Source organism: Schistocerca nitens, chromosome 3 (assembly GCF_023898315.1).
Source record: "Schistocerca nitens isolate TAMUIC-IGC-003100 chromosome 3, iqSchNite1.1, whole genome shotgun sequence".
Lineage (NCBI taxonomy): Eukaryota > Metazoa > Arthropoda > Insecta > Orthoptera > Acrididae > Schistocerca > Schistocerca nitens.
This window is the reverse complement of record NC_064616.1, coordinates 911,502,180-911,574,268: the sequence shown is the minus strand read 5'-3', so window position 1 is coordinate 911,574,268 and position 72,089 is coordinate 911,502,180. Positions and strand designations below refer to the sequence as shown.

The 72,089-nt window shown below is 42.1% G+C and overlaps 1 protein-coding gene across 1 annotated transcript; it reads right to left on the bottom strand.

The window, feature by feature from the left end:
• Window positions 1-19,153: 19,153 nt before the first annotated feature.
• On the bottom strand, window positions 19,154-65,651 carry LOC126247971 (uncharacterized; the record flags this gene model as incomplete). Its single annotated transcript, XM_049948536.1, has 2 exons — window positions 65,604-65,651; window positions 19,154-19,724 (listed from the first exon to the last, which is right to left on the bottom strand). A coding segment is annotated over exon 2 (564 nt), but the record flags the coding sequence as incomplete, so codon positions are not given.
• Between the last annotated feature and the right edge of the window lie 6,438 nt (window positions 65,652-72,089).

The window sequence follows — 72,089 nt, the reverse complement described above, 5'->3', positions numbered from 1 at the left end:
TTAGTCTCGGAGATATAGGAAGTCAAACTTTGAAATTTTTTCTGGTGTCGATTTCTGAAAACAGCTTTGCCTAAAATTATCTGGCTGATTATCACTCGTGAAATCCTTTTAATTATTTTTCGTAAGAGAATGCACAGAGTTGTAAAAGATGGCCAAATTTCATTTCTTGCAACAAAATATTACTCAAGATGTAACAGGTGAAAGTCATCGGAAATTTATGCTAGCCCTGCGCAAAGTAGCTCATGGAGTCAAACAAGTGACTATATCTCGGCGAATATTGCTTCGACGATAGTTAAACTGTACCACTGTTCATTGGGGTCAGGTACGAATGTTGGCATAAAATATCAACGGAATCTGAGATGGTGACCAGGGAGACCACACAACATACATGAATCTATCGTTCTCCTGCAACAGAAGTATATGTATGTGTTAATCTGCTAGGTATGAGACACGAAAGAATGTGTGTGTGTATGGTGGAGGGGGGGGGGGGGGCGGCGTCGGGTCGGGACGAGTAAGCAAACACACCAGTCAAAGAAGCCTGCCGTGGGCCCAATGATGCACAGTGTAAAATTCTTCTGCAGGTTGTAATCTCACCTGTGAGTCAAAGAGCCACGTTCCTGTTGAAGTAGAACAAGCTGGTTGTGAGGGACTATGAGCTACAGTCAGTGAAACCAACTGCCTGATCCTGACGTACCTCGTAAGAATGTGCAAGGCCATCGTTGAACGGGGAATTGTCCATAAACGCATGGCTACGTACTATACCAAGATGAATCGTCAAAGTGTGGTTCTTGTGCTAAATGACTTACTGCAAGCTACATTTTAAGTGTTTTTCCATATTTCGACAAAAGAATGAAACAAAGGTTTTAGGTTTGTGGTTTTAGTGTGTTTGCATAGCGGCCGCCTCATCTTTTTTAGTCAACTAATGTTTATATTTTTATTTGGTCTTGCAGATTATCTGTTGCAGAAGAAGTGTACTAATGACCAGCAAACCAGCTTTATTACCTATATATATTACTTCTGATATATCTGAATTCTCAATTTTAATGAGGCATTTTAGGACTGATAGATAAAATATTTTGGATCTGTGTGTGTTTTGAGGGATTTTAATCCAACAGAATGTTCAACATTTCATCACACACTCGTCCATGGATAATTTAGAGTTGTTCCTAATGACAGCGAAATCACGCTCACAAAGACACACATCATTATCATCATCATCATCGTCATCGTCATTGTCTTTTATGTAAGAGACGTGTCAACAAAATTTTTCTGTATTATTGTTTTGTTCGATTTTTCTATTCTAGTTTTAAGACTGAATGTAAATACTAGTACTACGTTATCAGATTCTTTATTTATTTGTGTGCTTGAGGATGATGGCGTATTTGAGTATGAGGAATCAGATATTTCTTACTAATTAATTTGAGTGTTGTGTCTGTTTTAAATATTTTAACCACATTCGAGATGGAAAGCTTATAGCACTGTCATAAGCGCCAGAAATAAACTACACAACAAACCAATCCTGCTGATCAAAATTCTTCTCTGCTTTAGGTTTTACTTAAAGTAAGAATTATACTTATAATTGTTTGTGTCACCAAGTACCTCACGTAATAGAGTATTGAGAGTACATGTGCTCCAGTCTGAGCTAAGTTTGCACACGAATGAGAATAACTGAAAGTAGTTTTCCTCCGTGTTTGTATTAATAAATGTCTTAGATTTGTAACAAAAAAAAAAATACTACATAAAATGAATTTCAAAATGAACACAGTATTCGATATCAATAAATGCAAGAAAATGAGGTAGAAGGTCAGTAGCTAAAACACTTCGTTCTCTTGGAAATTTTTAGTGATGCATTTGTTAAAGTGTGGCTGTAGGGTGTTATTAATTCACTTCTTAAGGAAGTGGTGGACGATGGACGAAACTGGGTGGCAGCGGGAGGTGGTGGAGGCATGTTAATGGAACTGCGTGCGGGAGTGGGGGTTTCTATGTTTTCTATGATGATTCTTCTTTACGTTACTAACAGATAAAAATACCGATGAACTTAGCTTCCTGAATATTGGATCATACATGACATCTGAATCCAATATGATTGCTTAAAATGTGATTTCAGTTACTACTGTAAGCTTTAGAAATACATATGAACGTGAAAATGTATTCAAATACAGTAGTTTTAAGCAACTTTGCTGGAAAATTTTCTAGTTGGCAGTGAAGAACTTCTCTTTGTCAGGAAGCTTTTCCATCTACTAACTTAGAAAGAAGCTTCAGCATCATTCAGCACTTCCTGGTGAAAGTAAGTTCAGATATATGGAAGTGGCGAAACGAGATTTGGATTGACGAAAATGGAACCAGATATGGCAAAACTGGCATCTGACCATGAGGCGCAAACTAACACAGATACATGAGATTATTCTTATTATTACGCTTCTGGCCATTAAATCCGCAATACCAGGAAGGATAGAAAATAAAGAAATTAAATGTGTAGCTAATTTGGGTACACAGGATGTGAAATTTACTACACATAGATGCCACCTCTGGCAGCAAATACAGCTGTAGCCCAGCTGGGCATCCAGTTAAATTTGGCTTTGATGCCAGATACTGGTACGTTACTCATTGCTACTTTACCCCTGCGCTAGATTTCATCAAACGGAGTGGCTGACCAGCAGTGGTGTGCGAGCTCTAGGGGCAATGCATGGCCAAATGCTGGCGAGAGATACGACGAACGTGTTGGCCAGGTCAACAGTCGAACACACTTTGCATCGAGGTAGATCAGGACAGCACGTACAACAAGCAATCTTGCGTTATCTTGTTGGAAGGTAGGGCACAGCCACCGGCCTTAACATGTAAAAAAATTAACGCCTGCTGTCCAAATTACTGGTTATGCGAACCAGAGATACTGGTGTTGTGTACCCAAGTCCACCATTACATCAGGTGCTGAACTCGTATGATGATGACGAATGCAGTCGAGCAACGTTCGAGCCTTCAAAAGTGGATACGTCCATCACGATGAAGAAACGGGAATTGACTGAAAAGGCGACATCGTGCCACTTGTGGGTCAGCTGGTGTCGTTGGGTGCACCGCCCCTCTCTCTCTTGGCGAAAACTGATCGCCCTGCTGACACTCTGCAGTGCTTCAGAAGATGTCGCACTGTCCATGTGGACACTTGTCTTGTCCATTTCGTTATTCAAGGAATGTGGCGTGGCACGTTCGAAAGAGCAATATATCTGTCAATATATCTGTCTGCTTTGGCGCAAGTGACGCTAGGTCGCTGACATCTTGCATGATGATGGGTACGGCCCTCCTGAACTCATCAATTCAATATTCGCATGACAGTCGTAGGATCCCCACTAAAGCGAGGAATGAGGAAAGTTAAACGACCGTCTCAATCCTGCCTTTCGGTTTCTGACACATGCTGGTAAACATTTCTCCTTCTTACACAAGAAAGAAAACGACTTTCTCAAAAACAACTAGTACTATATGCTATTTCTGACTAAAAAACCTAGTGTGTACTCTTTCCTTATTTACAGAGTGTGGAGTGATGTTGCTCCTTCCTGCTTTCTATGGTTGTGCCGGAATGCTAGTAATGGAACAAGGCCATGTCACCCCACTCTCCATTATTGCCAGATGTATCCAAGATGGCGTCATCCAAGATGGCGGCCTGTAGACTTGGCAACAGCGTATGACGTCATCCAAGATGCCGGCCGTGACGTCACTTGTTGACGCGAATACCATTATTCAAGATGGCGGCTTTTGGTGGGGAATTTCCACACTCCCTCCCCTCCCCCAGCAAATGGTGGGAAGTTCAAATTCCAGCTGGACAATGTAACACACTGTATCTACCTCCACTAACCTAGGAAAATGGCGGGAAAATAGGTCACCTGGGCTACGTCCACTAACCTAAGTCATCTGATGGCCACCTCTTCCTAGGAATCGGCAGGAAAGGACCCAGCCTGTGCTGGGTAGGATGCATGTGAGGCTTTATTTTGCATACAGTGTTTATTTAAACAATTAGAGGCAGCACTGCCATCAAGTGTGTTGACCATGAGGTTCAGAGTCCAACTGACCTAGTACACAGTAGAGCCATCAGAGGGCCCCATTGCTACTCCCGTGACGTAATCCAAGATGGCGGTCTGGCGGGGAAAAATGGCGGGAAAAGGACTCTGCCTCCTCTGGGCTGCTCGAGAGAGGAAAGAGTGTACTTTACTTATTTTGGAACAATTTATTTAGGGACGGATTTCACGTAGTTCATTTATTACACTGATACAAAACACTCGCTCTGATGTGCTTGGGATCACAATACGCAGTCTGCAGACCTGCAAACTACTCATAAATAATGCAGTACACTGATGTACAGACATGCAAACAACTCGTAAATTACTGAAATAATGCAGCACACAGCATACAGATCTGTAAACTACTCGTAATTCACCGAAATAATTCAGTACACCGAAGTGCAGACACGAAAACAGCTCGTAAATTATCAAAATAACAGATGTAAAACTCTCTGCAGACACGCTCACTACTTGTAAACTGTCCAAATAACACATAGCAGAGTCTACAGACCTGCACGCAAAATAATGCTACAGGCACGCATATAACTCATAAAAAAAAGCTCCAATGCACCCACGCAGCGTCCGCCACCCCCTGTCCACTGGATCACTCAGGACGATAGTGAACATGATCCCAGAAGTCGGGATGCACCGGCAGCCCGAACAAAGTGGCGACGTGGACGTCAGCTGCCGAGCCATGGACGGGTGCCTATTCAGGTTCCGCAAGCATGAGGCGGTGGCATCCTTTTCATATTTGACACCTGAGAAATTCCTCTCAAAATACATGCTCACCTAGGCATCGTTGCTGACGCAACTAGATGGGAGCGAAGAACTAATTGCAGAGCGACTCACTCTCGCAGACACTGCAGAAATCTGTTCCATTGCTTCCCAGAATAGCACAGGCCGCTTTCTCTTCCTCACGATCCTAATGGGACATTCGAGCTGTGTCTGGCTGTGCACGCATACCTACCAGGCCAACGTGGCTGATGCATCACCAAGAAACGCGCACCCATACCTACACACCATAGCAAGCGCCTCTAAATAGTTTCTCAATGTCATACTGATGTCACGTGGCTATGTAAAATAAGGACCAAGTCAACTTCTCGGAAATTGTATAGTGTCTCAGAAGTAGTTAATGCTCGTTTTTGCAGGGGCTTTCGTGATGACTCAGCCTGTCTCATTGGAAACTCTTACCCTAACAGAACCTATTTACGAAAATAGCACAAAATAACATCAAATTCATTTTTCCTTGTGGTCCTAATGTGGCACTCTGTCCATTACATCTTACCCTTCCTGCTTCCAACACATGCAAATGTTCTCACCGCTATGTAGAGACTCCTATACCACAAAACAAAGGACGCCTTTTGAATGAATGGAGCACTGTGATGGGCTCTAATGGAATTTACCCACTGAATTACTGATATCGCCAGTGCGGAAGCACTGTCCGCCTTTTCTTTGTTTCTGCAGATGAGACTTTCAGCAGAACAAACTATTTTACACAGATCGCCATATTGCATCGACAATTAAACCGTACAAAGTGACATGCAGATCGTCAAATATGGAAAGACTCTTACTCAATTACACTGCTTTCTCAAAGAGGACAGAAGGTTGAATACTAGAGCGTGAAACCGATCTCCAACCCAGCGATATATCACTGCATACCATGTAAACGTAGTGAATATACAATTCGTGTCCTGCACCAAACGAAATCCCTCCTTTTACATCATTCATACATATACAGCGAAGACAGACAGCATAAGCACATGCACCATAGGTATACTCGTGGCACAAGGTATTTCCCGCAAGCTCAGGTGGTTATCCTCTCCCAACGCATGACCAGAGTGCCCTCACTGGAATGAAGTCAGTCGCAGAACTGTTGTGAATATAAGGGCTCATTACCCCTTGGCACAAATGCGTTACTGTTTCTGGTCCAGACCTGCTTGCTTCCTTGCCTTTCTACACACATCTGTAGACTCTGGGATTACATGAACATACATAATTTCGCATGCTTTTCTGGAATATCATACCATTTTCGCGGTACTTCTAGATATCAGGCACATAGCAATATCACTTCCATAGCAGTATAGCAAGGTGGAGTGCGCTGTAAACCATTGAGTATCCAGAAACTTAGCCCTACTGCGAAGACATTTATGTGAAAACTCGAAAAAAGAAAATAGAGGAAACTGATATTTCCACTCACAAATACCAATGTTAGTGATGTAACAGATCCCAAATAATCCATGTAATTTACAAGGTCAGTTAAGGTGTTCCTCATCTCTAGAGAACCAGCAGACATGTCTTTCACCTGCTAGATACACACACCACAATCGATGTACTCTCAACCAAATAACAAATAAAGATGGGAAATGTGAAGAAGCACTCAGTCTGACAATTTACATTGGGAGGGAATAACGGTCAAGCGCAAACACACATCCTTATTGAATCTTTTAAAATTTTCACACCATCACGAAAGCTGTCCAACACATACTAAGTATCAGTTTGCTATTCGGCAGTCTAGGCAATGACACGGTTAACTCAGCTACATTCCTACACTCCCAACAGACTTTTCCATTTGGACAGCTCCAGCTGTTAATGGAAAATGTGAATCATTCCTGCCACAGGCCACAGCTGCTGCACGCCAAGCACCCCTAGACACAATCGTCCTGGGAAAACCGGTCACATATATATTTGATCGCTATGCTTACACTTAAATTTTATGATCATGTTATCAATTGAATGACATTCGACAATCAGCAAAGTATCGGAAATACACCCTGCTGATGGCTGTGGCTCTGGAAACAGAAATATCTGTACCATCCTTATGACTTGACATACTCTTCCCTTTGCCATCACAGTATTCCACGTCAATTCCATTCCTTCCTTATGACTGGACATAGTCATTGGCTTTGCACATGTCGGAACACAAACACATACTGTTTAAACCTGATGTTCAAGGTGAACGTATCACACATCCCCTACTACTAAGTACAATACTTCATTAATAACTGATTGCTGACGATGCGAAATAATACTGACCAAGAATCAACTACGGGTGGATATGTCTCATTAGTTTTTCTTGCGAGTGATTCCACTCTGCCTTAGAAAGAGAAGTGTAATCTTCTTACAAACCGCCAGATGTTAAGAGATCTGATGGCAACAACTACTGTATGTTACTGTCACAAGCGGTTTTCGTTCTACAGGTGCACACATGTATCCATGTTAAAAGCTATAGTGGCTTTATAAATCGAGGTATGGCATTACATCTGAATGACGTGTTTCTCCCAGACAAATACCACGACACAGAATATAGACGTGATCGTAGAAGTGTGTATTATCAGACCAGCAGTGCGGTTACACATCACCGACGGTGCACCCTTGTAATAAAATTACCGAATTTTGAAAGTGAGTCTCCTAAGGAGCGTGGTATGAAACCGGTATTTGCAACTCCCCCATGACACCACTATATATTTCTCCAGTATTTGTAACAAATTCTGTCTCGATGCCATGTCAAAGTTTCTGTGATATATCCACTGAGTTATAGGTGATGGTTGAATGAGAAGCATCACAAACAGTTGTAGATGGTCTACTGATTGAGGCTGTAAGAAATGTACACTAGCTTTTCAGATCTCTAGCGCGACGCTTTCGTTAGAAATGATGTCTATGATTTGGAATCGAGTCTTTCCATTCAACCACATACCTGCGTCGTATCTGATGAAGAAGTCCTTTAATGATTACAACCACAAGTGAATCATATTTCTAGCCTCTCTTATCTCGAAACGAGTCGCCTTTCTCGAACCTATCTGTTACAGTGAAATACCAACGTGGTTTTAGGTAGTCCCTACGCATCTTGCAGCTGCTACCATTGCTGCAGCTTGTGATTGTTTCAATTTAATTCGGAACTGAATAGAAGTCGGAGAGAGCCATATCCACCAGCTTCTGCAACCCGTGTAGAAACAGACTGACATGAGTTAGTGCGACAGGACCATGTTTTGAGCATTCGATAGAAATGGGAACAAGTTGTCGTAGTCCTGCCAACAGTGTACAACATGTAAGGTCAGTGCCAAACGAAGCCTGCTCCTAGAGCACTAGATAGTATAAATGACAGTACAGGAACTGGAAGAAGGATGACGATTTTCCTACTGCATTCTGGTGCATCTCCAAACTACATACAGATGCTACAGTCCGAGGCAGATCTGCATCTCCCAGGGCCCATTCAGGTCTGTCAGTCCAACATTGTTATCTTCATTATTCTGTACCATCCAACAGAGAAAAATTACAAACTATAGAAGCTCCACTAACTTCATCCGATGTAGAACTCGAGATAAGATGTTTACCGCATCTCCCTCCTCTCATACATCGAAAACAAGTATCATCTGCGTGCCGGTATTGATCACACATGACGATCCTATTGAATATACAGGTATTGGTCCACTGCACTGACCAGTATAAAGTTTCGTCACCTGTACTTACAAGGATGACCGTAGCCTACAAACTATACTATAAGTCGAAGAGAATCTCCCTGTGAGTCTGTATCGTTGTTTGAAACATTGCTTTTTCTGCTGTAACACGCCTTGTACACTGCCATACATTTTGTTTTTTTTCCGCCACTACTTCGAGGTCTGTGTCAGGTTCTAAATTGACATTAACACGTTCTGAACCATTGCTTCTCACAGAAAATTAGATGTCGTACGGTATAGTCATGTTGTTACTGCTGCAACCATAACACATCGCACACACTTGATGATTTTAAGTAAAAGACAGTTACATATTAAAGAAACTGGAAGAGCTTGGCAGTATTATGGAGAGTTTCCAAACTACAGTTCGAAGGTGATTGACGACCTCTACATTCAAACTCATCTGTCACAGTGACGGAATAGCTTACGGCTCTGCATTCCATTTCGACTGATTCCTCATATTGCAGTCATGTACGCGATCACTGTTACGCTGCTAGCCATCCACAGAAGGTAGTGCCCCTCGACCGAAACTCTTTCTCCAACTCAAACAACCGATGTCAGTCATGTGGTAACCAACAGAATACCAGTGGACAGATGGGATGTAAAAGACACCATCGATGTACTGTAATAATAAGCATCACAGTTGATAATGCGAACAGTTTTAGCAACTTTACAGTAATTTCAGCACTGACCGATGATGCGACACCATGTTTCCCTAATTTCAGTATCATAGCTAAACCGCCCCTTCTCTACCTTGCGAGTATTATTGCGAATGTAGATAGATGACTGTGCAGTACATGCATTCATTGTTAATTCTCGAACACATGCATCATCAAAGTATATCACACAGTGCTCTACATATTTCTAACACCTGGAGCATAGTACTTAATTTACGATCTATCTCTATGCACATGGGAGTCACAGAGCATTCTCGCAGTCTTAGGATAAAATTAGACACTGAAAAACCCCCTCGCACTGTCTTTGACCAGCGCGCCCTGCAGCACCGTTACCGATTTAATCTGCAGCCGACCAGAAGTAGACTGCTACATTCCACGTATTGTGAATGAATGGAGTTTGCCGAGTCCTCGCCCATCCAAGTGCACAAAATTTCTCCAGATGCGCCCATGTCGAGAAGGTTAGCACTCCTCATCGATGCATAGTAACACATTTGAAAGTGTTCTGATTTAATAGCAGACAGTTAAGAAGAACAAGGAATGGGTGATTTTTATGCATGATGGAGCTCCAGACAGCTGGAGTTCGAAACATTTTACATAAATCAACTACGCTATCAATTTTAAGGTATTGTTCTAGTGTCTGGGATCAGTACCAGGAGGGTATTGGTAAGATATGTCATAAACACATGCAGGGGCTATAATGTTAGATAGCTTATGTTTCCGACCTATCATCCGTTTGCACTATTAATCGCTTTTAATATTCCAGTGTAACAAATATATTTCCAGCGCATGACATCCTTCTGCAGGTTTCTCTATGACAAACTATAGTAACAAAATGTAAAACGAAATAATGTTCTTCCTTAAAACAGTGGCTCTGTGTGATACATGCACAATACAGCTTTCCAGAGATGTATAGCATCCACTGTTTACATCCAATCATGATTCAGTAATTGTACTATGCCCACATTAGTCCTATATAAAATGGTCGTTAGTAATGGAGAATACCTCTTACAAGGAAACAGTTAAATGCATAGCAGCGGCGTCTGACATATGAAATTACAAGTCATGAAATTACAACTCTGTAAACAGCACATCTGTCAAGCAGACGTGTACATGACGATTGTAGTGTCTCACAAACACCTATCGCTAACTTAGTTATGAAACTGAAGTCTCGATTTTATGCCCAAGATGCAAGGTGGTGGATATGGCTCTCTCCAACTGTTGACAGAGCTATGACAACTTGTTTCCATTTCCACCTAATGGTGGAAGCATAGTCCTGTCGCACTAACTAATGCCGCTCTGGTTCTACACAGGTGGATATGGCTCTCTCCAACTTCTATTCAGTTATGACTTAAATTGGAGTAATCACTTGCACAAAGCTGCAGAAATGGCAGGCAACACGCATAGGGACTACTTAAAACCACGTTGGTATTTTACTGTAGCAGATAGGTTCGAGAAAGGTGACTTGTTTCGAGAATGGGAGGCTAGAAATATGATTCACTTGTCGCTGTAATCATTAAAGGACTTCTTCATCAGATACAATTCAGGTATGTGGTTGAATGGAAAGACTCGATTCCAAATCATAGACGTCATTTCTACCGAAAGCATAGCACTAGAGAGCTGAAAAGCTAGTGTACATTTCTTACAACCTCAGTGGATATATCGCAGAACCTCTGACATGGAATCGAGACAGAATGTGTTACAAATACTGGAGAAACATCTAGCGGTGTTATGAGGGAGTTGCAAATACCGGTTTTGTACCATGCTCCTTATCCGAATCATTTTCAAAATTCGGTAATTTTATTACAAGGGTGCACCTTCGGCGACGTGCAACTGCACTGCTGGTCTGATAATATACACTCCTACGATCACCGTCTATATTCAGTGTCATGGTATTTGGAAGAAATACGTCATTCATAGGTAATGCCATACCTCGATTTATAAAGCCAGTATAGCTTTTAACATGGATACATGTGTGCACCTGTAGAACCAAACCCGCTTGTGACAGTAACATACAGTAGTTGTTGCGATCGGGTTTCTTAACATCTTGCGGTTTGTAAGACGATTACGCCTCTCTTTCTAAGACAGAGTGGTAGCTAGAATTAGAATTGGAAGGAGAATCAGCATTGGTCGTATTTTTTTGTTTTATTATCCGCACAATCGATTTTCGGTCACTTAGTGACCATCCTCAGTGCTGTAATATACAATTAAAATCGGTAGGCACTGGTATCAACAAGCTTAGAGCGATCACATAAACTGAGCTGTCTCTGAGCACTATGGGACTTAACATCTGAGGTCATCAGTCCCCTAGAACTTAGATCTACTTAAACCTGCCGGCTTGTGTGGCCGCGTGGTGCCAGGCGCTACAGTCTGGAACCGCGCGACCGCTACGGTCGCAGGTTCGAATCCTGCTTCGGGCATGGATGTGTGTGATGTCCTTAGATTATTTAGGTTCACGTAGTTCTAAGTTATTCGTTATTGAAGTTACGGATAATTTATTCACAAAAAAGTGGTTGAAATGGCTCTAAGCACTATGGGACTTAACATCTGAGGTCATCAGTCCCCTAGACTTAGTATCGGTTATTAACGTAGTATTATACTTACAAGGGAACCTCCCCATCGCACCCCTCTCAGGTTTAGTTATAAAATGGCACAGTGGATTGGCCTTGAAAAACTGAACACAGATCAATCGAGAAAATAGAAAGAAGTTGTGTGGAACTATGAAAAAATAAGCAAAATATACAAACTGAGTAGTCCATGTGCAAGATATGCAACATCAAGGAGGGTGTGAGTTCAGTAGTGCCGTGGTCCCGTGGTTAGCGTGAGCAGCTGCCGAACGAGAGGTCCTTGGTTCAAGTCTTCCCTCCAGTGAAAACTTTGATTTTTTTATTTTCAGTTTATGTGACAAACTCTTATGTTTTCATCACTTTTTTGGGTGTGATTATCACATCCACATGAAAACCTAAATATGAGAAGGTAGAAGAATCTTTTTACCCATTCGCCAAGTGTACAAGTTAGGTGGGTCGACAACATATTCCTGTCATGTGAAGCACATACCGTCACCAGTGTCGTATAGAATATATCAGACGTGATTTCCTGTGGAGGGATCGGTTGACCTATGGCCTTGCGATCAAATGTTTTCGGTTCCCATTGGAGAGGCACGTCGTTTCGTCTACTAATCACACGGTTTTGCGGTGCGGTCGCAAAACACAGACACTAAACTTATTACAGTGATCAGAGACGTCAATGAACGAACGGACAGATCATAACTTTGCGAAAATAAAATTTTCACTCGAGGGAAGACTTGAACCAAGGACCTCTCGCTTCGCAGCTGCTCACGCTAACCACGGACCACGGCACTACTAAGCTAACATTCACCTTGATGTTGCCTATCTTGCGGATGGACTACTCAGTTTCCATATGTTGCTTATTTTTTCATAGTTCAACACGACTTCTTCCTATTTTCTCGATTGATCTGTGTTCAGTTTTTCAAGGCCTATCCACTGTGCCAACTCATAACTAAATCTGAGGGGGGTGCGATGGGGAGGTTCCCTTGTTAGTAGTAGGGGATGTGTGATAGGTTCACCTTGAGCATCAGGCATAAAAGCATGTTTTTGTGCTCCAACATGTGCAAAGGAAATCACTATGTCCAGTCGTAAGGAAGGAATGGAATTGATGTGGAATACTGTGATGGCAAATGGAAGAATATGTCAAGTCATAAGGATGGTACAGATATTTCTATTTGCAGGGCCACAGGCGTCAGCAGGGTGTATTTATGATACTTTGCTGATTGTCGAATGTCGTTCAATGGAGACTGCAATCGTAACATTCAATTGTAAGCATAGCGATCAAATCTATATGTGACTAGTTTGCCTAGGACGTTTGTGTCTAGGGGTGCTTGGCGTGTAGCGCTGGTGGCCTGTGGTGGGAATGATTCACGTTTTACATTAATAGCTGGAGCTGTCCAAATGGAAAGGTCTTTTGGGAGTGTAGGAATGTAGCTGAGTTAACCATGTCGTCACCTAGACTGCCAAATAGCAAACTAATACTTATTATGTGTTGGGAGCTTTCGTGATCATGTGGAAATTTGAAAAGATTCAGTATGGATGTGTGTTTGCACTGGACTATAATTCCTTCTCAATGTAAGTTGTCAGATTGACTGCTTCTTCACGTTAACCATCTTTATTTTGTTGTAGAACATCGATTGTGGTGTGTGCATCTAGCAGGTGAAGGACATGTTTTGCTGATTCTCTAGAAATGAGACACACCTTAGCTGACTTTGTAAATTATAGGAATGATTTGGAATCTGTTATATCACAGACATCGGTATTCGTGAGTGGAAATATCAGTTTCCTCTATTTTCTTTTTTCGTGTTTTGACATAGAGGTCTTTGCAGATGGGATAACTTTCTGGTTACTCAATGATTTACAGCATGCTCCACCTCGCTAAAGTTTCGGGTTTCTACTTTCTAGAGAAATAATTTCCTGTCTATATCTTTGGAATTATGTTGCACGAGCGAAACTTCAATGCAAGCAATATTTCTATGTGCTTGATATAGAGAAACACCGCTAAAATAGTATGATTTTGTAGACAACCATGCAAAATTACAATTATGTTCTTGTAATCCCAGAGTCTGGAGATGTGAGTAGAAAAGAAAGGAAGCAAGCAGGTCCAGACCAGAAACAGTAATGCATTTGTGCCGAAGGGAAGCAATCCTGTTTTTTGCACAACAGTTCTGAGAGTGACTTCGATCCACTGAGGGCGCTCTGGTCAAGCATTGGGAGTAGATGACCACCCGACCTCGTGGGAAATATCTAGTGCCGTGAGTATATCTACGGTGCATGTGCTTATGCCGTCTGTCTTCATGGTATATGTACGAATGATGTAAAAGTGGTGATTTTGTATGGTGCAGGATACGAATTGTATGTTTACTACATCGATACGGTACACAGTGATATATTGCTGGGTTGGAGATCGGTTTCATTCTCTAATATTCAATCTCGTGTCCTCAGAGGGAGAGCAGTGTAATTGAGTAAGAGTCTTTCCATATTTGACGATCTGTGGGTCACATTGTAATGTTTAATTGTCGGTGCAGTATAGCAAACTGTGTAAAATAGTTTTTTTCCACTGAAAGTCTCGTCTGCAGAAAGAAAAGAAAGGTGGACGATGCTTCCACAGTGGCAGCATAAGTAATTCGGCGGGTAAATTCGATAAGAGTCTATCATAATGCTCCATTCATTCACAAGAAATCCTTTGTGCTGGGATAGAGGAGTCTCTACATAGCGGTGAGACCTTTTGTGTGTGTTGAAAGCAGGAAGGTTAATATGTGATGGATGGAGTGACATGTTAGGACCGCAAGGAAGAATGCATTGGACAATTCCCATGCAGACAGGCTGAGACATCACAAAAACACCTACAAAAGCGTGCATTAACTATATCTGGGACACTATACAATTCCCGAGAGGTCGACTTTTTCCTTATTTTAGACAGCCACATGACATCAGTATGACATTGAGAACTTTTTTAGATGCATTGCGATGGTTTGTAGCTACGCGCTTGCATTTCATGGCAATGAGTGAGCCACACTGGGCAGGTAAGCTTGCGTGCACAGATAGACGCAGCTGAAGTGACCCGGTATGATCACAAGGAAGAGAAAGCAGTGTGTGCTATTCTGGAAAGCAATGGAACAGATTTCTGCAGCATCTTCGAGGGTGGGTCGCTCTGCAATTAGGTCTTTGCTCCCATCCTGTCACGTTAGCAATGGTGCCTAGGTGAACACGTATTTCGAGCGGAATTTCTGAGGGGCAAGTATGAAAGGGATGCCACCACCTCATGCTTGCGGGACGTAAATGGGTACCTTTGCGTGGCTCGGCAGCTGACGGCTGCGTCGTCACGTTGTTCGGGCTGCCGGTGCATCCCGACTTTTGGGAGCGTGTGTGGTAGCGTCCTGTGCAGTGCAGTAGACAAGGGGCGGCGGACGGTGTGTGCGATCTTTTGGAGCCTTTTTTTTGAAGGATTATTTGCGTGTATGTTGCATTATTTTGCGAGCAGGTCGGTAGGCTCTGCTAAGCGGTTTTTTTACAGTTTACATGTAGTTAGCGTGTCTGCAGAGCGTTTTACATCCTTTATTTTGATAATTTACAAGTTGATTTCGTGTCTGCACTTTGGTGTACTGAATTATTTCGATGATTTACGTGTAGTTTACAGGTCTGTATGCTGTGTGCTGTATTATTTCAGTAATTTACAAGTTGTTTGCATGTCTGTACATCAGTGTACTGCATTATTTATGAGTAGTTTGCAGGTCTGCAGACTGTGTATTACGACCCCAAGCACATCAGAGCGAGTGTTTTGTATCAGTGTAATAAATGAACTATGTGAAATCCGTCCCTAAATAAATTGTTCCAAAATGAATAAAGTGCACTCCTTCCTCTCTCCAGCAGCCCAGTGCAGGTTGAGTCATTTTCCTTGCCATTTTTCCCTCCAGGCCACCATGTTGGATTACATCACAGGAGGAACGACAGTGCCCTCTGGTGGCAGTACTGTGTACTAGATCAGTTTGACTCTAGACCTTGTGGTGGACACAGTGGATGGCGGTACTGCCTCAAATTGTTTAAATCAAGACTGCCTGCAAAATAGAGACTTATGTCCTTACTATCCAGCACAGGCTGAGTCCTTTTCCGACCAATTCGTATTAAGAGATGCGATCGGATGACTTAGATTAGTGGAGGTAGCCGAAGTGACCTACTTTCTCCCCATTTTCCTAGGTTAGTGGAGGTAGCCGCAGTGTGTTGTTGGAATTTTAACTTCCTGCCATTTTCTGTGGGAGGGGAGGGATGTGGAACTTTCCCGCCAAAAGCAGCCATCTTGGATGACGTTATGCAGTGTTGCCAAGTCTACAGGCCGCCATCTTGCATGACATCGTCACCGCCGTCTTGGATACATCGGCAACACTGGAGAGTAGAGTGATGCTGACTTTGTTCCACTACTAATGTTAATGATTTACATACCGTGTACTCATATTTAGTAGACTTGATGACAATCTGACAACACTTGCATGCCTCCTGTGTCGTGTTGCAATTATAATGGTCAATACATTTCAACTTTTCGTGGCGTAATGAATAGTCCGTAAAATTTTGGGCATGGAGCAGTGCAAATAAAATGGGGTTAATGGTCACCATTCCATGGCAGAAGATGGACGCTAGGTTGTAAGAGGTTGAGAACAATTGATATAAAATATTGGGGGTGTGGTCAGTACATAACAAAAGAAAAAAGTGTTATTTTACTAATGATCACAATGGAATATGTTACTGATCTTTTAATAGTGCACATGTAAGGTATCGAAATCTTAAACATCTTTCATGCCATATACAGTTAGTTAGAAAGTACAAAGCATAGTTCTACGACGGTCAGTCAATAATTAAAGAGACAAACTGCTTTGGGGCGAAACTGTTACTAGGGCAAGTTTGGTACTTTTATGGCTTTAAGTTGTCATCACTTGGATGAGGCCTGATCACCTGATGTATCAACCTTCTTTTGTTTATAACCTCAAAAATATATTTCAAACTGAAACGTCCAAATTAGTTGAACAATGTTCTGTCATTCGTTTTTTACTTGCTGAAGGCTAGAAACCAGTGAATATATACTGTAAAACGTCTAAAGTTTATGGTGAAGGTTGTACGAATCCTGCAAATTTTTGCAAGTTGGTAGAGCAGTTCAAAAATGGTCGCGACTCAGTGACTGACGAACACTGTTCTGGATGACCAGTTGCAGTTTCAACTTCCTCACTTGAAAGTCGAATTGATGATATTATTCAAGTTGGTAGAGCAGTTCAAAAATGGTCGCGACTCAGTGACTGACGAACACCGTTCTGGATGACCAGTTGCAGTTTCAACTTCCTCACTTGAAAGTCGAATTGATGATATTATTCGTGCAGACTGCCGTGTGACTGTGGAAATGATAGTTTATAAGGTTCACGTTAGTATAGGTACAGTTCATAACATTATCTGCAACAAGCTGAGGTACAGCAAAACGTGTGCAAGAGGGGTCCCAAAGGAGTTGACGCTGCTACAGAAGGAAACAAGGTTAGTGTGCACAGAGCTAAAAGAACGTTATGAAAAAGAAGGTGAGCACTTCCTCAACAAAATTTTAACTTGCGATGAAACTTGGGTTCACTATTATGAGCCAGAATCAAAAAGACAAAGCATGAAGTGGGAGCACAAGAAAAAATCAAAACCCAAGTATCATCAGGAAAAGTCATGTTGACGGTGTTTTGGGATGCTGAAGCTCCAGTTTTTTGTTCTTATCTCGAAGAGCAGTGTAAAATGAACAGCCAATACTAATCGGATTTGCTTTTGAAAAAGGTGAAGCCAACCATGAGAGAGAGGCGTCGAGGATCTCAGAGGTGAGGTGTGATTCTCCAGCAAGACAATGCACGTCCTCATATTGCTCAACTAACCCGTGGAACCATTGACAAAATGGGCTGGAAAGTACTGCCTCATCCTTCTTACAGTCCTGATTTAGCATTTAGTGATTTCCATTTGTTTGGTGCACTCAAGGAGGCATTACGCAGGAAGAGGTTACAGGGCAACGAGGACGTGAAAAAGTTTGTGGGAAATTAGTTCAAATATCAAGATAAAGAGTTCTTTGCAGCCGGGATTAAAAAAGAAACTTATAGACCGTTTGAATAAGTGCATAAATGTTCAAGGGGTTTATGTTGAAAAGTAGAAAAAGTATTGTTTTGTAAGAATAAACTCTTTTTTCTCCAGACCAATTTGTCTCTTTAATTATTGAATGACCCTCGTAATATTTGCTAAGAGCGTTTAACTGAGGCTAAACGCGGCCGAAATAATAGTGCAAGAAATTTTAATTGTGCGGCTGCATGCCCAAAATTTAATGGATTATAATGGTCAGTAGTTTATTAATAAAATAATATGTCTCTGTCAAGTATTATTTAAAGTCTGACGTATGCATTCTTTCTAAAAGTCTCCCATCAATACATTGTTATCAGCGTATTCACAATTTACCAATTAATTCTGATCTGTTTAAGATGTCAAATTTTACAGATACGTGTTTGGTACTGACATTTATGATTTTGTTTTAGAAATTTAGGAAGATCTCATTGATACCATAAAAAAGTATTTTTGGACATAGTAAATTTAATACATCACAATGTATGTTTCTTATTCAAAAAAGTTTACTGTTTTGCAGATGTGAGTATGGCAGTGCTTTGTACATGGAAAAAATTTTGCACAAGGGATGCTGTGACTGAGTTAAACTAGGACTTTCGATGGGGATGGGAGGAAGAGGTGGGGTTAATGGTCACCATTCCAAGACAGAAGATGGATACTGGGTTGAGAGCAACTAATATAAAATATTGGGATGGTCAATACATAAGAAAAGAAAGAAAAGTATTATTTTACACAATGAACACAATGAAAGTATTTTTGGATACTGCTTGGAATATATTATTGATCTTTTAAATATGTACATGCAAGGTATCGAAATCATAAACATCTTTCATGTCACATACAGTTAGTGAGAAAGTATAAAGTATAGTTCTAATATTTTCTGGGAGCGTTTAACTGAGGCTAAACGCAGCATAATAGCAGTGTTTAGGAATATAATAAATAATGGCTAAAAGCTACTGATAATAATTATAATTATTTTTCATACTTACTTCATCGATATACTCCTGTGAACGATCATTATACATATGATCATTGGTCTGAGAACCCATTAAAAACTGATCTTCAGCTCTGTACATCTTAGGTGGCAGAGAGTCTGAATACATTGCTTCATTTGGTACTCCGTAGATCATAGGTGGCATTATGTTCTGAGCGTTACCGCTACTTTCATAGCTACTGATACGATATTCGTCATTTGGAAATTCTGAGTCCTCAGAGATGTAATAGTCAGAATCACTTCCCACTATCTGAGATCTGACAGGCATTTGTTGTTGTTGTTGTTGTTGTTCTTGCAGCTGCTGCTGTTGCTGCTGCTGCTCTTGGGCTCTCTCTGCTCGTATGATGTTTTTTAATTCTTCAAATCTACTGTAACGTGGAGATGGCTGGTGAGCAGACGCATAAACTGGTGAGGGGCTCATGTAGGGTGATCGATGAAGAAGCCTAACTACTTCATCATAGGGACTGTACTTTTGTCGAGCTTCAGAAGGCTGACGTTGTTGTGGATAATGAACAACTGTGCCATAGACATAGTTTCTTCCTCTGGCATCCAGAATATCATTTCCTAGAGATCTTGTATGTCCATATGGTTCCCAAACGTTATAAGCAAATGGATCTTTGTACATTGGTACCTCATTAGTGAGTTCTGTGATGCGTGACTGGCGTTTTGAGAAACGCCACATTGCTCTCAGTTCTTCACAAGTTGGTTCTCTTCCTGAGGGGCCGTCCCATGGACTCATAGAGGACAAATGTGGATATTTGTAGGTAGTGAATTTATGCCAGAGTCTTTCCCTTCTTGGAATGGACATGCTAAAAACTGCAGCAGAAACACACACAAGTATACCGATGATGGTGGAGGAACGCATTTTAGCCCTGCAACATTAAAATATCTGTATCAGATTTATTTGAAAAAGAGAAAGAGTGTACAACAAGAAAATAAATTATTGCCAGATATATGCAGCCTTTTTTAAAAAAATTCATTACATATTGCACTTGCAACTTACATGTAGAAACAGAACAATTGTGAAACACAACAGTACAAAACTGATATAAAATTTCCTTAACATTAGTTTCATAATATTCTAGTAGTATTTTTAATAAGTATACAGTTTTTAATTAAAATTAAAATGCAATTGTGCCGTATGTATGCTGGTTTATGGAAAAGGCTGACACAGAGTAAAACAGGAAAATGTTAAGACATTGCAAGTACATGTATGAAACGGTGCAAGAAGTGCATTCCCATGCATGACATGAAGCACAACTGGCCTTTTCTTTCTATTTCAGCAATAACGTAATAGTGACAGCTTTTAATAAAAAGATACAAAGTAATTTATTCCTACAGATAATAAGATTTCAGAAATAAATTTGATGAAAAATGATAATCTTGTAATCCATCGCCATCTTGTAAAAAATGTAAAATTTTACGCCCTTTTTTTAGTTTTTGCCAAATAGCTTTCAAACTAAGCGTATGATGTGAAACTTCATTCCAAATATTTTTGAAGTGGAGTGAGTACTTTTGAAGTAGATTAAATCTGATGAAAGGTGGGTTATATTTGATCTTTCTGTCTACAACAGCTTCGGCGATAGGACTACGAAAAATTTGAAGACAATATCAACATACGATATAAGCTCGAATTTCTTGCTAGGTTTTATCTATTAACTTAAAAAATCGATCTTACAATCATAATTTATGAGATAGCTTTCAGACTCAAGTCGTTCCGATTTGAGCATCAAATTATTATTTCAGTACGTCAAATAGATCCTCAGATACAACTTTTTGTGCTCATTCTTCAGTATGTGATAGTTAAGTACATTTGTTTGTCCCGTATAACAAAATAACAGACAGTGCAAAAATGTTGTTAGTCAGCCTCTTTTTTGTATTGTATGAACCACAATGTCGCCGGAGTTAAGGCTTTTGTATGACGTGGAGCGACGCAAGAGTGAGAGGAAACAGGTCGGTCTGAAGAGGACATCATGTTCTTTCGAACAAGTGTCCGGTCCTTCGTATCTGGTGGTGTTCGAAATGCAGAACCCTAAATTACTGTTGAGCACGATATGAGTAGTACATGTATGAACCAAGGCTAGCTACAAGATGAGAGCGGGCTACAAACTGTTTTGCAATGAAGTGTTAAATGTATGCTTCAAAACCATCAACGTTTATTGCAATGTTTAAATGAAATTGCAATGCGCAATAGTTATAAAAGCTCAAATATGCAATAAATGTTCGAAATATATATTCATCGAAGTCCGCAGATTAGATAAAAAAATTAACACGCCGTTTAGGTAATAAAAGTTTTAACTTTCCACAACAGGATTCCTAGAGAAGAAACTGGAAAATATAGATTCGACCCGATAGTCACATGAAGAATGACGTCATGATTCTGTGGAAAGAAATAACTTACTTTCTATGGAAAAAGGGGGAAATTTCGATGTACATGACAGAAACGTTCAAGGTGATTGCATAATTGATACGAAAACGGTTATCACTGGTTTCCTTACCTAGAAATATCGAGATGAGGAAACCTGAAAAAACTAAAGTTTATATGAGGAATGTGGGGTATAAGGTTATCTCGCAGTCACAATATGAATAGCGAAATTTAAAGCTTGAAGAAGAATGACTACGAATCATTGACATCGTGCGGGGGAAAGCCCTAATAATGATTTCCAGGAGAACTAAGAACTCTGTTGTAAAGTCTCTTCTTTCTTCAGCAGGTGATCGCTAATGTACAAAGGACAGACCTAAGCTCTGTGCACGGTAAAGCAAAGACACTTCTAATCCTGAAGTTACACACATTGACTTCTTCTGGGAAAGGCTTTGGTTTGAGACATTTGGTAGGAACTTCTATTAGAGGTTGTTACGAATTGCGTGTAACTTACAACTAACAGTAAGAGTCGTTCCTGATGGAAGACTACTTTAGTCTAGGAAGCTGCAGACATTCTGAAAAGTGCATTTGCCTCTCCAGATTGTCACAGATTGTCTGACCAAATGCTGCCCGCTAATCATATACACGAACGTATCTGCGTAAAAAGCTATCTACTACGTTTGCCTCAGAGTTATAAGTAACCAATACCCAACGAATATATCCTGAGATGACTGTTGATGGAATAAGCACATTATCAACTCGAAACACACAGCGGCTACATTCCTGCAGATACCACACGTCATGTTTTTACTGTTATCGATTAATCTGTGTTACAGGTCCTGATCTCTCCCCATGCGATTATCACGCCTTTGCTCCCGTGAGAAAGGCCTTGAATGGACGACGAATCCTGCCGGACGAGGATATGAAGCAGGCAATTACGACCTTCCTCAGGCGGCAAGACAGAGTGTTTTAGCAAACGGGTATCTTCAACCTGGTGCTTCGGTAGTATGATTGCCTCAATGCTCACGGCGATTTTGCCTGATTGGTATACCGATTCTGGACTGTAGGGCCTTCGTACGGAAACGTCTTGTTCCCCTCTTATACATGACAGAGCTCCTTCTATGAATCAACATACCTTTCATATTGTATTTTTGGATTGTGATAGTCGCTAATTGTGGTGAGCACAGGTAGACAGCTGCCGATTGTACTGTAGAAGCATTCCCAAACAAGGGAGCCTGCAGCTCGAGCGTGTAAGATATTCGACGCATTAATAGCTCTAGGCGGGTGTGGGATATCGTACAGCGTGAGAATCATAGACGACACAAGAGGTAATAGCAACAGTAAGAGCTGTATTTCAAGCGTGAAAGATGCAATGCTTCATTAATTATTTACATCATTAGACGTTAAATATTTATCTGATGGACCAAGGGGACAGTCTGCAGTTTATCAACAATTGTTCTAATACTTTAAAAATGTAGTTAACATATTCATATATAAAACGGTTGAAGACGTTATCATCGCTCATATGGAGACGAATGACCACCAAAAGTAGCTCTGTTACAGGCTGAAGTTTGAATCCACCTCTAGGGGTGGTTGTAGTCGGTGGTTCTGTCAGCACAGAAAATAATATTGATCACACTCACTAATCATTAGGTGTTGTTTTTCTTCGCAAATGTGCGAACAAGATTTTCTGGCGTCGCGACATTTAGTGGTTTCACGGAGGAAGCATCCAGACAGGTCGAGGGAGTAGTCATAACGTCTTGATTATCGCCTCGAAAAACCATGAAACATGCTGATGGTGTTAGTCCTTTTCTACATTTCAAAGCGATGTAGTTTTTCCAACGATGTATGACTTGGCGGAGACCTTGGTTGTAGAATTCTGCATTTTGGTTGTCCAGGAAACCAATGTTATTTATAATCCGCCTTGATCGCAAAAAAATGTTGATTCAGATGACCTGTTTCGGTTTCTCTAGAACCATCTTCAGATCTGTAACGATAATGATACTAATTTACTATTTCGCAAATGCAAAACTTTTTCATCCTATCCAATCAACATCAAATGTACCAAAACGTACCTCCAGTTTCGGTTACAGGAGTAACCCGTCCATACACAGCAAACTACACATGCTGTGTCACATAAAAGTGGTTGGCAGAATGCACGACATTTATATAAATTATAAAACTATTACCGGCAGGTGGCGTCAGGTACATTTGTTATACTGCATATGCACATACTGTATCAAGTAGATTTTTGTAATTTACTTTTATCTCTAAAAATACTTAATTAAAATCTGTAGATGTCAAGGTTAAAATCTGTGCTTGTCAATATTAGAATACACAGTAAAATTATCATTTTTATACGATCTATAAACAAAGGGCGATTTGTATATCCATGGCGCTGGTGCAGACTTGTTTTCCTCCATGGTGTGCTTTCGTGGTTTCCGCCATTTCGGTGTTGTGGTGCGATCCGCCCAGTCGTCTGACGTCCATCGCCGTGGGCAAGAGGGCCGCGCAGGATGACCCCGTCAACGACGCCAGGTGCTCCACGCATCTTCCAGCTTCCCCACCATGCACCATCTCTCATCCCTCGGCCTGGACCTCCACACGCAACAGTTGTTATTTCAGTAAGTCGTCATAAATACTAAAATAAGCGTTATGATTTAACTCACTTTGCTAGTTGAGGATTAAAGCAGGCCGGAGTGGCCGAGCGGTTCTAGGCGCTTCAGTCTGGAACCGCGCGACCGCTACGTCCTAGGTTCGAATCGTGCCTCGGGCATGGATGTGTGTGATGTCCTTAGGTTAGTTAGGTTCTAAGTTCTAGGGGACTGATGACCTCAGAAGTTAAGTCCCATAGTGCTCAGAGCCATTTGAACCATTTTTTTGAGGATTAAAGCCGGATCTTTCTTTTTGTGGGCGTATATTCCAATTTCTTCCAAAATGTTGATAAACAGTGCCTTATGAGCTCTATGCAGGATGTCTAAATTTTGTTCAATGTTCTTGACTGAGTGCTTTAAGGCAGTAATATGCGCCCCAAACGCTGTTTTGTTTTGACATTAGAAATTTAGACATCCTACATAGAGCTCATAAGGAACGGTTTCTTAACATTTTGGAAGAAATTGAAATATACACCCACAAAAAGAAAGATCCGGATTTAATCTTGAACGAGCAAAGCGAGTTTAAGTATAGCGTCTATTTTTATGACGACTTACTGAGTTAACAACTGTTGCGTGTGGAGGTCCAGGCCGAGGGATGAGAGATGGTGCATGGTGGGGAAGCTGGAAGATGAATGCAGCCCCTGGCGTCGTTGACGGGGTCGTCCTGTGCGGCCCTCTTGCCCACGGCGATTGGCGTCAGACGACTGGGCGGATCGCACCACAACACCGAAATGACGGAAACCACGAAAGCACACCATGGAGGAAAACAAGTCTGCACCAGCGCCATGGATATACAAATCGCCCTTTGTTTTTAGATGGTATAAAAATGATAATTTTATTGTGTATTTTAATATTGACAAGCACAGATTTTAACCTTGACATCTACAGATTTTAATTAAATATTTTTAGAGATAAAAGTAAATTGCAAAAATCTACTTAATACAGTATGTGCATATGTAATGTAACAAATGTACCAGACGTCACCTGTCGGTAATAGCTTTATAATTAATATAAATGACGTGCATTCTGTCAACCAATTTTATGTGACGTAGCATGTGAAGTTTGCTGTGTATGGACGGGTTACTCCTGTAACCGAAATTGCAGGTACGTTCTGGTACATTTGATGCTGATTGGATAGGATGAAAAAGTTTTGCATTTGTGAATTAGTAAATTAGTATCATTATCGTTACAGATCTGAAGATGGTTCTAGAGGAACCGGAACCGGTCATGTGAATCAACATTTTTTGCAATCAAGGTGGATTATAAATAACATTGGAAAAACCAGTGATTGCGGTTATTCCATCAGATATTATGTCTACAGAATGAAATTTTCACTCTACAGCGGAGTGGGCGCTGATATGAAACTTTCTGGCAGATTAAAAATGTGTGCAGGACCGAGACTCGAACGCGGGACCTATGCCTTTCGCGGGCAAGAGCTCTACCAACTGAGCTACCCAAGCACGACTCACGCCCCGTCCTCGCAACTTTAATTATGCAAGGTTCGCAGGAGAGCTTCTGTGAAGTTTGGAAGGTAGGAGACGAGGTACTGGCGGAATTATAGCTGTGAGGAGGGGGCGTGAGTCGTGCTTGCGTAGCTCAGTTGGTCGAGCACTTGCCCACGAAAGGCAAAGGTCTCGAGTTCGAATCTCGGTCCGGCACACAGTTTTAATCTGCCAGGAAGTTTCAGACATTATGTCTGTTTTTGCAATGTCCAGGAAACGTTCTGCCTCTACTCTGCTACGCGGTAAGTTCTTCATCCAAGGAAAGAAGAAGACATTGGATGCCATTTCATGAGAACGCAATAATAGAATGGTTCTGATAGCTTAGAGTGCGATAGGATTCTCTGCTGAGGGAGTATTTTGGGCTGCTGAAGAAGGCCCGATGATTGATATAATGACTTCTTTATTGAGGCTTGACTACAATCATTACAGTATGTCGGCGCCTCCCTAGAGGCGAAAGCCACCGGATGTTGATTGCGCGCTCCACTGCTAGGCGGCTCATGCTGCGTCGGCAGGTTGCCGTGTTTCCTGCCCACAGTGAGTGTAGCTGGCGGCAGCGACCGCGGGTACATGGGGCTGTGACACGCTCCCGGGTACTTTCGAGACTGCGGCAGAGCGCGGAGCTGCCCCCGACTCATAGAGGCTTAGGTGGCTCGCAACGGTTCGGGTCCCGGCTGTGGCAGAATTGTCTGCGTCATCGGCATGACGTAGAGTAGCACAGATTCGACGTCACATCACTGTCCAGCTGTTCGATGACGACAGACTGATTCGAGCGCCGTTAAATACTGTTCCGCCGTGCTGATTTCCGCAGTTTAACAGCGGTTAGTGTACAGTACCGAATCGTCTAGAACGTGTCGGTGACCTTCCAGCTTTCGTAACTGGGTTGCAATACTCCTGCAGGCAGGTGTGCCCCGTTGCGAAGCTGCTGACCACGTAGTCTCTTCGCCGGCTTCGACCGACTTAGCGGTGGTCTGGTTTCGTCATGACGTTCTTCTACTGGTTCCAAGACTCGCTTGTAAATTTATCCCTTTGCAATAAGGACAGTGAAACAAAATCGGATATTGCAGAGAAGAAGCAAGTGTGATAGTTTCCTGGGCATGCTGAGCTTGGACATTGTCGTGGAACTGGAAAATCCACTTGAACAGGTTTAAGAGACACTTCGTTTTGACAGACTCCTGTAATCTCGGCAGTAGATTTGGGTAGCATGTTCCTGTGATGAATTGCCCCTTTTGAGCATAATCTAGACCGCCCAGTTACATTAATATGACCATAACCTATGTTCGACGCCAACATGCAATACCCCCTCACAGACGGCAAGTTACCACACTAGCAGTTGAGGGTATATAAAACCTGCCGGGGGACGCGGAAAACAGTGCAGTCACTGTCCTAATGCGGAAATGGAGCCATTTATTCGAGCGCCAAAAGGGCCTAGTCATTGGCTTTCGAGCCAAGGGTGGAAGCATTTCGGAAATACTTAAGTTTTTAAACTGTTCTTGTGCCACATGTGGTTAAAGTATGCCATGCGTGGCAAAGAGGCCCTAACCAAATAAAGCCACTGGTTTTTGATCATTATTGAAGTAATAGATGACAGGGGCGAAAGGCAGCTGTGGAGATGTGTACGAGTGATTATATGCGCATCTGTTGAGCAGCAGACCACCCAGGTTAACCAGGGATCTACCAACGGTGTTTCCTCAATGACCATCCAACCCACGTCGCCGCTTATGGGCCTCCACAGCAGTCATATTTTTCATGCACCCATGACGACTGCTGTTCATCAACGACGAAAGCTGAAATTTGTACGCCATTGGCGCAACTGAATGTCCACTGAAAGGTGACGGGTAGCCTTTTCAGATGAATCATGTATCATGCTCCATCGGACAAGTGGCCATTGTCACGCACAGCTCTGCAACGATTGTCAGATTGGTCCAGGCTGGGAAGGGGATGCTAGGATCTGAGGAATGTTTCCATAGAATTCCCTGGGTGACCGTCTCATTTTGGAAGGACCAAGGGAACGACACAAGTATGCATCAATCCTTGAGGACAAAGTCCACCCCTACATGCAGTTTGTTTCTCCTCAGCACAATGGCATCTACGAGCAGGACAATGCAACGTGTCACACAGCTCGCAGTATACATGCGAGGTTCGAGGAGCACCAAGATGAGTTTACCGTACTCCACTGGCAACCAGACCTCCAGAATTTAAGCCCAATCGATAATTGGTGGGACCGTCTCGATCAGGCTGTTCGCACCTTACGGTCTCGGATATGCATATAACTAGCATTTCAACACAGACTTACAAAGTAGGTAGTGTAGCTCCAGTCCTAATCCAAATCAAAATTCGGTTTTACAAAGAGTACTCTACAGTATTGTCCCCTTACTTAGCTCTCATTTATCCAGTGCAAAGTCCCAAGCGACTGAATAAAAGCGCAGGCGACTCCTGTATATAAGAAGGGTGAAAGAATGAACCCGCGAAATTACAGACGAATATTTTTAACATCGGTTTGCTGTAGAATACTTGAACATATTCTCAGTTCGAATATAATAAAGTCCCTTGAGAGGGAACACCTTCTGTCCACAAATAAACACGGTTTTAGAAAACAGCTTGACCTTTTTTTACATGAGATCCTGTGAGCCATTGATGAAGGGCCAATAGGTGCATTCCATATTCCAAGATTTCCGTAAAGCATTTGACATGATGCCACACTGCTGACTGTTAACGAAGGTAGAAGCTTATGAAATAGGTTTCCAAATATGTTAGTGGCTCGTGGTGGGTTAAGTAGCAGAACACAGTATGTTCACCTCGACGGCGACTGCTCATCATAGACAAGGGTATCGGCAGGAGTGCCCCAGGGAAGCGTGATAGGACCGCTGTTATTTTCTGTTCACATAAATGATCTGGCGGACAGGTAGGCAGCAGTCTGCTGCTGTTTTCTGATAATGCTGTGGTGTATGGGAAAGTGTCGTCGTTTGGTGAGTGCAGGAGGGTACAAGATGGCTTAGACAAAATTTCTAGTTGGAGCGATGAATGGCAACTAGCACTGAATGTAGAAAAATATAAGTTCATGCAGATGAATAGGAAAAACAAACCCTTAATGTTCGGATACAACATCAGTAGAGCGCTGCTTGACATAGTCATGTTGATTAAATATCTAGGCGTAATGTTACAAAGCAGTATGAAATGGTATGAGCGTGTAACGATTGTAGTAGGAGAGGCTAATGGTCGACTTATGTTTATTGGGAGAATTTGAGGAATGTGTGGCTCATCTGTAAAGGAGGCCGCATATACAGTAGGACACTAGTGCCACCCATTGTTGAGTACTGTTAGAGTGTTTGGGATCCGCACCAGGTCGGTTTAATGGAAGACATCGAAGCATTTCAGAGTTGCCAGTAGGTTCAAACAACAAGCAGTTATTACGGAAATGCTTCGGACACTCAAATGGGAATTGCTGCAGAAAGGGTGAGAGAGATTAGGGCTTGTACGAAAGGCTACAGAAGAGGAAAGGAAATGACTAGTAGTGGTACAGGGTACCCTCCACCACGAAACATCGTTGGCTTGCGGGGTATGTACGTAGACGCAGGTGTATATGTAACTCCACCTACATTCTGTATGTTAGGGAAGGCTATAAAGTATGTTTCTCATTCGGAAATCGCATCTGAACTTTGTGTATTTGTGAGAAGGACGTTTTATGCCTCGCGTAAGAATGCGAAGCGCCTACTAGAAAGTCTAGGAATTCTGCAGTGGCACGATCACGATCCATCTAGAATACGGTTTATCGCCCCCGACATTGCTGGTCGCGTTGATCTCGATCCCACGGCTGACATGCGAATATGGGATTTATGAGTTCAGAATGGCGAAACTAAACGCCATGCAGAATGTCAGCGGACCGTACGACAAAAGCCCAAGAGGACAGACGTATTGTTCACTAGCATGTGCAGGATCGTACAGCCGCGTCACGTACTTTTACTTAGGAAATGGGTTTGTCTGAAAAAAAAACAAAAAAAAATTTATCTATATGGACAGGGCGACGACGTCCGGTAGTATCACGGACTATACGCACGGCGACCATTGTTGTGGCATCCCTTGACGGGACAGCAGAGAGAAGCGCGCCGACAGCGCCCCAACGAAAATACTGGACACCTGAGTGGCACCGCATCGCCTCTTCAGACAAGTTCTGCTTCTGCGTGTAGCATCACTATGAATGTTTCAAGGTGGACAGGCTCCGAGGAGTATGAAAGTTGTTGGTCATCATTTACCAGCGTCATTCGGGCCCAGCACTTGGCGCTATAATACGGGTTGTCTTTGGATGCACAACACAGTTATCTCTGGTTCGTATAACTGGGAATTTAGGAGACAGGTGTTATGTTTCTGACGTGTTAAGGCTGGTGTCTGTGTCCTATTTTAGAAGTCTACATGGCGTTATAATTCAACAAATAAGGTCATGTTTCACGTTCCGTCCTGAACTGCCTCACTATCGAGGGTGTTTGAGTATTGCTCTGGCCAGTGTGTTCTCCAGGTCTCCCACCCATGGAAAACAAATGATTAGGGGTTCTCAACAGACTGGGACACCACCGCTCGCCAATCACTACGAACGCCACCGCTCGTCAATCACTACGACTGGCGCATGGAATGACGTACATATATCACCCATCCATTTGGTGCCCAGTCGGCCGTCGCTGTTGGCAGAAATGGCAGCTTTGTGTACTAACTGATGCACCCCGTATAGCCGCAAATCATCTACAAATTTAATCGTGTATTCTTCCTACTATACTGTAAACACATAATATGAAATATTTCATTATTTGTTATTCTTCCTCATGTTGCAGTTCTGAAGGTTAGCAAATTAAATCAGTTACCTCGATATTTCCAATTTCACATTACTGATTTGTTTGAATTTTATTGTGTTTTTAATGTTGGCGTTACCCTTACTCCTTGACATATACACTGAAGCGCCAAAGAAACTGGTATAGGCATACGTATTCAAATACAGAGATATGTAAACAGACAGAATACGGCGCTGTGGTCAGCAACGCCTATATAAGACCACAAGTGCTGGCGCAGTATTAGATCGGTTACTGCTGCTACAATGGCGGGTTATCAAGATTTAAGTGAGTTTGAACGTGGTGTTATAGTCGGCGCACGAGCGATGGGACACAGCATCTCCGAGGTAACGTTGAAGTATTTTCCCGTACGACCATTGCACGAGTGTACCGTGAATATCAGGAATCCGGTAATACATCAAATCTCTGATATCGCTGTGGCAGGAAAAAGATACTGCGAGAACGGGACCAACGACGACTGAAGAGAATCGATCAACATGACAGAAGTGCAACCCTTTCGCAAATTGCTACGGATTTCAATACTAGGCCATCAACAAGTGTCAGCATGCGAACCATATAACGAAACATCATCGATATTGACTTTCGGAGCCGAAGGCCCACGCGTGTGCCATTGATGACTGTACAACAGAAAGCTTTACGCCTCGCCTGGGCCCATCAACACCGACACTGGGCTGTTGATTACGGGAAACATGTTGCCTGGTCGGACGAGTCTCGTTTCGAATTTCATCGAGTGAATGGACGTGTACGGGTATGGAGAAAACCTCATGAATCCATGGGCCCTTCATGTCAGCAGGGGACTGTTCAAGCTGGTGGAGGGTTTGTAATGGTGTGGGGCTGTGCAGTTGGAGTGATACATGATCCCTGGTATGTCTAGATACGACTCTGACAGGTGAAACTTATGTAAGCATCCTGTATGATCACCTGCATCCATTCATGTGCATTGTGCATTCCGACGGACTAGGGCAAATGCAGCAGGACAATGCAACCTCCCACACGTCGAGAATTGCTACAAAGAGGCCTTAAGAACGTTCTTCAGAGTTTAAACATTTCCGCTGGCCACCAAACTCCCCAGACATGAACATTATTGGGCATATCTGGGATGCCTTGCAACTTGCTCATCAGAAGAGATCTCCACCTCCTCGTACTCTTACGGGTTTATGGACAGCCCTGCAGGATTCATGCTGTCAGTTCCCTCCAGCACTACTTCAGGTATTATTCGAGTCCATGCCACATCGTGTTGCGGCCCTTCTGTGTGATCGCCGGGGCCCTACACGATATTAGGCAGGTGTACCAGTTTCTTTGGTTCTTCAGTGTATGTAAAATGATCAACATGTGATTGTCTTATTTTTCGAAGCGATAGTGTTATTCAAAACTTTGTATCTCAAGATCTATTTAATGCTACGAAATAGTGGGTGGTTATATTTAGTTAATTAACTCTACTTTGAAAGTTATATAGTAGAATTATACTATAGTACCCGTCACTTACAAACTTCTGGGTGAAAATTATCAGATAGTTCTTCCTATTTAGGAAAAATTTGCCAAAACTCGAACTATTAAACTCTGGGAGACAGAGAAAGAGGGGATGAGTTCACCTTTTATGAAATTCAGTCTACCTAAAAAAAGTGTTCTGCAAGTTATTTATCATGCGCTTAATTTTGTAAATGTTTGGCTCAAAACCGAAAAAAATTGCGGTTTCATGTTGCTGGGATATTAATGATGCTAAACATTGTAGATAAGCCTCTGGGAAACAATCAGGATGCCTTCCCTTGCAACATATTAAAATTTACTCAAACCTAATTGATTTATCACTTCTCTTGTACTTCACACAAGTATTTATAAGTAATTAGGAATTTTAATTCTCAAGAATTGATATAAAATTGATTATGAAATACAGATTGTGCATTTGGCATCAGACAGCTTTAGACCCATCAATTGAGCTATTCAGAAGGCTTCTCAGGTAAGCTATTTCATCAGCACAAGAAATCTGTGAAACTGGAAGTAGGCATTACTTAGACATTATTGTTCACATTTCTGACATATTGTAGTAACATTACGTGAAGAATGTATTTAATGTAAGAGATACTATTTAAGACTAGAAAGTACATAAATAAATTAACTATGTGCCGCAATTAGCTTTGGAGAATGTCCATATTCGCTGCGTGCAAGTATGCACACTACAGTGTTCTGTGCTATGTTACCTCTGTGAGTACCTGTAATCACCTGAGACACAAATATATTTAGTTCAGTTAGAAATCTGATTGCAAAATATTCACTAATTACTTGAAAATGTGTTGCTACATATGGGCTATTTGTTTCGATCCCAAAATGCTTGAGTTGAATGCACGACAAAAAGTGTTGCAGTAGAATAAAATACAATATGAAATGGTTATTCAGATATCGTTTCGTTTATTCCAACTTACCAACTGAAGAGTGATAAATGTTTTGACGTTATGTTAACAGTGTTTAATATGAGAGTGGGCCAAGCAGACATATGTAGCGAGGATATAATTTGTTTTTACACCAAGCACATAAAATCAAAGAAATTCCTACACATAATATATTCGACGTAGAACACAATATAAAACAGAATTCAGCAGGATTTCAAATTGTCGTTGGTGATTCTCTAAATATCCTGATTTGTATCAGGAATATTTCAGTATACTGGTATGTCCTGGAGAAGAGAACTAATTGTGTACTATCGACTACAGCTTGATTACATTGTTTGTCAAGTAGACATTGACATCACAGTCATTCATGAGAACTAGATACGAAAACGTTCTCACAATGTTCTTCCAACATCAAAAGCCATATACGTCGAACGGCTGTACCTGTTCCGTCGAGCCCTTTTGGATCACCAGATGAGCAAATTCCTTGTCCTCAGGTACGATGCTCTAGAGTCTGAATAGTTCTTGCACACTGGCCATCCCAAAAATCTGAACAAAAATACAAATTTTTCTCCATAACTGGGAAAAAGACATCTTCGAAATATCTTTTGTTCTGGACAGACGTTTGTTTATCAGATTTCGATATTGTCATACGGACATTTAGGGCTTCAGAAAGAGATTCTCGAATTCTCAGTCCAAACAAACCTTTAGTTTCTTTAAAAACTATGAAAAGGTTTATAGCTAGTGTGAAAAGACAGTTTTGAGAGTCATATCTGAGGAAAAGACACTTAATCAACTGGTAATCCCTAAAGGCTTGACAGTACAGGTATAGCCATTGGACATATACAGCTTCTGATGTTGGAAGAACTTTGTGAGAAGACTTTCAGGTCTATTGATTGATTAAGATGTCAGTCTCTACTTGAGAAACAATATAATCAAGCTACAGTCACTAGTACATAATCAATTCTCTTCGCTAAGACCTACCAGTGTACTCAAATATGCCTTACACAAATCAGGATATTTAGAGGATTCCTGTAAAAATTTGAAATCCTGATGGATTTTGTTTGACATTCTGTTCTCCATCGTGAATATTACGTGAAGGAATTGCATTCATTTTTCTGATTGGTGTAAGAAAAACGTTATGTTTCAAGCATTTTTTACAGATTATCATTATTTTAATGTTTTCGTATCATTATAAGGAGTTAGTTATTATTTACAATTAACAAATACACTTACATTGAATGGTAAACTAAAAAACAATAGAAAAAATTAATGTTAAACGAAAAATAGCAATTCAAAATATAAAATAAATAATTATTATAATAATAAATGTTTACATATTGCAATTAGTTACATTGAAATTACTCTCACAGCACTTTGAGTACAGCTTTTTTTTCTAAAAATGGCATTTAAGAAACCAGATTTATTACACATGGATGAACGTGGCTTGAAAGCTTCTTTAACTGAAGTTGTGACAAAAGTTTTCAGTTTTCAAAAATGATAGTGGGTTATTTTGCAGAAATTCAAATTATTACAAATGTTAATAATATAAGATGTGTGACTGCCATAATAAAACATGGGACAAGCAATAATCAGTCGTTATATGCAGACAGGGGTGCCCCATCCATCGGATGGAATTCCCAGGAGAATACGTGACTGCAAAAACAAGTCCAGAGATGGAATGCTGCTTGATAACCAAAGTCGACGATAAAGAAAAAAAAAGTTCTAGTGGATACAGGGGCTCATGTAATGGTCGCCAGTCTATATCTCATGGCCTGAAAGATATTGAGGTCTCCAAGGTATAGGTTCTGTGTAGTGGTGATAATGTGAGGTTATTGGAAACAACACTGCTCGGTTGTGGAGGTGCTGCTATGTGTTGGGGAAGGATACGGTATGATTGTGGGACTCGACTTCAAATATCACGCAAAACTGATGTTCCGCATTGTGTAATTGAACCTTCAGGGCAACAGCTGTAAGTATTGTGACGTCATGAGGTTCACTAGTTATAAAGATAGTACTAAATAATGTGCAGACACAGGCACTAAAGATCAATTTACATGATACAATGCCACAAGGTACATGTTGTAGACCCATTAGAAACTAAGGAAAAATTTGGTAAGTCACACTGTTTCGTATGCAGAAGTTTAGTACGTATCAGTAATGTGGACGGTGATTTTATGGTTCCAGTCAGTTTCGATAATTTTGATATGAATGAAGCGAGTCTGATAAAGGAATTGTTGATTGCTAATTTCGATGTTTTAGATGAAGACGACATAGATAAGACAAATGAGGACCTCTGCTGCAAGATAACCATCGACCCACCTGAATTACGAGAAAAGTGAAATATTTACAAGGGAACGATAGGAAAGCGATTAACTTCGTTACTGCAGCTCACAGATTTATGTCACCCAGGTGGACCCGCAACGTCAGTCACGCAGCTCAGGACACATACGGGGAATAACGTTCAGTGTATAAGAAACTATACAGGATTCCAAAATGTATACAACTGATAATTGAAAAACTTATCAGCTAACAGTTAGCAGATGGTATTATTAAATATGGTGATAGCCCATGGAGAGCGACTGTCATTTTGGCCCACAGAGAAGTCGCCAGATGGCAATAGGAAATACATATTTTTCTGTGACTACTGATAGCTGGGTGCAGGAAACATCACCGATGCATATCCTATATCAAACATAATGTGGAACCTGGTGACCTTGGTTCAGAGTATCTATCCGCCAATGGATTAAAGAGTGGATACCATCAATTGGAGGTGCCACTAGAAGACTGGCTGAAGACAGATTTCATTCCCCTGAGGCTATTTTCAGTACCATCACAAGCCATTCGGACTCAAGTATCCACCTGTCACTTTTCAAAGATTATTGGCTGGAGTGAATAGAGAACTGAAGCTGAAACAATGTATACTTTAGCTTGATTTCATCATAGCGTTTTCAAAAGGCATGAACAAGATGTACAATGACTGGAGGAAGTGTTCAAAAGACTGATGACATTGTGACTAATGCTGAGCATTGATAAATATCATTTTGCAGTAATGGAGGTCAGTTATCTTGGCCATGTGATTAATCAGGAAGGTGTGTGAAAAGATTCATGCTTAATCTCGGTGTTTTGGAACATCTCACCACTACAGACAGTACAGACAGCTAAACAGTTACAATCATCTTTGGGTCTCTGTAACTATGTAGCTATTATCGTAATTTTGTAAAGAACTTTACTGTAGTTGCTGAACGTTTGAACTGCTTGTTATGTAAAGTAGCAAAAGTTGAATGGTCTACAAAATGTCCAACAGTATTTTAGACTTTTAACCAAGCGTTTACATTAGGTCCAGTTTTGATGTTTCCAAACTTTTGAAAAAGAATTTATTCTGTCCTGTAATGCAAACAGTATGGTGATTGTTTGTATCCTTAATCAGATTATAGATAATGTCGAATGCTGACAGCACTCAGTGGAGTGTGTGGTCAAGGAAAAATGATATATTCAACTTGAAATACATATAATTATCATTAGTAATGGGAGGCAGACACGCCTGACTCCAGCAACTTTGGCCATTGTCAGCTGTCAGGCTGCTGTTTCTGCCCCAGGTGAACAGATGCATGCATAGGCACCCTGTGATGCTGATGTCAGGTTGAACAACGGACGTTGGCCTGAGAGTAGGCCACAGCTTTGATGTCAGCAGCATTCTGCTGCTTCAGCTGCACAGCTATGCCTTTGTGGACCGCCCGCATTTGGCAACTCAGACCATGCTCACATCCTCCATGAGGTGGGTGGAGACTGCCATGCATGGGACACAACCTGCTGCCCCCTGACAGCAGTCTGACGATAGCAGGCACGGACAGCAGGACAATGGTGCTGTCGTACCAAGTCCAACAAGGACACTCAGTGCAGGTGGTGGCTGGTGGTTCTCGAACACATAGTGGCAGCTCGTGATGCATGGTCTAGATGTTGTCTAGCCACGATCTGGCGTGGTGGTGGTGTTACTGCTGCTGCTGGACTTCAAATGAATCTGCCTAAGAATTCCCACCCATTTATACGGCTGAGACATATGTGACTTCTGTGTGGTGCAAGGTTCCACTGATATGTCTTACAATCCAACCCACATGTCGCCACACTCCACTAACCGGCCTGTGGTTGCTATTACAACATTTCATGGTGGCTTTCTTATAACTTTTTTACTAATCTCCCTAAAGACTGGGTAGCAACACTACACCAACAAAGAAAAGCCTGTAGCATGTATGTCCCAACAGCTGAACAAAGCAGAATGAAATTATTCCGCGAATGAGAAGAAAAGTTTGGCTGTTATCTATGATGTTTCTTACTTCCACAGCTATTTAATGACTAAAAGTTTTAAGTAGTGATGGATCATGCCACGTTAAAATGGCTACTGGAGCTGAAGATTCCTTCCCGCAGACTGACAAGGTGGTCCCTACAAGTGATTAACTTTAATTACAAAGTAGTGCAAGAGCTAGGGAAGGGATATACCAACATAAATTGTTTGAGTAGGAAAACTGCAGCTCTAGAAGCACTGGGCACGTACATTGCTGAGTGGCAAATGGCCCAGGCAGATGACACTGACTGCGACATATTTAAGTCACAACTAAAATTCGTCATGCATGATGGCTTATTGTGCATAATGACAAACTGTGGACAACGAGTGGTAGTACTTGCAGTGTTCCTGGACGAAGTTTAGAAACAAGCACATGACAATCTGTTGCCAGGCCATGGAGGGCAGAAAGCAACTGATAGATAGGTTGCCGAGAAATCTTTAGGGAGGATCAGGAAACGAGGTGTCGAACAATACGTCAGGGACTGTGTACAGTGTGCACCAAGGACTAATCTTAGCTACTGGCCAATTCCATCACAAAGTGTACCAGAAGTATCTCAACCCTTCTGGATGGTTGAATGGATATTTTAGACCTATTTGTTAGGAAAACAGTAAGGAGTAGGTATATATTGACCATGCTAGACAACTTCTCACGATATATTGGAATCCCAGATCAACAAACGAGTACAGTTGCCCAACCAATGGCGAACAATTGGTTGCTCACCTTTGGCACTGCAGATATTGTAATCACAGATCAAGACGCTAATTTTATACCGAATTTGATGAAACAATGATAACGGTTCTCTTCTCTCAGATGGCATAACGGAATGGGGGTCCTAGATGAATGTCGTAGTCTTTGTGACGATGCACCAGAAGGAGAGTAGCAACTGTATCATAGATTCAGCCTCTAGAGCCTGGAGTACTGTTCTCCAGGCAACTGGACGTCGTACTGACAAACCATCGGTGGGTACTTTTTGTCTGATTTTCAATTCATGGGAAGTTAGCAATGAATTGCATAGATTGTAGGATGCGGTTGTGGAGCTGCATCAAGAGGCACAGAAGGAGGCAGTATTAACTAAAGTGCAAGGGGAATACCGAGGACTGCAGTTCTCGTATGGAAAACTAAGGGAAAAGCTGACACTAGTGATAGGCGTGGTACCAAGAACCCTGGTACGTAAGAAAAGAGGTTGTTTAGATGCTGCTGGAAAGCTATTGAAAATTGACACAGCCAAAAACGAAGACCTCTGGAATTTGAGCAACACAATAGCCCAGAGCCAGAATGTGGTCCCCAAAGTGCTCCTCTAGGACATCAAACACTCTCCTGCTTCGATGGGGTCGAGCTCCAACTTGCATGAACCACATTTTGCAGAAATCAGGGTCACTTTGGATAATGGGGATGAAATCATGTTCCAAAACCTTCACGTACCGTTTGGTAGTCACCGTACTATCAAGGAATATCGCATTGATTACACCGTGACTGGCCATTGCACACCACACAGTCACCTGTTGAGGGTGAAGACACTTCTCGATCGCGAAATGCGGAGTCTCAGTCTCCCAAATGCACCAATATTGATTATTGACGAACCCATCCAAATGAAAGTGGACTTCGACGCTAAACCAAACCATACAGCGCATACTAGTTCCCATCATGCCCTGCGGCCAACCGTGCAGTTTCAACGTCCTAACGCAAACCGTTCAGAAGTTATGACGATTTCATTTCATATAGTTCAAAAAAATGTTCAAATGTGTGTGAAATCTTATGGGACTTAACCGCTAAGGTCATCAGTCCCTAAGCTTACACACTACTTAACGTAAATTATCCTAAGGACAAACACACACACCCATGCCCGAGGGAGGACTCGAACCTCCGCCGGGACCAGCCGCACAGTCCATGACTGCTGCACCGTAGTCATATAGTTCAATAACGATCACCCTGTAGAATCGGGCTGACTGTACTGTGGAGCCAAATGAGAGAGTGAAGGGAAATTAGTTTGGTACACTGCAACACCATTCTTCAATGTGTTCTGAATGCCCCAGTATTGTTAAGAGATTTCATATAAGTTCAAGATTATGGAACGTAAGAGTTTCTTTGTCAGGTAATGTCATAAACCAATGATTTATATAGAGAGAAGAGAACACAGAAAGAGAAGATGTAGCAGCAAATGGTGACTGACCCTGCTGTTAGTTCGTATAATAATCTGTTGTTAGTTGCGCTGAAGAAAGGAGGTGGTATTAGGGTGATATAAAATTTGTTTTGTAAATATAATCCAAGAATATTTACGCTGCTACAAAATCTGATCTCAGCTATTACATTTTCCTAACACTTCTAACATCTGTTGAAAGTATAAAGCACTCATAGAACACAATGTGATAATAGGATTTATGGGGAGAACTTCTACAGGTTAGCTTTGTCATAATATTCCAAAACTCAAACGCTATTATATGAACATAAAATTTTCAAAAATTTGTAGTACAAATTGCCGAAACAAGGTACATGTAGACTAAGTTCATATTCTTGAGATTGAAGGAAAAAGGAAGCGACTAACACCTATTAAATCGTCATTAAATATATTTCACTATGTGTTGATAATTTCAACGATGAAATGTTAATGGTGGTCGTGCTGGAGCCAGGAACTAGTCCTACTTATCACTGACGACATAAAGTGGATCCAAACAAATTGAGCAGGAGCCTAAAATGGAATACAATCTGTAAATTGTTTAGCCATCCGTCTAATTTTATATCTGGGTAAGAGTCATCTGAATCGAAATTTATACTCTGAGGTCAGAGAAGCCATGTTTGTTTTAGTGAAGTGCCTTAAACGAGCAGGCACTTGGGGGCATGGCCAGTTGTCAATGTCAGTCAGCAGTGTAGGGCATTATGACAAAGTGCATTACAGTTGTGACATCAATGCTCGATGTTAAGTTGGCAACACTTGACCATATACCAGTGGACATGTTCAGATGATAATATATTGAACGGTAAACGTTCATCAACATAAAACGAGTGACATCTAAAGTAAAAGTTCGTTATTTCGCTTTTATATGAGAAACAAACTGAAAATGAAGTATGCCACAAGAAGTACTGGCGCTTTAGATACTTTTTTTTTTAACTGTGACATGATGAAAATAGCGGGTTAAAGTCTCAATGGGAGTGTTACAAACCTTTCAGAATCTCACTAAGGAATGAAATCTGCTCAGTGGAAATACAATGGACAACATGCACTGAACCGATAAAGGAACTGCCCCAAAGTATACACCGAGGGCGGTGGCACGGTCGTTAGCATACTGGACTCGCATTCAGAAGGACGACGGTTCAAACACGCGTCCGGCCATCCTGATTTAGGTTTTCCGTGATTTCCCTAAATCGCTTCAGGCAAATGCCGGGATGGTTACTTTGACAGGGCACGGCCGACTTCCTTCCCCATCCTTCCCAAACCGATGACTTCGTTATTTGGCCCCTTCCCCTAAATCAACCAATCACCCGACCAAAGTATATTCCTACGTGCATTTTGATATTTAAAAAAGCAACAGCGCGCACTGTCAAGTCGAGAATGTTGCGTGTTGAAATGGTGGACACCAAACAGTTGTCCTTAACTCTCCACTCTCACAGTTCACGAAAGACTAGATCCAACGTCTACAAATACATAAAAAAATTTAATTGTGGATTAAACTATTCCCTCGAAACCCTTCAGGCAGAAATGTCAGATAACTTTACATTTTACTTGGAACCGAATCAGGTGCAGGATCTATTTATGAAGACTATTCGAAGTAAGCAACTCTGAAATAGAATAAATATCTCGTCGTAATTTGGGCTAGGGACAAGAAAACCATCGAGTTAGTTAACACAATGCTATGAGGTGAAGATAATATCCGAAGAGGGAAATATCGCATACGATTCATTATATGAAACATTCTCACCCTCAAGTGGTTACTGAGTTGTTGTTTTCCAGATGCATAAGAAAGTTATTTTTAACCGAGAGGTTACTCGCTTGGATGTTCTACTAGTGAGTCTGAATACCGATTTTATCTACAGGGAGAATGTGGTAAGACATGACAATCCTTTCCTTTCCTGAACGATTCAAAATATGGAAACTATGTTTTCTGACAATTATAGTACGCAGAGGGGTAGATAACTTTGTTATATGTTATTATTCTTAAGCATTATATCATCAGAGATATTGAAGTAAATTTTTTGTATTGGACGAAATAACACTCGTTAGTACGGTGGTGGGTTTGTAGCTTTACTCGGGGGGGGGGGGGGGGGGAGGGGGGTGTCCGGACGATACTACGACATTCAAAACATTGGATGTAGAAGGAGGTACTTTTCTCTTATCACGGGCTACCCACTGGGCAATTTTACCACTGACTCTGAGGGAAGTGCGTCGGGAGTTTCCCTAGTCAGAAGTATTCGATGAACGAAATTTACTGCGTAAAGAACTTGTCGATAGTCCCGAAATAGAAACTGCCTTTGTTAGAAGGAGTTGGCACACGCCTTCAAAAAGTTTCCTTTCGAAGGCCGTAAAGGCCGTACGGGGCACCGCCGTGAGCATTGAGGCAATCCTCGCACGGATACAGCTGGTTGAAGACGTACGTTTGATATGTGCATTTTGATATTAAAAAAAGCAACAGCCCTTACTGTCAAGTCGAGAACGTGGACTTTTATGTCTAACACAGTTGTTGCAAGGCTGACTCGGTAGAGACGATGCTTCTCTCTTCGGCGATGACGAAATTCGATATTTATTAAAACACGAGAACAGGGTATAATGGTTGTTAACATTGGCTTTCAAACATTTCGCGAAAGATTCTGAGAAATATGCTGAAACTGAGAAGCAAGGTGGCCGATACAAACACCTCTACCGACGAAGCTGGGCATAAGAAGTGTTTGCACAGCAACAGCGGATTCCGGTCGTCTTCCCTTCCAATTTTAGCACATTTTTCAGATAATTCTGCGGAACGTTTCAACGCCAACATTAATAAACGTTACATAATTGTACTCGTCTTTTAAGGAACTGTCCATTGTCATTAAACAAAGTATATCATTTCATTTGAAAGCAAATTTAGTTCAAAGTCTCGGTTAATAAAAGTGTTTACAGTATTAACCGTTTAACAAAATTACATTCTCCTCCACGTAGTTACATTTGAGAAAACACACCTTCAATACGTTGAATGGTTCTCAAATTTAAGAGGTGTTACATATTACGCGACTTACCCTGTAAATAGCGACACAATACCTTAACAGTTAGTATATGTTACAAATCAGAAGTTGAAAGATACGTATTGCAGTAATACCACTCGTTTACTTCGAATACGTGGCCTCTAATGTTTCCTTATTATACCAGAGTAACGAAAGTAGTGCGAAAGAGGATACTGAATAGCAACGCAGCCCGCCCGGCTGGCCGTACGGTCTAACGCACGGGTTTCCGGATTGGGAAATAGCGCCTGGTCCCCGGCACGAATTCGCCTGGCGGACTTGTGTATAGGTCCGGTGAGCCGGCAAGTCTGTGGATGGTTTTAAGGCGGTTCCCCTTATTCCGCCTGAGCTACACTATGTCGGCGATTGCTGCGCAAACAAGTTCTCCACGCACGCGTACACCACCACGCAAAGATAGAGGTTACACTCGTCTGGTGTGAGATGTTCTCTGATGCGGGGAGGGGGGGGGGGGGGGGAGGGAAGGTTCCACCGGGGGCCGAATCGCACAATAACCCTGAAAGAGTGGTTCGGTATGGGGCGGCGGAGGGGTGAAGTGGACTGCGGTAGTCGTCGTGGGGTTGTGGACCACTGCGGCTGCGGCGGGGACGGAGCCTCTCCGTCGTTTCTAGGCCCCCGGTTAACATACAATACAATAGCAACGCAGGTGTGTCACATATACACGTGTACCAAATATTCGTACGATGAAGGCAACACACTTGTAGCAAGGTTGTAGTAAAATATTAGTTTCCTCCTGGGCCATCAATCGAACTGTGTGATGGAAATGTGATTGCAGAATAATAGCTGTAGAAGGCACTTACTTCACTGGCCTCACCACCAAACTATTATACTTCACATTTGATAGTAATCAAATACTGATTTATGAATGATGTCTGTGTGGCTTCTTTACTTGCTTCATCGAACATTAATGATACTAATGCTCTTACTGTTATGTGAACGGAAGAAAGAATAAATGACACAGATTTGTTGGATGACATATATGTGCTGACTGATGACGACTTCGTTTCTCGGTAAACCAGTTGTACCTGTAATTAATGAATTTTATTGAAAAAATTAGACTAATATGCTTCATGTCTCTAAATATTGAGATATAAACCTAGCAAAAGATCAAAGTCAATTACCATATACCATAATTCAGTATACAATTATAAAATACTGGAAAAAATGCCTCACATGTGGTTAGCATTACCATAGGGAACTTTTTTGCACTGCTGTTTACACAACAACATAAAGAGAAATGAAAGATTTCGTGGAGCAGCATACATTTTTCTAAGTCATATAGAACTGTGCGCTACATCCATTTACAGTTACCCATAGACAGGGGTTTTCTATATGAAAAGCAAACAAAATGTGACTCGTGCCAGAAGAAAACAAAAATTATGTACTCCCCATGCAAAGTGGAGTACTGACGGACGCATGCAACATTATGAAGGCTCACACAAGACAACGTTTACAAATTTCGTGAAAGGAGTAATTTCCCTGCGTCAGGCTGTTTTTTTGTTTGACACAAATAGTTTATTTCATTGGCAAATTGCCTATGTTGTTTCACTGGGTAGCGTATTATTAAGTAACATCACCCAAAATTACGTTATATATTTCCATTTGTCAGCATGTTATCATCCACAGAGAAGCGTGGAATACGTAGATCAACAGGTAATGGAATCCAGTATTGCCGCTGAACTGAGTGATGTACATTAAAAATGTGGGGTTCTGTATGCATATTGAAAAAATGAATCCATATGCGGGTTTAGCAACCGTACCAGCACACACAGTAGAATAAAATGGTGCAGAAAAATTTCTAAATAAAACACATGTGGCGTAGTCAACGTCGTAAACCCAAACGGCATAAAAAAGCTCATAGACTTTGGTGCGCTCTGGTTTTAAGACGTTCAGAACGACATGTGATTTTTTTAATTTCAAGACATACGCTTACCTATTTTAATGTAATATACTGTGTTTACTAGTACGGTGACTAGAGTCACATTTGGGTTGTATTTTCTTGCGATAGATGCAGAATATTATATCTGGAAATGCACAATGCTGTTCCCTTCGACGGGAGTATGGAGCGCCGTTGCATTATCTATTCTGCACTGCTGTCTGAGTCGTAACATACTGGGAAATGGAAGTGTATGACGTAATTTTTATGTAATGTAGTTCGATTATTGCTTAGCGGTAAAATTAGCTAAGTCTCAAGGAAATAAAGTGATTGTTTCGAATAAGAAACACCTGAGGCAAGAAAATCACTTCTTAAAAGAACTTCGGTTGTGGATCCAAGCGTAACAAAAGGCAATGAACATGCACAAACATCACAATGGTCGTGTTGCTACTTGATGATGTATCATGCGTGTAATCTGCCAAATACCATTATTTTAATGTTCATCAATAGAGTTAGGGCATCACTGCGCCTTCTCTTTCTGCAAATTGTCTTCTTTTTGGTGACTTACTAGTTATCCAAGCGACGAACGTTTGCTTTGCTCCTTCTTCATGATTGTTGTCTTTTGTGATGGAGACTTATAGCAAACTAATGCAAAATTTAATTGAGGTGGCTTTCATGTCGATGTGAAACCTCTTCCAGAGTTTTCTTTTCGGTTTTTAAGCTGTCAAGTGAAGTCTGTACAGATGCTGGAACGTCATTGAGTTTCGTTGTTTTCTCACAACGGCTGCAGCCTATGAACTGTTCTTATCAGTTTCAGTAAGGATGCTCTCGGCTGATAGCATTGCTACTGTGCAAAGATGCAGGGTGTTTAGAGGCAGACTCACCTCTGGGGGCTGAGCAGTGCACCAGCGCACCGCTTTGGGCCTGACGCAAGCTAGCAACATCCACACCACGCTGCGGGTCTATCAGGCGGTATGAGCCGCTCCCACGAAGGCAGTATGTGGCCTGCTCATCTCCATACATTTTTATGCGCTGTCGCTCTAACAGACTTCCACAGACGGGAGAAGTTTTAAGAATTTACAACTACATCGATAATACTGCATCGTTTTTCGAAGTGAATCATATGAGAATTCGTGGCAAATGTACTAATTAACAATTATTCTTTGGTCTCTTTATGCAGTAATTGCAACAATGTAAGCCAAACAAATTATAGCACTAAACTCCGCTTGTTTACGAAAACATAAATTCTTCTTACGTTACCTCTCTCACCCACATATGTTTTGGACGCCGCCAGTAGGTACTTCTTTTACCTTATTTTACTAATGTCTGAAAATACTAACTTTATGTGATAACGTTTTAGAACGAACTTCTCTTGCACACATATGTTTTGGAAGCCACCAGTAGGTACTTCTTTTACCTTATTTTACTATTTTCTGAAAATACTAACTTTTTGTGATAACATTTAGAACGAACTTCTCTCGCCCACATGTTTTGGACGCCACCAGTAGGTACTTACATGATTAATTTCTGAAAATACTAGCTTTTTGTGATAACATTTTGGAATGAACATTAGACCTAACATTTTTCATTAACTGCGATATTTTTCCTTCATTAAGAGTTATTTAGATTTAGTAGGATCTTATAGCTTATCATCTGCAACAACGTGATGTTTTTAGTGAAATTCTCTTTTTCCGCTATAATTACTTTACGCGAAAGTAGCTCATACTTATATTTTGCTTCAGATTTATTGTCATCACGCTCATGATCCTGTCGTGATGATGGAGGTGGAAAGTCACTATACGTGATGGTTTTAATAACAGTCCCCACAAGGTAACTGATAACTAACAACATCTTGTACACTTGATCCTCACTACAGTTTTATCTTTTTCTACCTGAGTAAGTAAATGATTTCTTCAGCATTCAAATGAACGCTTGCTCTATTCAAGAATAATTACAGACTGATGAAAATAAGAACTTGAAAAAGAAGAAAAGCTGGACGGTTCCTCAGCTGAGCTGAGGCCCCACAAACGGCAGTCGGTTTCTGCCCTCGTCAAGCAGTCTCCTCTACAGCGCTCTGTCTTTGGCATTTTCTTCCCTTGCTCCAACTCTGAAGATCCTTGGCCACCTGGTCTCTCCATCATATTTTCGGTCTGCTTTAAGGTCTTTGCCATTCAGGTTCCTTCTCCGACACTTCGCAGGTTCGAATCCTGCCTCGGGCATGAATGTGTGTGATGTCCTTAGGTTAGTTAGGTTTAAGTAGTTTTAATTCCAGGGGACTGATGACCTCAGATGTCAAGTCCCATAGTGCTCAGAGCCATTTCTGAACCGACACTTCGTTCAACCTCGATCTCTCTTGTCTTCTATAGACGTGCCCAGCCCGTCTCAGCCTCCTTGTCTTGACTTCCGCAACAATATCTGGATCATTATACATCTCGTTGAGCTCCCTGTTTTTTCATCTTCGTCACTCTCCTCCCACATAAATTATTCCAAATATCTTCCGCAGGGCTCTGTTTTAGAAAACCTATATCTTTCTCTCTGACCATAACTTAATTAACATTAAAACCTGCTAAACTGCTGGTCTCAGTCCGGTGGAGGCTAAATGCATTGACGGCTAGCGTAAAATGTATACTAACTACATTCCATATCAGAACATGACGCACACAAATTCACTTACTTGCATACTGCTAGTGTTTTCGAATAGTCTGTAGCTGAGGACGAATACATGAGGTGTTAATTTTTTTGTTTTTTGACTGACTACCCATTATCGATAGGGCAGCTGAAGAGTTGCAATTGGCGATTGGCGCATGCATGCTGAGTACCTTCATTTATTGGCTAACCTCAGAATCAAGGGTGGAATCATTCGTCTGTGTACATGTGTATTCGATCTTACTCAAAATAGAATGATAAAGTTCGCGAGCACGCTAAAAAAAAAAAAAAAAAAAAAAAAAAAAAAAAAAAAAAAAAAAAAAAAAGAGGTGCCGCATCCTCTGCCTCTCGGCCTCATTCGAAGAGGGGCGTTGAGATTGGTTGTCAGTGTGTAAAAGACACGAAAGTGGTCAAAATTTAATGGCAGATTATTGATTAGTGAAGTTTATGGAGAAAGTAATGGAATGGTAAGAAAATGGAACAGATGATGGTGACGCTAATGCTCATGGTGAAGTGCGAAATGGGAGACCATCTGTCACTGCTGAAGACCTAGTGCAAGAATTTTATCTGAAAGTTAAGGAAAACAGATGTTTTACTGCTTAATTATTATGTCAATGAGGCTCCTCGAGTATAAAAATGTTTTCTTTGTGGAATAGTTCCACAATGTATACTGTCGTAAGCTATGCTCAAGCTTGGTACTAAAATGGTGACTAAGGTGTACAAAATCAAAGGAGTAGGCAGTACTTTCAATTTCCTTGAGCAGACAGTAAAAAAGTGATGAAGTTTGAAGCCGAAATGTTACTAGAGACGTAACTTGGGTGCCTGACGTAAAACCTCAACGAAACACCAGTCAATGGAATTGAGGCAATCAACATCAGCAAAGAAGGCTCAGGCAAACAATTTCAGGGAAAAAAAATGTGCTCTCTGTGTTTTGGTGCAGGCAGGGGTGGCGGGACAAGAGAAGCGCCACTCCACATTCCATTGTTGCAAGATGTATCCAAGACGGCGGTGATGACGTCATCCAAGATGGCGGATGTTGGGGGAAGATAGGTGAATTGCACCACCTCCACTAACCTAGCGTCCCTCCCTTCCTTTCCCCCAGAAAAATGGCAGGAAGTTCAAATTCCAACACGATAATGCATCACACCACGGTTATCTCTACTAGCCTAAGAAAATCACAGGAGATAGGTCACTTGGGCTACCTCCACTAACCTAAGTTATCCGACCGCAGCCTCCTCCTAGGAACTGGCGCCAAGTTTGAAATTTGGTGGTATAGATAGGTCAATTGGGCTATCTCTACTAACATAAGAAAATCATGGGAAGATAGAAGACTGGCCCTGCGGTTCTAGGCGCTGCAGTCCGGAACCACGGGACTGCTACAGTCGCAGGTTCGAATCCTGCCTCGGGCATGGATGTGTGTGATGTCCTTAGGTTAGTTAGGTTTAAGTAGTTCTAAGTTTTAGGAGACTGATGACCTCAGATGTTAAGTCCCATAGTGCTCAGAGCCATTTGAACCATTTTTTTGAAGATAGGAGACTTGGACTACCTCCACTAACCTAAGTCACCTGACCGCCACCTCATCCTAGGAACTGGCGTCAAGTTTAAATTTTGGCGGTAAAGAAAGGTCAATTGGGGTTACTCTACCAACCTAAGAAAACTGCAGGAAACAATGCTCACCTCCACCAACCTATGTCACCCGACTGCCACCTCTTCCTAGAGATTGGTGAGAAAAGGACATAGCCTGCACTGGGCTGGTGGAGAGGGGCAGGAGTGTACTTTATTTATTAGGTAACAATTTATTTAGGGATGGAGTATATTTATCACAGTGGTACACAACACACGCCCTGACATGCCACACAGCACACAGACCTGCAAACCACTCCTAAATAACTCATGTATAACGCTCTGAACATACGCCTGCTAATTGTAAACTGTCAAAATAAAGCATTGCACAGCAAACGACTCATAAATAATGCAATACATTTATGTCCATAGAGCCAAAAAACTCGTAAATTGTCAAAATAATAATCCATGTAAAAGACTTTGCAAACATGCTTGCTAATCATCAACTCTCGAAATCATGCACCAGTCTTTATTTAAACAATTAGAGGCAGCACCACCATCCAGTGTGTTCCCCACACAGTCCTGACTCCAACTGACCTAGTACACAGTACCACCACCAGAGTGTACTGTTATCCATTCTGTGATGTAATCCAAGATGACAGCTGTGACCTCAGCTGATGATGCAAGTACCGTTATCCAAGATGGCGGCAAACAATGTGTTCACCATGAAGTCTGGACCTAGTACACAGTACTACCAACAGTGAGTGTTGTCGTCAATTTCGTGTCGTAATCCAAGATGGTGAGGGGGGGGGGGGAAATGGCGCGAAAATGACTCAGCCTGCTTGGCTACTGGAGAGAGTGAGGAAGGAGTGTACTTTATTTACTTTTTTATATAGGGAACGATTTTGAGAGATAGTATATTTATCACACTGATGCAAAACACACACTCTGACATGCTTGGAGTCATGCCACACAGACCACAGATCTGTAACTACCCCTAAATAGCGCTCTTCAGACAAGCAAACAACTTCTAACTTACCCAAATAATTTCACAACAGACATGCAGACTCCTCCTAAATAATGCAGCATACAGATGTGCAGACACGAAATCAACTCATAAACTGTCCAAATAGTGCATAGTACAGCCTACAGACGTGCTCGCAAAATAATCCAACAGACACGCAATCAACACACACAAGCACCATCCGCCACCCCCTCTCTAGTAGACCACACAGGATCCTACCTGCAGACGTGGCCGTCAGCTGTCAAACTGCAAACAGGTCCCCTCAAGCATGTTGCGGCGACATCCCTTTCATACTTGATACCTGAGAAATTCATCTAGAAATACGTGTTCACCCAGGCAGTGTTGCTGACGTGACGGGTTGGGAGCGCAGACACTCCAGGGGCGCACGCGCCATCACAGCGTGACCCACTGCCGGACGCAGGTGAAAGTTGCCTCTATTTTCGGGTATACAGTCAGTGTTATACTGAAGTCACAGAACTCGAAGGTGTTCAGAATGGTTCAAATGGCTCTGAGCACTATGGGACTTAACTTCTAAGGTGATCAGTCCCCTAGGACTTAGAACTACTTAAACCTGACTAACCTAAGGACATCACACACATCCATGCCCGAGGCAGGATTCGAACCTGCGCTCGTAGCGGTCGCGCGGTTCCAAACTGTAGCGCCAAGAACTGCTAGATCACTCCGGCCGGCCTCGAAGGTGTGCTTACGCAGTTCCCATATGCAAGACACCTCCGGGCAGCAGGTGTCTTTACCATTGATGACAGAATAGCACAGGGCACATTGTTCCTAGCGCGATATGAGAGATGTGTCTAATTGAACCTAACTGCCTGGCGTGACTGACACAACGCCGGAAAGTGCGCGCATGTAGCTACAAGCCTTCTCAAGCACATCTAACAAGGTTCTGAATCTTATACTGATGTGACATGACTATGTAAAAAATAAGAACCAACTAGACCTCGCAGAAATTGTATAGTATCCCAGAAACAGTTAATGCTCGCTTTTTTGATGTCTCAACTTGTATGCACGGAAATTAGCCCTAACAGAACCTGTTTACGAAAATAGCGCAGAATAACTTCGAATGCACTCTTCCTCGAGAACATAACATGATGCCCCGTCCATCACACGTTACCCTTCTTGCTTTTAACATACACAAACGTCCCCTTCACTATGAAGAGCCTCCTATATCCCAGCACAAAAGATGTGAATGAATCGAACATTATGATTGGCTCTTATCGAATTTACCTGCCGAATTACTGATTCCGCCATTTTTCCTTCTCCAGACGATACTTTCAGTGGATATTTTAAACAGATCTCCATGTTGCAGTGGCAATTAAATCTTACAAACTACAATGCATATCGCCAAATATGGAAAGACTCTTATGCATTTACACTGCTCTTCCACCGAGGACAGGAGCTTCAATATTAGAACGTGAAATTGCCCTGCGACCCATCAATATATCACCGCGTACCCTACATAACATCAAATACGGAAAGATTCCTACTCAATTACACTGCTCTCCCACCGAGGAGAGGAGCTTGTATATTAGTGTGTAAAACCCATCTCCAAACCAGCAATATATCACTGTATACCGTGCCGATGTAGTAAACATACAATTGGTATCCTCTGCCAAACAAAATTATCCCTTTTACATCATTTGTACATATACCACGAAGATGGACAATACCGTATATACTCCCCACAGCACTAGTTAATTTCACGCAGCTGGTGATCACTTGTCATTCACCTACAATGCGCCACCAGAGCACCCTCAGCGGACCAACGTTGCTGTCAGAGATGTTCTACAATTTCGAGCTCGTTTCCCCTCGGCACAACACGTTACTGTTTCTGCTCCGAACCTGCTTCCTTGCTTGCTCCCTTTTCTACGCATATCTCCGGACTTGCGGATTACAAGGACACATGTATTTTCGCATTGGTTCACCATAATATTATACCATTGTCGTGGTACTTCTCGATATCGAGCACTTGGCAGCATCCTACCGATCGCTAGCGCAACATAATTCCCAAGATATAGATTGGAAATTATTTCTCTACAAATACGAAACTTTAGCTAGGTGGGACGTGCTGTAAACCACTGACTAACTAGAAACTTGCCACGTCTGCGAAACAAATAGAGGAAACTGATATTTCCACTCTCTAACACCAACGTTGGGGATGTAATAGATTCCAAATCATCCCTATAATTTACAAGGACAACTAAAGTGCATCACATGTCTACAGAACCGGCAAACGTGTCTTCCATACGCTAGATACATACACCACTCCACTCCATGTTCAATCTTCACAGATTTCCACGCAATCACGAAAGCTATCCAACACCTTCTAAGTATTAGTTCGCTATTCTGTCATCTAGAGGACAACACGGTTAATTCATCTACATTCCTACACTCCAGCTGGCATCTCCAGTCTGACAGCTCCTATCGTTAATGGGAAACGTGAATCACCCCTGCACAGGTCACTGGCGTTGCAGGCCGAGCATGAATAGGTAGAATGTTTATCCTAAGAAATCGGCCACATATATATTTCTCTTTACTTGAAACTAAATGTTACGATTGCAGTCTCAGTTGAACAACATTCAACAATTAGCGAAGTATCAGAAATACACTCTGTTGACGGCTATGGCTGTGGAAACGGAAATATCAGTACCACTCTTGAGTCTTGACTACTCTTCCCATGCCGTCACAGTACTCCACCTCAAATCCATACCTTCCTTATGACTGGACATAGTCATTTCCTTTGCACATATCGGGACACAAATACATAGTTCATTAGCCTGATGCACAAATGCGAACATAACATGCTCCCCTACTCCTAAGTATAATACACGTCAATAACTGATAGCTGGCGATACGATATAACACTGAGAGAAAATCAACCATGGGTGGACATGTCTCATAAGATTTCTTGCGAGTGCCACCACCGTGTCCTAGAAAGAGAGATGTAATCGGCCAGATGTTACAAAAACCCGATTCCATCAATTACTGTATGTTACTGTCACAAGCGGTAATGGTTCTACATGTGCACAAAACTATCCATGTTAAAAGCTATACTGGCTTTATAAATCGAGGTACGGCATTACCTCCGAATGAGGCGTTTTTTTTTATCTGGACAAATAACGAGACAGTGATCGCTGGAGTGTACATTACCAGACCAGCACTCCACTTACACATAGCCCACGTTGCAACCTCGCTAGAAAATCGCTCAATTTTGAAAGTGATTCGGATAAGGGACGTGATATGTAAGCGGTATTTGCGCCTCCCTCACACTGCCCCAGCTTGATATTTCTGTATTACTTGTAACGTATTCTGTCTCCATACCACTTCAGAGGTTCTGCGACATATCCACTAAGCTATAGGTGATGACTAATTGAGAAGGAACACAAACAGTAGTAGTAGAAGATGATGTGCTGATTGAGGCCGTAAGAAAATGTACACTAGTTTGTCAGATCTATAGTGTCATACTATCTGCTAGAAATGATGTCCAGTATCTGGAATCAAATCTTTCCATTAGACCACATACCTGCATCGGATCACACCCACAAGTATATCATATTTCTGGCACTCCCATATCTCGAAACGAGTCACCTTTCTTGAATATATCTTCTACAGAAATATTCCAACCTGGTTTTAGTTAGCCCCCTACACATCTTGCAACTGCTCCCATTTCTACAGCTTTGCGCATGTGATCGTTCCAATTTAAGTCGGAACTGAGCAGAAGTCGGAGAAAGACATATCCGCCACCTTCTGTAAGCCGTGTAGAAACAGAACGACCTGAGTTAGTGCAACAGGAGCGTGTTTTGACCATTCGGTGGAAATGCGCGCATTGTGGTGCCCCTATAAATTAGATACAGACACTACAACCGGAAGAAGATCCGTGTCCATTCACATCTATTTCCCCATCATCGTTATTCTGTACCATCCAACAGAGAGAAGTGACGAACTATGAAAGCTCCACTAACCTCATCCGATATAGGACTCACCTAGGTGTCATTGCTAGTGTGATGATGCATAGCTGCGATATGGGTCAGGTGCAGAGAGAGAGATGTTGAAATGCTTCCCAAACTAGCATTCCTAACAGGACACACCATCCGTTATCGAATTTACCTATAAAACCGCTGCTGTTGCCGATGCAGGACGATTCTATTAAATATACAGCTTTTGATCCATTGCAAAGTGCAGTTTAAGGTTTCATCACCTGTACTGTAGAAAGATGGCCGTATCCCACAGACGTACTGTAAGTCGCAAGAGACGCTCCCTATGACCGTGTGTCGTTGTTTGAAACATTGTTTTCTAACACGCTTTGTACAGTGTCACGACTTCGATGTCTATGTTATTTCCTAAACTGACATTAAAACGCTCTGACGCACGGCATCACGCAGAAAAGTAGACAACCGCACAATGTAAATATTATTGTTACAGTGGCTACCATAGCACGCCACAAACATTGGACAATTTTAAATAAAAGAGAGTTACAACATAAGCAAACTGGAAGAGTTTTACGGCGTTGGCGTAGGTTTCCAAACTAGATTCAAACTCATCTGTCATTGTTACGGAGTAGCTCATGACTCTACGTTCCGTTTCGACTGATTCATCATATTGTAATCATGTAAGCGATCAGAGTTTCGGTGCTATCCACCCCAGAAGGTGCTGTCCATCGACCAATACTCGTTCTTCAACTCAAACAAACGATATCAGTCAACCATTATGTGGTAGCCAACAGCATGCCAGTGCACGAATGGAATGGAAATGACACCATCCATATTCTCTAAAAATAAGCATCACAGCTGATAGCGCGAACAGTTCTACAGTAATTTCAACACTGACGAATGACGTGACAGCATGTTTCTCAATTTCAGTATCATAGCTAAACCGCCCCTTCTCCACTTTTCGAGTATTATTGCAAACATGGATAGGTGACTGTGCAGTACTTCCATTCATTGTTAATTCTCGAACACTTAAATCATCAGAGTATACCAGAGCGCACTCCACATATTTCTAACACCTCGAGCATAGTACTTAATTTACGATCTATCTCTCTGCGTATGGGAGTCACAGAGTATTCTCGCTGTCTTAAGGTAAAATTAGAGTGTGAAAGATCCTCCTCACACTGTCATTGACCATCCCGCCCAGCAGCACCGTTACCGAAATAATCTGCAACCGAGGAAGTTGCTGCAGGTCAGTTTTTCCACTGTTCTGTCAGGATGCATCAGTTACATGACATAGCCTGCGTTCTACTCGTATACAGCCACGTGTTCTGTATGTAGTTTAAAGCACTGTCTAATTGCGATCGTCAATGGTAAACCTGTCGGTCATCGGAGGACTTCCATCTCATGTGTGATGAAACTTGACACATTTCTCTAAACGAACTTTGATTTATGCGATGTACTCCATCAACTCTGTCGCATCTTGGGTGTAAAATCGAGACTTCAGCATCATAACTAAGTTAGCTATAGGTGCTTATGAGGCGCTGCAATCCCCGAGTACACATTTGCCTGACGGATGTGCTGTTTACAGAGTTAGTGACGGAATTACTTGTAATATTCACATCTCGGACGCTGCTGCTATGAGTTTATCTATTTCCTTGTAGTAGGTATCCACCGCTACTAACGATCATTTTATATAGGCCTGATGCAGTGATCATATAATTTCTGAACCGTGATCGGATGTGAACAGTGAACACCATACGTCTCCAGAAAGCTATATTGTGCACATATCACGCAGAGCAAATATTTTACGGAAGTAGTTTTTCGTTTCACTGTTTGATAACATGGTTTAACGGAGAGAAACCGGGAAGAAGGATGTATGTCGTGCGCTTGAAATATATTTTTACATTGGAATATTAACAGCGCTACATTCCATAGGACTGATAGGTTGGAGACAGGCGATCTAATGTTATAGCCTGTTTTAAGTGCAGAACGTTGTAACCTTAGGAGTGTGTGTGCTTATGTTCTCTCTTACCGGTACCTTTCACGTACCGATCCTAGACTCTAGAACAATACTTTAGAGTTGATAGCTTGGTAGATTTACTTAAAAATGCGTCGAACTCCATCCGCCTGGAGCTCCATCGCGCAGAAAAATCATTCTTTTCTTGTTCTTCTTAAGCGTCTACTGTTACATCACGACACTTTGAAATCTGTTACTATACATCGATAAGGAGTGCTAAACTCCACGATATGGGGGGATCTCGAAAAATCTAATGCATTTGGATGGGTGAGGACTTGGAAAGCTCCATTCATTCACGAGACGTGGAGTGTTGCGGTCTTCTTCTGGTCGGTTGCAGATTAATTCGGTAACGGTGCTGCTGGGCGGGATGGTCAATGACAGTGTGAGGAGGATCTTTCACTCTCTAATTTTACCTTAAGACAGCGAGAATACTCTGTGACTCCCATACGCAGAGAGATAGATCGTAAATTAAGTACTATGCTCGAGGTGTTAGAAATATGTGGAAGGCGCTCTAGTATACTCTCATGATTTATGTGTTCGAGAATTAAAAATGAATGGAAGTACTGCACAGTCATCTATCCATGTTTGCAAAAATACTCGAAAAGTGGAGAAGGGGCGGTTTAGCTATGATACTGAAATTGAGAAACATGCTGTCACATCATTCGTCAGTGTTGAAATTACTGTAAAACTGTTCGCGCTATCAGCTGTGATGTTTATTTTTAGAGTATATGGATGGTGTCTTTTCCATTCCATCCGTCTACTGGCATGCTGTTGGCTACCACATAAAGATCGACCGATATGGCTTGTTGGGGAAAGAGTTTTGGTGGATTGACAGCACCTTCTGCGGTGCATAGCACCGAAACACCGATCGTTCACGTGATTACAATATGATGAATCAGTCGAAACGGAACGTCGAGTCATCAGCTACTCCGTGACAATGACAGATGAGTTTAAATCTAGTTTGGAAACCTACGCCAACGCCGTAAAACTCTTCCAGTTTGCTTACGTTGTAACTCTCTTTTATTTAAAATCGTCCAATGTTTGTGGCGTGCTATGGTAGTCACAGTAACAATAATATTTACATTGTGCGGTTGTCTACTTTTCTGCGTGATGCCGTGCGTCAGAGCGTCTTAATGTCAGTTTAGGAAATAACATAGACATCGAAGTTGTGACAGTGTACAAAGCGTGTTAGAAAACAATGTTTCAAACAACGACACACGGTCATAGGGAGCGTCTCTTGCGACTTACAGTACGTCTGTGGGATACGGCCATCTTCCTATAGTACAGGTGATGAATCCTTAAACTGCGATTTGCAATGGATCAAAAGCTGTATATTTAATAGAATCGTCCTGCATCGGCAACAGCAGCAGTTTCATAGGTAAATTCGATAACGGATGGTGTTTCCCGTTAGGAATGCTAGTTTGGGAAGCATTTCAACAACTCTCTCACTGCACCGGACCTATATCGCAGCTATGCATCATAACACTAGCAATGACACCTAGGTGAGTCCTATATCGGATGAGGTTAGTGGAGCTTTTATAGTTCGTCACTTCTCTGTGTTGGATGGTACAGAATAACGATGATAGCATGTTGGGGAGATAGATGTGAATGGAAACGGATCTTCTTCGGGTTGTAGTGTCTGTATCTAATTTATAGGGGCACCACAATGCGCGCATTTCCACAGAATGGTCAAAACACGCTCCTGTTGCACTAACTCAGGTCGTTCTGTTTCTACACGGCTTACAGAAGGTGGCGGATATGTCTTTCTCCGACTTCTGCTCAGTTCCGACTTAAATTGGAACGATCACATGCGTAAAGGTGTAGAAATGGGAACGGTTGCAAGATGTGTAGGGGGCTAATTAAAATCAGGTTGGAATTTTTCTGTAGCAGATATGTTCAAGAAAGGTGACTCGTTTCGAGATATTGTAGTGCCAGAAATATGATATACACTCCTGGAAATTGAAATAAGAACACCGTGGATTCATTGTCCCAGGAAGGGGAAACTTTATTGACACATTCCTGGGGTCAGATACATCACATGATCACACTGACAGAACCACAGGCACATAGACACAGGCAACAGAGCATGCACAATGTCGGCACTAGTACAGTGTATATCCACCTTTCGCAGCAATGCAGGCTGCTATTCTCCCATGGAGACGATCGTAGAGATGCTGGATGTAGTCCTGTGGAACGGCTTGCCATGCCATTTCCACCTGGCGCCTCAGTTGGACCAGCGTTCGTGCTGGACGTGCAGACCGCGTGAGACGACGCTTCATCCAGTCCCAAACATGCTCAATGGGGGACAGATCCGGAGATCTTGCTGGCCAGGGTAGTTGACTTACACCTTCTAGAGCACGTTGGGTGGCACGGGATACATGCGGACGTGCATTGTCCTGTTGGAACAGCAAGTTCCCTTGCCGGTCTAGGAATGGTAGAACGATGGGTTCGAAGACGGTTTGGATGTACCGTGCACTATTCAGTGTCCCCTCGACGATCACCAGTGGTGTACGGCCAGTGTAGGAGATCGCTCCCCACACCATGATGCCGGGTGTTGGCCCTGTGTGCCTCGGTCGTATGCAGTCCTGATTGTGGCGCTCACCTGCACGGCGCCAAACACGCATACGACCATCATTGGCACCAAGGCAGAAGCGACTCTCATCGCTGAAGACGACACGTCTCCATTCGTCCCTCCATTCACGCCTGTCGCGACACCACTGGAGGCGGGCTGCACGATGTTGGGGCGTGAGCGGAAGACGGCCTAACGGTGTGCGGGACCGTAGCCCAGCTTCATGGAGACGGTTGCGAATGGTCCTCGCCGATACCCCAGGAGCAACAGTGTCCCTAATTTGCTGGGAAGTGGCGGTGCGGTCCCCTACGGCACTGCGTAGGATCCTACGGTCTTGGCGTGAATCCGTGCGTCGCTGCGGTCCGGTCCCAGGTCGACGGGCACGTGCACCTTCCGCTGACCACTGGCGACAACATCGATGTACTGTGGAGACCTCACGCCCCACGTGTTGAGCAATTCGGCGGTACGTCCACCCGGCCTCCCGCATGCCCACTATACGCCCTCGCTCAAAGTCCGTCAACTGCACATACGGTTCACGTCCACGCTGTCGCGGCATGCTACCAGTGTTAAAGACTGCGATGGAGCTCCGTATGCCACGGCAAACTGGCTGACACTGACGGCGGCGGTGCACAAATGCTGCGCAGCTAGCGCCATTCGACGGCCAACACCGCGGTTCCTGGTGTGTCCGCTGTGCCGTGCGTGTGATCATTGCTTGTACAGCCCTCTCGCAGTGTCCGGAGCAAGTATGGTGGGTCTGACACACCGGTGTCAATGTGTTCTTTTTTCCATTTCCAGGAGTGTATTTGTGGGTGTGATCCGATGCAGGTATGTGGTCTAATGGAAAGATTTGATTCCAGATAATGGACATCATTTCTAGCAGATAGTATGACACTATAGATCTGACAAACTAGTGTACATTTTCTTACGACCTCAATCAGCACATCATCTTCTACTACTACTGTTTGTGTTCCTTCTCAGTCAGTCATCGCCTATAACTTAGTGAATATGTCGCAGAACCTCTGAAGTGGTATCGAGTTAGAATACGTTAAAGTACTATAGAAATATCTAGCTGGGGCAGTGTGAGGGAGGCACAAATGCCGCTTACATATTACGTCCCTTATCCGAATCACTTTCAGAATTCAGCGATTTTTTTAACAACGTTGCATGCTGGGCTATGTGTAAGTGGAGTGCTGGTCTGATAATATACACTCCAGCGATCACTGTTTCGTTATTTGTCCAGATAGAAAAACCGCCTCATTCAGAGGTAATGTCGTACCTCGATTTACGAAGCCAGTATAGCTTTTAACATGGATAGTTTTGTGCACATGTAGAACCATGACCGCTTGTGACAGTGACATACAGTAACTGTTAGGATCGGGTTTCTTTAACACTTGGCCGATTACATCTCTCTTTCTAGGGTACGGTGGTGCCATTCACAAGAAAAATTTATGAGACATGTCCACCCATGGTTGATTTGCTCTTAGTAATCTTTTATATCGCCAGCTATCAGTTACTGACGAGTATTGTACTTAGTAGTAGGACTTTTGTGATATGTTCGCATTTGAGCATCGGGCTTATAAAGTATGTGTTTGTGTTCTGACATATGCAAAGGAAATGACTATGTCCAGTCGTAAGGAAGGTATGGATCTGACGTGGAGTACTGTGACAGCATGGGAAGAGTATGTCAAGACTCAAGAGTGGTACTGATATATCTATTTCCAGAGCCACAGCTATCAACAGAGTGTATTTTTGATACTTCGCTCATTGTCGAATGTCGTTCAACTGAGAGTGCGATCGTAACATTTAGTTGCAGGTACAAAAGGTAAAATATGTATGTGACCGATTTCTTAGGATAAACATTCTACCTGTGCGTGCTCTGCCTGCATCGCAGGTGACCTGTGCGGGGGTGAATCACGTTTCCCGTTAACGGTAGGAGCTGTCAGACTGGATGTACCTGTTGGAGTGTAGGAATGTAGATGAACTAACCCTGTTGTCCTCTAGACGACAGAATAGCGAACTAATACTTAGCATGTGTTGGATAGCTTTCGTGATTTCGTGGAAATCTGTGAAGATTGAACATGGAGTAGAATTTGCGCTGGATCGTTATTCCCTCACATGTAAATTGTTCAGTGGACTGCTTCTGCATATTTCGCGCCTTTATTTAGTTGAGAGAAGATTGATTGTGGTGTGTGTATCTAACGTGTGGAAGACAATTTTGCCAGTCCTCTAGACATGAGAAACACTTTAGTTGACCTTATTAATTATAGGGATGATTTGGAATCTACTAAATCCCCAACATTGGTGTTCAAGAGTGGAAATAACAGTTTCCTCTATTTGTTTCGAATTGCCGAGTAAATGTTTTCGCAGACGTGACAAGTTTCTAGTTAGTGGTGTACAGCACGACCCACCAAGCTAAAGTTTCGTATTTGTAGAGAAATAATTTCCAGTCTATATCCTGGGAATTATGTTGCGCTAGCGATCGTTAGGATACTTGATATCGAGAAGTACCGCGAAAACGGTGTAATATTAGGGCGAACCATGCGAAAATACATGTGTCCTTGTAATCCCCAAGTCTGGAGATGTGTGTAGAAAAGCGAGCAAGCAAGGAAGCAGATTCGGAGCAGAAACAGTAACGTGTTTGTGCCGTGGGGTAAGGAGACCTGATTTATAGAACGGCTCTGAGAGCGACTTCAGTCCGCTGAGGGTGCTCTGGTCATGCGTTGATAGTGGCTGACATGTGATCGTCGGCTGTGGGAAAATATCTTGTGCTTTGAGGAGTATATACGGTACTTTCCATCTCCGCAGTATATGTACAAATGATGTAAAAGGGATAATTTTGTTTGGCAGAGGGTACGAATTGTATGTTTACTACATCGACATGGTACGTAGTGATATATTTCTGGGTTGGAGATGGGTTTCGCGTACTATTATTCAGGCTCCTGTCCTTGGTGGTTCAAATGGCTCTGAGCACTATGGGACTTAACTTCCGAGGTCATCAGTCCCCTAGAACTTAGAACTACTTAAACCTAACTAACCTAAGGACATCACACACATTCTTGGCCGAGGCAGGATTCGAACCTGCGACCGCAGCGGTCGCGCGGTTCCAGACTGCAGCGCCTAGAACCGCGCGGCCACCCCGGCTGGCCTGTCCTTGGTGGGAAAGCAGTGTAAATGAGTAAGAGTCTTTCCATATTTGACGATATGTATGGTAGTTTGTAAGATTAAATTGCCACTGCAATATGGCGATCTGTGTAAAATAACCAGTGAACATCTCATCTGCAGAAGGAAAAAAGGCCGTCGGTGCTTCAATACCGGCGGCATCAGTAATTCAGCGGATAAATTCGAAAAGAGCCAATCATAATGATGTGTCGGCAGCGGGGCCAACACCTTGTAGATCGAAGTGGCTGAAAGTGCACGCTAAACTAACGCAGACGGGCGTGAAGTACTGGAACATGAGACTTATTAATGAATAAGAAGAAAAGTACGTAGCCGGAATAATATACTTAACTTTATTCTCTTGTTGGAATACATCTCTTGAATAGTAGTAAGCTATAAGCACTGATACAAATGGCGCCTTGCTAGGTAGTAGCTATGGAATAAGCTGAAGGCTATTCTATCAGTCTCTCGGCAAATGAGAGGAAGACTTGGTAGGTCTGGTCGCAAGCTATGTCGTCCGTACAACTGGGGCGAGGTCTATTCCGTATCTTGTGACCTGCCATGTGGTGGCGCTAGGATTGCGATTACACAGTGGCGACACGCGGGTCCGACATGTACTACAGGACCGCGGCCGATTTAAGTTACCACCTAGCAAGTGTGGTGTCTAGCGGTGACACCACACATAATGCTAGATTCATGCACATCCTTAGTGCTGGGATATAGGAGCCTCTACATAGCGGAGAGGACGTTTGTGTGTCTTGAAATCAGGAAGAGTAACACATGGTGGAAGGGGTACCACGTTAGTTCCATGAGGAACTCAGCATTAGATGTTATTCTGCGCTATTTTCGGAGACAGGTTATGGTAAGAATTTCCGTGCATACAAGCTGGGACATTATTAAAGCAAGTGTTAACTATTTCTGGGACACTATACAATTTCTGCGAGGTCTAGTCGGTTCTTATTTTTTACATAGTCATGTGACATTAGTATAAGATTGAGAACCTTCTTAGATGCGCTTGCGAAAGTTTGTACCTACATGCGCGCACTTTGCGGTGTTGTGTCAGTCACGCTCTGCAGTTAAGTTTGGTTAGACATATCTCTCATGTCGCGCTAGGAACGATGTGCCCTGTGCTTATCTGACATCAATGGTAATGACACATGCTGCCCGGAGGTGTCTCGCATACGGGAGCTGCATGAGCACGCATTGGAATTCTGTGACTTCAGTATAACACTGACTGTATACCCGAAAATAGAGGCAACTTTCACCTGCATCCAGCAGTGGGCGACGCTGTGACGGCGCATGCACTCCTGGAGCGTCTGCGCTCCCACCCAGTCGCGTCAGCAACAGTGCTTGGGTGAACAAGTATTTCTAGATGAATTTCTTAGGTATCAAGTATGAAAGGGATGTCGCCGCCTCATGCTTGAGGGGACCTGTGTGCAGTTTGACAGCTGATGGCCACAGGTAGGCTCCTGTGTGGTCTACTAGACAGGGGCTGGTGGATGGTGCTTGTGTGTGTTGATTGAGTGTCTGTTGGATTACTTTGCAAGCAAGTCTGTAGGCAGTGCTGTGCACTACTTGCACAGTTTAAGAGTTGATTTCGTCTCTTCACATCTGTGTACTGCATTATTTAGGAGGAGTCTGCATGTCTGTGCTGAATTTATTTGGGTAAGTTAGGAGTTGTTTGCGTGTCTGCAGAGCGTTTTTTAGGGGTAGTTTACAGATCTGTGGGCTGTGTGGCGTGATTCCAAGCATGTCAGGGCATGTGTTTTGTATCAGTGTGATAAATATACTATCTCTCAAAATCGTTCCCTAAATAAATTGTTCCAAAATAAATAAACTTCACTCCTTCCATACTCTCTCCAATAGCCCAGTGCGGGCTGAGTCATTTTCGCACCATTTTCCGCCTCCAGACCACCGCCTTGTATTATATCAGAGGTGGGATGACATCACCAACTTGTGGCCGTATTATGTACTAGGTCAGTTGGGGTCTAGATGTCGTGGTGGAGACAGTGCCTGCAAAATAAAAACTTATGTCCAGGACAAGCAATGTCCTTTTCCAACCATCCCCCACCCTCTCCCCAACCATCTTGCATTACGTCACGAGACGGATGATAGCACACTCTGGTGGTGGTACTGTGTACTATGTGCAGACCTCATGGTGAACACACTGTTTGCCGCCATCTTGGGTAATGGTACTTGCATCATCAGCTGAGGTCATGGCTGCCATCTTGGATTACGCCATGGAACAGACGACAGCGCCCTCTATTGTACTAGGTCAGTTGGAGTCTGGGCCATGTGGGAAACACACTGGATGGTGGTGCTGCGTCTAATTGTTTAAATAAAGACTGGTGCATGATTTCGAGAGTTGATGATTAGCAAGCATATTTGCAGAGTCTTTTACATGGATTATTATTTTCACAATTTATGAGTTGTTTGGCTCTGTGGACATAAATGTACTGTATTATTTACGAATGGTTTGCAGGTCTGTAGACTGTACAATGCTTTATTTTGACAGTTCACAATTAGCAGGCATGTGTGCAGAGCATTATATATGAGTTATTTAGGAGTAGTTTGCAGGTCTGTATGCTATGGGGCAGGCCACAGTGTGTGTTCTGTACCACTTTGATAAATATACTCCATCCCTAAATAAATTGTTACTAAATAAATAAAGGACACTCCTTCCTCTTTCTAACAGCCCAGTGCAGGCTCAGTCCTTTTCCCACCAGTCCCTAGGAAGAGGTGGTAGTTGGGTGACTTAGGTTAGTGGAGGTGAGCTTTGTTTCCCTCAATTATCTTAGGTTGGATGAGAAACCGCAAGTGACCTTTCTTTAACGCCAAAATTCAAACTTGGCGGCAGTTCCTAGGAAGAGGTTGAGGTCGGATAACTTAGGTTAGTGGAGGTGGCCCAAGTAACCTATTTTCCCGTGATTTTCGTAGGTTAGTAGATATAACTGTGGTGTGATGCATTATCCTGTTGGAATTTGAACTTCCTGCCATTTTTCTGGGGGAGGGGAGGGGGTTACGTTAGTGGAGGTAGCCCAATTGACCTATCTTCCTGCCAAAATCTCCCATCTTGGATGATGCACAGCTGCCATCTTGGATGATGTCATGTGCTGTTGTCAAGTCTAAATGCCGCCATCTTGGATGATGTCATCGCCGCCATCTTGGATACATCTGGCAACAAAGGAATGTGGGCTGGTGCCGCCCTTGTCCCACTAGTGGTAGGATGTTACTAGTGCATTTATTGCTCCATACAGATATAATCAATTCTGAGATATATTGTGTGACCTTAATTGTGGCATACAATCTACAGTTCAGTGAACACTGTATCTCATCAAATAATTTTGCTGGGAGCAAATTGGTCAGTTGCTGTGTAACTTTGATGTAGCATCCATTGATAACCACTTGTTACTGCATTTGAAATACGTATTACGCGGTCGTGTCCAAGTCAATGACGATAACGTTAAAAAGGACTTTCAGAAGTGTTTGAAAAGCAGACTTTGATAAGAATGGATTTCAGAAGTGTGTTGTTCATTGCTATAAATGCTTTAATATCAGCAGAAATTATATCAAAATTAGCTTAAGGTATAAGGTTTTGTGTAATAATAAAAGCGTTTTAGAAAATTCACTTCTGTTTTTTAATGTAAAAACGATTCTTTCTTTAAAAAAACCTACAGGAATGCTGATGAATCACTGTGAGAATAACGGCTTAGATGTGTCGCCCTCGAGGCTACATCTCGAACACGCACATTATGGATCAAACCTAAGCGAACAATTATAAACGAAGGCGGTGTATTTCATCTGTTAAACTTAAGTTGGGCAACAGATATGGGAAACTTGTATTGGTTCTGGTACGCTTGAATGGGCTTATGAACTAGGAGCTACTGATATAATTTGGTGCTGTATTTCATCGTCTGCCACTTCCAGCGGTGTAAATTTCTGCACAAGTGAGTATTGTGCTATGTCTAGCTGTGCGAGGTGTGGCATGCATGGCCATTTACGCCTAGTATCTGACCAAGGCAAGACAGAATGTGACTGCGTGAAGAATTCCGAGTTGTGTGCAGTTACTGTAAATGCAGTAAGTGAAAAATTTCTGGCCTCATGTTCTAAGGCGTACCTCTCCTCTTCGCAAATCTTGTTGCCTCTTTATTGTGTGCAGTTACTGTAAATGCAGTAAGTGAAAAATTTCTGGCCTCATGTTCTAAGGCGTACCTCTCCTCGTCGCAAATCTTGTTGCCTCTTTATTGTAACCACTGTATGATTGGGTTCTCTTCTTTGAATCAGCTTCTCTGAAAGCCAGCAAAACTCACAAAAGTGCCCTTCCGGGAAGCTTGTGTTTTGTTTGCCGATTTATTTTATCAATGTGGGGTAAATATGAAAAATGTATGTTAATCAACTTAGCTCAATATGAAGCCACCATTTCTTGATGTAGTTTTCAATTTCTACGGAATTAAAAATAATCGATTTAAATTATTTTCAACAAATGACAACATGATCTCCAGGAAGCAGCTGAAAGCGCAGACATGTTGCGCCTGTCGTTTCGTGGACAGCGGTTTGAGGAACACCAAACACTCATTGGATGCATTCTGGTACGACAACACACGTGGTGTATGCAAACGGACACAAACAAACGGCGAACAGATAGGATGAACATTATGGATTTGTTCTCACAGCGTCCTCTCTATCCACGTGGGTTGATAACGAAGGCGGTGGGCACCAGCTTCCTCTTCCTGCAAAGCAATAAAAATTATTACTAATATGTGTGCTTGGGTACTCATCAATCACAACTGATGTCATATAACAAGAACTGTTTTCTATTTCCTGTCTTAAGCATACACATAGCCTAGACTAAATATCAAGTCACCCAAAACACAAGTTGGACATAGTCATGCGCTCAACAGGCAAAACACAATTCCAGTAACCACAGAAAACTACAAAAACGAAGTGAATATCATAGTACAAATAGTCACAGAAGATGGGTGCAAACATAATCTAGTTATAAATCTGTTCAACAAAATAAAGGCACAAAACACAATATACACGCAACCGTGATCAACGCAAGGGCAGAAGCACACATTAATAAATATACAACATAAGGGAACAGAAATAACGCAGTGTGTAGAAGAGAAAAAAGAAGAAATCATGGTCACAATGAAGTAATACTTCAAGTGCACACGTTGAATACCTAAAATTTTACAAGACTGAGCATTAAAGTAGCTCACAAAACAAACAAATTAAAAAATATTCGCCTCAAGTACTAGAAAGATGATGTTTTTCACAAATAGAATTTTTGCCAATTAAAGAGCAATACGTGTGATGGAAGATATGTAGGGCAACCTTGTAGAGCATTTGATACGAAAGTACATGTAGAACCATAGAGCTATGGAACAAATCACTCAACTTCTGTAGAGTACTTCCACCTACGACAGCATAATACTACAGTAGAAGATACAGACATACAAATCATAATCCGAAGCAGTAGTATTACTATGTTCTCTTGACGACAGGTGAAATAGTACCTCCTTAGCAATAAGATGATTTGGCAAAATACACACTTTTTAAATTAACTGAACGTATTCTTGCCGCCAACCTTTAACAACACTGCTCTAATTTGGCATGGGACTCACATTAGAACAGTAGATACACTCGTACTAGAAAAGAACAGGCATTAGGCACAGATTAGAAAAAAAAACACACACACACACACACACACACACACACACACACAAATACTAAAGTATTCGAGATGTTAGCGACACCCATAAAACACACGAAAACAAATGAACGTAGAACACAGTACTGAGTGCAGAACAAAGAGAACTACAGTAAAATTTGTGTGAGTACATTTATAACTCGAAGTTATATGAAAAAAGTGAAGTGTGCATGAAAAATAAGAGGAGTTAAAGGTAAAGTGAGCGTCTAACAGTCAAACAAAGTGAGTAGTAAAAGAGATATTGAGCGTTTTTCGACTGCAGCCTTTGCTTAGAACAAGAGAATAAAGCACCTGTCATCAAACATATAACAGAAACAATAAACACTGAAAGTAGCGTGTACATAACATCACATGTGTTAGTAAAGCTGTTTTTTATTTCTTTATTAGTTAAAACGTAAAATAGCATTACTTGTACAACATGTTTACAAAATAAACACAGAGACCACTTTACTAATGCAGCGAAATGCGCCTGTTGAAAAACATTCTTAATCTGCAGTCTCTTTAACGTGGCAAAAGTCAATTAATGGTGGTTACTACTAACCTCTGTACACAAAACCGTCTTCATACTTTATTTGAAGTCTAATGGGGACAATATTTGCACATTATTAGTTGTCCTGGTGACTGCGCTATGTGGTAAGTAGTTATTAGCTACCCACTACTCTTAACCCCGAAGGCAACAATAACGGAGCTAATAGCGTGTGGGATCTCCTTTCACTGTTATTACGTTTAATGTTCGAGGAAAGCTTTGTATTCCATTTTAATTCAAATGAACGTAACTTTTTTTCATATTCTTGCTCAAAATTGGTTAATATCTGATACTACAATTTTGGGTAACTTCGGGTGGCACACTACCAGCGCTATAGTTCATCACAAACATGCTTGGGCGGTGGTTTATTCGAGGCTCTCCTAAAAAATTGTCATGTACTCCTGTCATTCAAGGTGCAGTGGTGTTTACTTTATGTAAACGTGCATTGCAAAACTTATGCAAAAATGATGAAAATTCCACACAGATATCACAGCCTGGCACGAATGCTGCCGCTTTGTACGTCATCGAACAAGGATAATGCTTCTAATGTGTCTTCCCTTCTAATTCTATACTTTCTGAATCACTGTCCAGTTGGTGATAGACTTTTTTTTAATTGTAGCACATATTGAGGTTTCTTCCCATTTCATTCGCAGATGGAACCGTGGGACGAAAGATGTGGTCTATATGGGACACATGCGAGGAGTTGAATAATATTGATAGTTCCTGCGTTGAAATGTGGTTCTGAAAGTTTTCTGTGCAAGCTCTTGCGAGATATACGACTTGGCTTTTCGAAGTATCTGTCTGTTGAAATTTATAAACATTTCTGTTACACTCCCTTGACGTTCGTGCCGCTCTTCATTTCACTGGTTGTTTAAAAAAAAAACAGGTGTTATGTACTCCTGCAAGCAGTACTATTCATCACAACAACAAGAAAAGTTCCGACAATGGTATGTCTTGAAACCAATACATGTTAAGATATGGACCATTGAAGATTTGCAGTTCGCAGGTTGCATTTCATTTACAGAGGAGGCAGTGTTCACCAGAGATAGCACGGTAAATTACCACAACACACACGTGTGGGTTGACGCAAATCGTCGAGCAATCGCGGAGGTGAGAAATGAGGACCTCTTCAGTATCAATGAACGGACAGGAATTGTGGGTGACTGACTAATAGGGCAATACACTTTACCAAACATTTTAACAGGTGCTGTGAGTCACTGATTTATGTGGGATGAATTACCAGCGCTATTGGAGAAAGTTCTCCTTGCACAAAGATGACGACTGCGGTTTGTGGACGACAGGGCACAACCCCATTTTCTACAGAACATGCAATGGTGCATCATCGCAAAGTTCCATAGGTGACGGACTTGTTCAGAAGGCCCAGCAGCATGGCCTCTACGTTCACTGAACCCGAATTTGTTAGAATTTAGGCTACGAGGACATATAAAGGCATTGGTGTGTGCCCAACCCACGTTTTTGAAAAAAAAAATTAGTATTACTATTAATAAACGGTGCGTTAACTTGGTTTTTCTGTGTTATTATTTGATCCTTTCACCATTAACGTCTATTGTAGGGTATTAACAAATAACCTGGCCTACTATTAATATTCGTACTAGTTAAGGATGATCGTGATAGTGTAAATTTATTAAGTAGTGTATAATAAAGCAGAAGATACTGTGCACTTCGGTCTGTGTTCATAGAGAGCATGCATGCACCATAACGAGGGAGGCAGCAGTGAGCAGTTTTGTGTGTAGTGGGGCAACACGGGTACTGGCGCATTTTATTATTAAGGTTTGAAATATTCAGGGATGAACTTGATTAATTTGTGAACCCCTCCCCCTCGCATTAACCTTTTGTTCTACTAAGTGGATTATGGCCCCCTGGGGTTGATTGATGACCCCCTGAGGATAATCATCCTCTCGAGAATCGTCCCCACCACTGTCCCTTTCCTTCATGCTCCCCAATTCCCCTGGAGCCTTCAAGTCTCCCCCTCTCCCCCTCGCTGATACAAGTACACTTTCAGGCTTGACTTATTCGAATAGTCCACCCTCCTGCTCTATCAACTTGATTGACTAATTAATTAAATCGATAAATTAATTAACCTTCCCCCCTGGTAAATCCCCCAACCCTTCGCCTCCCCTCCTCCACATGGAAGTTGGCGGGTCTCACAACAGGCAGTTCAGTTGCACAGTAAAGGATATGTTATTTATTTACAAAATCTGTAGGAGTTGGATCTCTCTTGCTCATCATTCTCTGCTGTATTGGGAGATGCAGGTCTTGTAAAATTAATCGAAAGGAAGAAGTTGAATAGATCACTGTTTTTAATTCAGATCACACAAGGAATACTGTCATGATATGCTTATCACACATAATTACACTGTTAAAAACCTTTTGATTGTGAAGCACACGATGTCGGCTGGGCCACACCTCATGTATTCCTATGCATGCAGGTCCTGTGACCACTGTTGACTGCCATGCTAATCCCCCAAACAAAAGCTTCAGTTGGTGGCAACCCTTTGATTTTATTACCTGAGAAATTCCTGTCGAATCGCATGCTCTCCTTCTCACTCACCCTCTCTCTCTCTCTCTCTCTCTCTCTCTCTCTCTCAAGTGGGTGTTTCCTGTTTGTGTGAAACAACTTATGCAAACTCAAACAGACCAAGATGTCCCCCCCCCACCCCTCTTCCCCTCCATTCTCCTGCCCACCCCCTCACTGCTCATGCAGATCTGGCGTTGGTAGTTGGTACATCCCTTTCTTCTCACACTTCCACTGCTATGGAAACCTGTAGTAGATGGAACAAAGACATTTGAGAAGAAGTAAGTACTGTCTGTTGTGTGCCAGATTAACCCCCCTTTTCTCCTGAACAAAGTACTGGATACCTGATAACCCCCACCTTTCTCTTCCAGTTGTAGATATCTTGAAAATATTCCCCACTCTATCAGCGACTGACTTGACTGACTAATTAATTAAATCGATACCCATTGCGTACAGCCAGTTTCTTCATTGTATCCTATTGATTGATGCTAGAACAGGTATATTTGGTGGGATTTGATCCCAAAACTGCCCAGTTTCCAAACCATACTCTTTCCCCATCCAGATTTTTTGTTTCCTTTGCCTAGTTTTGGTGGATACTGTCACAGTTAGGTCATTTGGTAGGAAGTCCATTACGTTGGAGGTAGCTGAAAATTTCAAATTTCAGCGCAGTTGCAGCAATTTTCGTCAGGAGCTGGACAGACACATGCTCACAATACCAGTATCGGAAACAATAAATTGATCAGGAGGAAGAAGATCCTAATGCATGATGGAATAGAGACAGGAAATACAGCTGCAAGACAGAGTCCACTGTGATGTATTGAGAAGCACTAAACATGACACACTTAAACCATGATCCAGTAGTCCACAGCAGGATTTGTCATGGCTAGATGTCGGAGATCACTGAAACACTTGCAAATCCTATGTGCTCATGTCCCAATGTCCATACGCAGTGTGCCAAGCCCCTCATGCACCACCAGCCGTAACGCTCAGGGGTCAGTGAAAACTCTCCTCATGAACACAGCAGCAGTTGTGGGCGCACATGTATCGCTAATGACATCAATGTTAAAAATTATACATGCCTTATAAATCGAGGTATGGTATTGCTTTTGAATGAATATAAATGGTGATCGTGGGATGTTTATTAACAGAACGAAAGTATGGGTGCACATTACTAGCAGTGTAAACTCATAATAAAATAATCCTTATCACCAAATTTAGGGTAAGGAACTTGGTATTAAGGCTGATATTTGCAACTCCCTCTTGCTGCTGCTAGGTATTTCCCACACCAATAAACAATACTTGTAACACATTCTACCTTGATACCATGTCGACAATGTAACAGAGTTTCTGCAACATATTACATGGGGCTATAGGAAAGGGAATGGTAAATCATGTGCAATGTGAGGAATCACTTAAAAAATGCAGCACTAGATTGAAGTCATAAGAAATGTACAAAATACTATGACCAATGACACACACACAGACATACAGAAAACAGAGTGCACTGAAACTGTAGAATATGTGGTTGAAGGTAACTGGATGCATTGGAGTAAAGTGCTATGCTATACCGTCCGGCCAGAAAAATGATGCATTTGTGCTAGGTGTGGACAACTGTACTACATTCAAAAGCAATTTAAAAAGATGTGGCAAGAACTGATGTCATGATTCCATGGGCAGAAGTTACATAAAATCGATAAAATTATGAAAATTGACGGAAAATACGTATAAATTCAGGAAAAGTAGGCCAAATTGTGGGGAAATTGAGGGGCAACGAGGGAGTACTTGCATATACTGTGCCTCGTGCAGCAAAATTCTTGTGCATGGGAACAAGTATCTGATCACTATCCAAGGTGTGACCCCATTGTTATCGACAACCTCCTTATAGATTTTTATAAAGTGTCTTTAGCTAAAGAGCGTTGTATTACCAGCTGGGGGACTGCAATATGCACTACATATCGCATGTTTGGCCCTGTGCAAGGCTGTCTAGGTGTTTCAAACCCTAACAGACAGTATTTCCAATGTGCATCTTTGTGCTCTCCACCAATCATGACCATGCAGTGTCAGCCAAAATATACCTTACAGAACAGTTGCTGTATAATATTTTAACAACATTCTACTGTATGTCTGTTGAGGTAATATTGACACATGCAAGTTGACCGCTGTCTTTCACACCTCACTGGTAAAGAGAAATATCTGCCTCTAAATTGTCATCGATCTGCATTAAAGGATGTTATAAACTAGATGGAGTGATCGGCTCAGAGTGGTTGTAACGATGTATGATTTGGTAGTAGGCTCATGATGCATTCTAGAGAGGGACAGTTGTTGCTGCTGGTCACTTATCACACATATAACCATTTTTCCGTTGTTCTCTCAGAGTGAATC